Genomic DNA, 72089 nt, shown 5'->3' on the forward strand with positions numbered 1-72089 from the left:
AAAGCAATCAAGCAATTGGCTTTGGGAGCCATTAAATGACTAGATATATGCTTTTATAAAATTTCTGTAATCTACCGTGGAACTCAAAGAGTGTTTAGATAGAATTAAAATCATAATTTAAAAGTGCTTTTACGGTATATAAAGTAAATATGTGGAGGAATTTATCTCGATTTACGAAAAAGTGCTTTTCAGAAACATTTTTGATGCTTTCCAAATATCCCCTCAATAGATAATTCTAATTTTGACGAAGACTTACTAACTAATTATAATTTCAATTATGATTTTGATAAGATTAATTTTAGGGAAAATGACAGATAAAGAAGGTGGAATATCTGAAATTCCAATTTGGGAAGCTAAGGAAATGTAATGACAAAGAGGGAAGTCCTTCCCAAATTGGAATTTTGAAATTCAATGAAATGACAAAAATGCCTTTTATCTTTTTTTTTTTAAAAACTCAGCCCCATTGGCGGTCTGCCGCCGGCAGCCACCACTGGCAACTGGCCGACGTCAACCACCGGTGTGGTGGGCTGTCGATGGAATTTTTTTGTAATAGTTTTTTTTTTGTATAGGAGAATATTGCAAGAAGTGGTGGGGGTAGGATTTGATCCCACAACCTTTGGCCATTTGGGCCAATAAAAGAGTAGATGGCCATTGGGCCATCAAAGACTTCTTAACTTTATAATGCAAACAAAAATATAACTTGACTATTTTACTATGACTCCAGCCTGTGACAAGAATTTACCTCAGGATGACAAGTCTTAATTGAGAAATAACAAGTCTAAATTTGATATTAACAAAGTAATTTTTCCTGATACATAATAAGAAATAGCATGTATATTAATTAAAAATGACAATTTATTTGAAAATGACACGTCTAAACGTGAGATTAACAATATGCCTTTTTCTGATATATAACAAGAAGTAGCATGTACATTAATTAAAAATGACCATAATTTATTTGAAAATGACACATCTTTACTGAAAAATGACAAGTCTAAACTTAAGATTAACAATGTGTCTTCTCCTGATACATAACAAGAAGTAGCATTAACAATATGTCTTTTACTGAAAAATGACAAGTCTAAACTTGAAATTAACAATATGTCTTCTCCTGATACATAACAAGAAGTAGCATTAACAATATGTCTTTTTCCTGATACATAACAAGACGTGTCATTTTCAAATAAATTATGGTCATTTTTAATTAATGTACATGCTACTTCTTGTTATGTATCAGAAAAAGACATATGTTAATATCATATTTAGACGTGTCATTTTTCAGTAAAGACGTGTCATTTTCAAATAAATTATGGTTTTTTTAATTAATGTACATGCTATTTCTTGTTATATATCAAAAAGTTGTTTTGTTAATATCAAATTTAGACTTGTTATTTCTCAGTTAAGACTTGTCATCCTGAGGTAAATTATTGCCACGGGCTGGAGTCATAGTAAAAGAGTCAACTTATATTTTTGTTTGCATTATAAAATTAAGAAGCCTTTGATGGCCCAATGGTCATCTGTCCTTTTGTTGGCCCAAATAGCCAAGGGTTGTGGGTAGAGCCGGGAAAACGGGCCGAGCCCGTTTAGGCCTTGAAATTATAAAGGCTGGGCTTGATATTTTTCTCTTAAAATGAAAATAAACCCTGGAGGGTCGAGGGCTTAAAAGGGCCGGCCCTTTTAAGCCCTTTTATAATTTTTTTATTTTTAAAATTTTTTATATAATATTAATGTTATTAATTTTTTACATTGTTAATAATATTTCAAATATTTAGTTATTATTATCATTTTAAAATTAAATTTAGTTTTAGACAATAATTTATCCAATTAAATTTTTAAAAAATGGGTTAATTTGGATTTTAATAATGATTTGATTTATATTATATGCGTTGATATTTTTAAACTATATATATATTTGATAATAGAATATTTTTATACTTATATAACTTGTGATTCTATAATTGAATTAGAAATTCATGAGTTTCAACAACAATGTTTCTCACATTAAAGTAAAATAATAGTTAAATTGCAAAATTTAAAAATAAAATTCTTATAAAGAAGAAAAACTTGATATTTTTGTTACGAAAGAAAAGTATACTTATGAAGAAAAGTAATTAATTATAGTGATGATGAAGTTTCAAAAGATTAATGATAGTGTTTATTTATTGCACAATTGCATTATAGATAAAACTTTTAGATATTGTTATCTTGATGAATGTTTTAGATGTTCTTAGATGTGATGAATATTTATATAAGATGATATTTTATATTTGTGACTTAATTTTATTCATATTTATGTCTTTTATTAATAATTTCATTGGTTTATTTTTATATTTTTATAAAAAAATATGATAAATATAAAAAATAGTATTTTTCTTAAACGGCCAAAAGCCCGCGGGCCGGCCTGCCCTGTAGCTTAAGGGTCGAGCCTAACAAATTGGGGTATTTTTAAAATTCAGCTCTGAAGGGCTAGCTCTTTTAAGTCCCCCAGCCCTGGAGGGCCGGGCCGGCCCTGATTCCCGGCTCTAGTTGTGGGGTCAAATCCCACTCCTACCACTTCTTGCAATATTCTCCCATACAAAAAAAAACTGTTACAAAAAAATTCCACCGGCAGCCACCACACCAGCGGCTGGCCACCGGTGAGGGGCTAAGTTTTAAAAAAAAAAAGATAAAAGGTATTTTGTCATTTTATTGAATTTTAAAATTTCAATTTGGGAAGGACTTCCCTCATTGTCATTACATTTCCTTAGCTTCTCAAATTGGAATTTCAGATATTCCACCTTTTTATTTATCATTTTCCCTTAATTTTAGCAGATAATTCTCTTATTAAAGACACTGTCAAATACTAAATATGTATACTTCTTTTTAACAGGAACTAACAATCGTGTTGCAGGCTATTCCCTTGTGCTAGAAGTGTTTAGATTATTTTAATTTTTCTTAAATCCTTCGAAGACTCATAAACACAAGCCCAATCGGTCATTGTCAAGAACGAGAATGTTTTGTTTTGTACTTTGCTCAGCGAGTTACTCAAGCCTGGGCTTAAAAACATCGAGAGGTCCACAGGACGAGACGATTAATTTGGAACAGAACAAATAGCTGCGTTTTGAAGAAATCGATGATGACTAAGCAACCCACGTGTATATTTCTGCGGTCCCATCTGGAAGAAAGCATCATCATCTATTCATCTTCAGCCCGAAGATTCGATTCGATTACAGCCCTTCAGGTCTCTTCCATCTTCCCTCTCCCATACTGTCTCGCTCTCTGTTTCGGTCCCGAGAAAATTCTGATACACCCATTCATGTAATCATGGAATAGTCAAAATGGATTATGGATCTTTCGCCAATAAATTCTTTTCAAACAAGTACTGTAGTATTCATATTTGATATCATTTCCTGGGCAAAGATTGTGACTTGTTAGCGAATACCGAATATAGTAAAGACATTAATCCTGTTGTTCTTCTTCTGCTGTTTGAAGCCGAGAAGAGATGGGGAGTGCATCATCCATGCTGACTCAATATGACATCGAGGAAGTCCAAGAATACTGCAATAATTTATGTAGATGTCCCTTACCTTACTCTTACTTTACATTGTTCTCCAAATTGTGCTGCTTTTATTTGAGTTAGGTCTACTTTGGTGTGAAAATCAGTTTCCCAGGAGGAAATAGTGGCCTTGTATGAAAGATTTTGCCAACTTGATCGTAATGCCAAGGGATTTATATCAGCAGATGAGTTCTTATCTGTTCCTGAGTTTTCTTTGAATTCACTTTCTCAGGTAAATAGTTGTTTCGTATTAAGATTCTGGGTTATTGTGGGATCTCTGCAGTTCTTCATGCTCCTATATGATGGATGATTTGGTTATTTGCAGAGGCTGCTTAAGATGGTGGATGGTTTGAACTTTAAAGACTTTGTGGCCTTCTTGTCTGCATTTAGTGCCAAAGCAAGTTCACAGCAAAAAATAGAACGTATGTATCAGTTGTATGGCAGTTTCATGTGTTCTTTATACTTGTGTGGCTGTTTTAAGAAGTTCTTAGGTGGAGTTAGTCTTAGAAAATCAAGGCAATTCCAATCATGAATAAACATGTAAATATTTCAGAAGGTTTTGTTCTCTGTGATAAACTAATCAACTGAAAATCTCTTGTTAGTTTATCGACAGTAGAAGAGCTTGAGCAGTCAGAAAATATATTGTCCGTTTGGGACTGATTATGATCTGGTAATTATATAAGTTGAATTTTCTGAACTGCTTGTCCATAGACTTTAGGCTTGTTAGTTGATTAAGTAGGGCCTTATGGGCCAGAGAGAAGGACTGAAGTCAATGGTAATGTAAGCATGAAAAACTTTTGAGACAAGTAGGCTAAAACAGATTCTATGAGAGATGACAAATACACTAAGTGTTAATGAGACTTCTTGGAGTGGGTCCTAATTTTTGTGTTTCAACCCTCGGCTTGCCTTTGTAACTTGGAAAAAAGATTCTAAGATAGATTGGTGTACATGCACTAAGCCAATGATGAGTTGGCATTTAAATTTGTTAGTGGTGGATCCCGGTAAATGTTCATTGCTCGATCTTTCTACCCAGATTTAATCAAGAATCTTTCCTGGAAGCTGTGTTTGGAATTGCAGCAGAAACATGGTGTTGACCACATTTACCTGGTTGCGTTAAAATAGCTTCCACCTAATAGAAATTATGAACGCAAAATTCACGTCATGCATTTGTAAACTATAATCGGGTATGATTTTTCATTAGTGGTGTTTATGTGGATAGCTATAGTTACTCGTTTTTCTCTGTTGTAGTTATCTTCAAAGTATATGATTCAGATCGTAATGGAAAGGTGTCTTTCAAAGATATGCTGGAAGTCCTAAAAGATCTGTCTGGTCCATTCATGTCTGATGAACAGAGAGAGGTATGACCAAAGATCTACACAATCAACTCCATTGCTTAGTTACTAGGAACCAGGAAGCACTTTTATTACTAATTTGCTATCCATATTGACATCCTGGGATACTGGAATGTAATTTCCATGAAATGGTGGATGAACTTTTTACCAAACATTCTTAATTCTTGTGGAGAGTAATAGGTTGTACTTGTTTAAATTTGTTTGCCCCGCCTGAACAGTCATCCCTTTGATTGAAATACCTATAACGATCTTCAAACAATTATTTTTTGAATATTTTTTAATAATTCATGTTGCCTTCTCTGTTGTTTGGATTACCTGTAGACTAATTGCGTTTCCATTTGATGAAAAATCTCATTTCTTTTTAATTCTGTCTGAGCTTTTTCATCGTACAAGACAAATAATTTTACATGTCTCTTCTGTTTTGTTAATAGCACAAGGCTTAAAGTGGACCTTGACTAATTTTGTTCTCTATTCTATGTTTCTCAGCAAGTCCTGAGCCAAGTTCTAAATGAAGCAGGGTATTCAAAAGACTCCTACTTGACATTGGATGACTTCATTAAGGTTTGTGCATTTGAGTTCATGATTCCTGTAACAAATTCGGGTACTCATCATGAGAGGAAGGGCACTTATTGAATGGATAAATTCGAGTTTTTTCTTGGGAAAAAAAATCTGGTCCGTCCATTACAATGTGTAGGCCTGTTTAACTTGTGGACCTTAATATGGAATATACTTCTTTTTTTTTTTTTTTTGCAAAAAAGATGGAATATACTTAAGTTTCTTAAATTAGGTCTGAAATTAGAATGTTTGTCTAGTGCATTTTTAGTCCTGAAATTAGGTCTGCTTTAGGTGTCTCTTTATGAAACAATGAGATGCGTGGAAATCATCAATCATCTCTCTCTCTCTCTCTCTCTCTCTATATATATATATATATAATGAAATCTATAAAGAAATACACTCCTTCGGTCCAAAGCATAGGTCCACATTCAGACACGCGTGGACCAAAATAATAATTGGCTCATTAAAGGTATAAAAATATTGTAGCATTTTTCAACTCTATCCTTATTAAAAGTTAAAGACCATACTAAATGGAAGTCGGCTCATTAATTGTACAGAAGTGCAAAATGAAGGGGAAAAAACATCAAATACCTTAAACTGGATCTACATTTTAGATCAAGAAGAGCTGGAAGAAAATGACTTATGTTGTGAATCTGAGAAGTACTAGGTTATAAACTGTATAACTTACTTTAGACTCCATAAAAGGCATGGAACCAAGAGTGTAGTTGGAATTAATAGCAAGTTCACATTACTGTTAATTTGAATAGGCTTTTCTGAACATTTTTAAAGAATTTGGGTTGCTTTTCTACCACATCAGAGTTTATAATTCTGTGCAATATCCGTGCGTGAAATAGTAACCGAAGAGGTAAAGAATTAAGGAAAAAAATAGGCGCATAATTCAAGTGTAATTGTACATTTAAGTCTGATATGGATTACTTGGAGTTTATTCCTGTTTGTTTGGTATATTTTCTAATGTTTTATGTTATTTGTCACAGGTTCTTGGCGGTTCAGGCTTAAAAATGGATGTTGAAATTCCTGTTGATTAGAGTAGCCTGCGATTTTCTCAGCTTTCTTAAGAAACAAAAATTGGACATCATGTTACACCCAATCCTTGTAACATAGTTCACATTGAAATGAAAGCACACAACTACCAATGTTCATTTTTATCTTGGGAATCAGATTTTAATTGCCTCGTACAGTACAAGACTTGAGGGCGAAAAGAAAGGAGAAATAGAGAGTATGCATTTCCAATATCCGGCAATTTCCTTCCTCCACCATTTCCCAAAACTCAGTTGTAAAACTTGAACTTCTTTTTTTTTTTTTTTTAAAGGCCATGAAATTCCTCCTTAGCTGCAGATTTTGTCTAATGTTTGGTATAAGTAAAAGCACTTAAAAAAATTACTTTTACACAAGTCAAGATATAATTCCTCTTATATACTTACTTTGTATACTATAAAGTTTTTGGTTTTTACCAAAATACTTTTTAAGAATTATTTACACAAGCACGTCATAATTGGCTTTCTTTTTACGTGACCTCAAATTCTTGAAAATTTGTAAAGTAAGTGAAAAAATGCGTCAGAGTAACGAGAGTATGTGATTAATTTTATGGTTAGTGATTTTTTTCCCAACCTAGTATACTATTGATTTGTTCTGATCCAAGAAGATAAAAAATGTCTTTGTAGGAGATCTGAAGAATCCATTTTGTGTTTAGTTCAAATATTTGTTAAAATACTCATATTTCGTAGCATCGTGCGCATCGTGTGTGATGTAAGGTGTGGATCCTACCAAACACTTGGTACGAAATGGAGATTATAATGCAATTAATCATCTGGGTATCTTAAAGTACTAAACTAGATTGATGAAGTCAAACATTTAGCTGAATAAAATCAAAAGCTTCCTAATATATATTCATATATACATATATATTCAACAAGAAGCTGGCTAGGTAACTAGGGGAGAGTGAAGCTCAAATCTACAGGAAATAGGTCTGCTCCAAACTTGTACTCTCTTTTAAGGAAAGGAAAGTTAACATGATATAGGAGGAGTTTCAACCATAGAATGATCCAAGAATTTTAGATTTACTTATGTAGTGTGTAGTAAGAAACCATCATTCACTTCTGTTATATTTCCTCCCAGCCAACTTCCTCAACTTCTATTTCTTGGTAAGAACATAAAATCCTTCTTCACTCACCTTGTGCTATGCACGATGCAGAGAGGCAGAGATTTCATATAATATCTGCCAGAGTTTTAAGAACAACCTCGTGGCCAAGTTCTATAGGTGTTCTGTTACTTTGTTATTCGAGTTAAGAGGATCATTAGTTATTTAGAGAAGACTACTAGGATAAATAAAGGATCAGTGAACGTACTGGGGTGTCTTGTGAAATCAAATACATTTTCCTTTACTTTTCCTATTCGCGTGTCATGTTCAAACTAACACATGATGGAAAGCCAAGTTCGTGATGGATTTCTCACTGAATATTTATGCTCCTTGCAAAAATGTGAAGAAATGTTGGTCTTGTGGCAGAAGAAAATGGCAAAACTTGATTGTTATCTCAGCTCAAGGGAGAAGCATTCAAAGTTCAATAAGGTTGCAAGTAGCAGCAACAAGAGTAGAATGGTGATTGAAAGTTCAGAGGCTTTCTCCAATGCTTCTGAATGTCTCAGTTCTGTTGCTGACACAAGAAGCAGGCGACGAGAAATGTATAGAATCAAGGACTGCAGAATGAAAAGGGTGCTCCAAGTTGATGAATTAGAACATCTTAATCAGCGGCTGAAAATACTTGAAGAAGACACGGAGAGTGTGAAGCAAGCTATACTTTGGCATGTGAAAGAAAAGAGGAGGTTGGTGAACAGAATTTACCATTACTTTCAGCGTATGCAATATATGCTTTCGCATAGGAGGGGAGTAAAAGGAGAACAAGTTTGCCGCGAGAAATTGATTATGAAGACTCCGAAGGTATATCTTTTTGTTCCAAATACTATTACATAATTGCTGCATTTGTGTAGATCATGCATGATAACACTACACAGGAAAAGAAGTAGATTGCATTTGTTTTCTTGGTCTTCTAGGAGATAGCACAAGTGGTTGAATGAATCAGCGGGAAATAAACTTCATGTAGGGCTCATTTGAGAAATTTCTTGCATTTGGGACCCACTTATAACCATGAAACAGAGAAACGGCAGCTAAAAACATTGTATGCATATTTTCCATGGCTTAACTATAGCTTATGGCAATCTAGCAGATATAAACGGTGTGTGTGTTCATAGTGTGTATACATATAGAATAGAATACTCCCCTGAAAGAGAATATGTAATAGTTTCATTTTCTGATAAAGCTGGTAACAAATGTCCAAGGTTGGACTCCCCAACTTTTTTGTGATTATTTACTAATGTTTATACAGGATTGTCAAGTCTAGATTTTATTGGTCAAGAATCTAGTCATATATTAACAGTAGATCTTCACAATCTATTCATGTTATACAATAGGATGGAGGAGCTGTCACAGGTCTGCCAGAGGTTCTATGCCATAACTTAAATCCATCGTTGATCACCAAAGGATTCCAAGCTGCTATTTATTTTTCCAAGAAACTCTAAGTTACTCCCATATCTTTATGATTCTTCCATCTGAGACATCAATAAAGTATGAAACTTGTATATTTCCCACCATTCTCCAAACGTTGTATTCATTGAAGTTCTTGAAGTCCGTTCATAGATCTTCCAGTAATACTTCAGGGGCATGACAAATGTGTAGAAGAAAGTGCTGCTGGAATGACCCAGTCTGTGCCATTCACAAGCACCCTCTCGCCCAAATAAAGAAGTAACTTCAAAGTGAGAACCAAAAATGAAAACAAGTGCCTCAGAAAGGAGATTTTAGAGGTGGAAGGTGTGACTGTGCAGGCTGAGCTTACAATAATCATTACTACTTCCAATTTACGGTGTAATAAGAAATACAAAGAAAATTATCAGCTGTTTGATTCAACGACCGATTCAAGTAAACTAGATACAAATGAAAAACTTTACCCATAATTACAACATGCAAAGTGAGACAAATGACTCGTGCAGGAAACATTATAATTGCGGCAACAATACACCTCATGAAAGCGATTATTGGCCAGAACCAAATACGTTACAATCTACAGTCAGATGAAAATATAGCACAATCCAGATGGAAGATCCATAGATATGGATAATTAAGGTATGCAGTTCTTTATATTTCATCCTACGAAGATAAGATACAACTATACATAAGAGTCGTATTACAACTACCAAAACACGCCCATCCTAAAATAAACTGATACAAAAAGTGGCGCCTTTCAGATCTCTCCCCTGTATCCACCACCACCAAAATAGTCCTTTCTACTATTTGCAATGGCCATGCTTTTCTGATGTTCCAGCTTGGGACAGTCGCGAATGCGGTGACCAAGCCCACCACAATAGGCACAACCCTTGACCCCACTTTTACCAGTGATTTCATCATTATCTTCCATTGGATCGTTCAAATCAGCTAAAACAGGGGGAATGCGCTGTTTTGCTTCTTGCAACAGATGTTTCAAATCAAGCAAGGTTGTCTCACTTTGATTCTTGTTAATAAATGTTGTTGCTATGCCTGTCCTGCCACATCTTCCAGTTCGACCAATCCTATGAACATAATTTTCAATCTCAGCAGGCATGTCATAGTTAATAACATGCTGAATATCAGGGAAGTCCAACCCTTTGGATGCAACATCAGTTGCAACCAACACATCTTTCTTCCCAGACTTAAACGCTGCAATGGCATACTCTCTTTCTTCCTGATCTTTGCCTCCATGAACAGCCACTGCTCCAACTCCTTTCAGAAGAAGATATTCATGAATGTCATCCACATCTGCCTTGTTCTCACAGAATATTAAAACCGGAGGTGGGGTTTTTTGCAGGCACTCAAGAAGATAAACTATTTTTGCCTCTTGCTTAACATACTCCACTTCCTGGATTACATCAAGATTTGCCGCCCCTGCTCGCCCCACATTGACAATAACAGGTTTCACCAGGGCACTTCGAGCAAAATTCTGAATCTTGGTTGGCATAGTGGCAGAAAATAAGAGAGTCTGCCTTTGAGCTTTCAAGTGATCAAACACTTCTCTTACGTCATCTTCAAATCCCAAATCTACCAATCTATCAGCCTCATCTAATGTTAAATACCTGCAATTATCAAGATTCATCTTTTTCTTGGCCAGCATATCCTTCAACCTCCCGGGGGGTGGCGACAACAATATGAACACCCTTCTTCACAACCTCTAGCTGAGATCTCATATCCACTCCACCAATACAAAGCAAAGGCCTGAGTTCAGGATATCCAGTTTCTCTCAAAGGCATCAGAAACTGCTCAACCACCTCGTATGTTTGCCTAGCGAGTTCCCTCGAAGGACAAACAATCAAACCAAATGGACCTTCTCCGGGAACAATAGGCATCATAATTTCCTCCTGCAAAGCTAGCATGATCATTGGTAATACAAAGACTAGAGTTTTCCCCGATCCTGTAAATGCAATCCCAATCATATCCCTTCCAGATAAGATAACAGGAAGGCCTTGCACTTGAATAGGTGTTGGCTGCACAATCCCTTTGGCTTTCAACTTGTTCAAAATTGACTCAGGAAACCTCATATCCTTGAAATTCTTAATTGGAGGCGGAATATCTTCACCGTCGACTAATATGTGCCACTGCTTCCGAATCAAATCACGTTGTATTCCTTTAAAGCCTTTATTCTCGAACAGACATTAGGGTTTTTCGATCTGATAAGTTCTCAATCATCTCCTTTTCCTGTCGAACAATCTGCTCTGTCGGACTAATTTCAGGTTGATCCCGTTTCAACTGGGAAGCCTTAACCAGAAGACTAGGTTTAGCTTCAGCCATTCTTGACTTCTCCAAATCACCATCGACTGTTGAGGAAGATTTCCCTTTTCGTTCAAGAACCATCTGAGCCTCCATGGCCCTACGCTTAGCCACGGGCACATACTCCACGTAATCATCATCGACTTCCATATCAACTAAATTGAATTCAAAATCGCAGTTCCTATAACGAATCAATTTATTGCCAATAAGTGCAACAAAAACAAGCGAGCTTGACAAAAACACTAATTCTGGTATCCTACGAAATTTTCACATCAAACACTAGTTCATCACCCTGTTCGCAAAAAAAGTAGGAACTTTGCCCTTTAGAAATGAAGAAAAAAATTTCTAACCGGGAACACCCGAAGATGATCTCCAATAAGGAAGAGCAAAACGTCCACCAGCGCCTCACAGTCGATCGCCGTCGTTCATGTCTGAGGTCAAATAAGAATGTGGAGACCGACTTGAGTTTTTAGCCGCCATTGCAAATTTCCTCCTCATAGAAATAGTGCCAGAAATACATTAGATAAAATTGAAATTAAAAAACAAACATAATATTCCTCCGATTTTTAATATAAGATCAATTTAACTAATTTAATTAGATTAAAGAAGTTAGATAAGTTAGTTAATTATAAAAAAATATGATATGTTTTTTCTAAAAACTGTAATCATCTTGTTAAATTCTCATCTCCCTCCTCAAATTGATTTAGTTGATAGAGTATTCATAAGGTATTTAGAGAAAATTCATAAATATAAGAAATAGTATTATTTTAGGATCAAACCAACTTTTCCTACTTAAAAACCGGAAGAGCAACATTTAGGATAAAAATGGCAAGTTGGATTTTAATAAGTTTTTATATTAAGAATCGGAAGTGTATAATTTTTACTTAAAAAAGGCGTTTGATCGAAAATATTTATTTTCTAGTTTATGTTTTTAGTTAATTGTATTTAGTGTTCTTTTTTATTAACATTATTCCCTAATTTTTTTATCTTTTTTTATTTATTGTTTCTCACATTTATTTTCTTAATAAATAAAGATAAATTTAGAAAATATATATTTATGACTATTTTTTATTTTTAACTAATTTTAACATTATTATTAAGGAACTATGCGAGTATAACAATAGTTATAGCGATTTTTTATATGAGAGAGGGGAGAGAGAGAGATTGTAATGAGAAAACCTCTTCTGACATCGTTATTCGGCACCACAATCAACATGTTATTGTGCTAATGGAAATAAACCAAAAATCTCGCCCAAAAATATTTAACACAAAAAAAAAAAAAAAAACCAAGGAGGAGAGAATTTGCGAAGCCTGCGAATCTCCGAGTCCAACCATCTGGGCGGTAGAAGCTAGACGCAGCTTTCTAGAGTTTGCAGTTGGCCCTTCCTTGCATATTCATTCACTTTTGCTCAAGCTTCCTTCGGCTCTGTTACCCGCTTCGTCGTCGAGTTTGCTGCAATCTATTCCCCTCACGGTCGGTTTCCTCTATCCCCAGCCGTTACATTTTTTCTTTTAAAATACCATTATCTTTCCTTCCCGGGCAATTACGCATACTTTAGGCACCCAATGCCGCCTCTTTTATTTCCCTTCCTCTAATTTTTCTTTTGCCAACATCTCCCTTTCTCTAATTAGGGGATGATTATTTATTTAATTTGACTTGGTATGATTTTTTTTTCCCCCCCTTGAAATGATTCCAATGCTACATGGTAATAATAGCTGGGGTGTAAATATAGCTGTAACATCGTTAGTGTACTTCTGAACCCTGGATGTAACTCGTTCTTTTTTATTTTTGTTTTCTTTGTTTTGTTTCTTTCAGGTCTGCTTAGCCATGTCTCTGAGAACTGTGACTAGAAAGTTGGGGAATAAATTCTTGCCCATGTTATCTTCCACTTCCCCGCTACATTCTCATGCCACCAGTTTTGGTTGGTGTAGATTCTCTTACTTTTCAATTCTCTCTATATGGGCATGCATTGTGTCTGATCTTTACTTACAATGCACGTATTGTACAATTATCTTAATTTTGCCTAGTTGTTTGGAGTTTCCATTCTGGTAGAAGAAGTATCTATCTGTTTGCTAGTATCCTTTCAGCTATAACTTTGCTTATTGGTTCAACTAAAAGGTAGCTATTTTGTATTATGAAACCAGTGCCCGGAAATTATTGGAGTAATTGCTTTCGTTCAATCTTCATGAATGAAAATATATCAAATAATATTAACCTGAAGATTGAAAGATGATTAAAATTCTAGGGAAGTTATGACTTGTTGAAATTCCAATGCGGAATGGAAACTGATAATCATATAGTTCCTCAATTTTTTTAGGGAAAAATTGGTTATGTGATGCTATGCTGCTAGACAATGCATCAGCAGATTTGCTGTAATACTTTTCTTCTTCATTGTCGGATTATAATATGTTATCCCCTTTGACATCTAGGATTTAAACAAGTGAATGAGGAAGAAAAGGCCCAAATGGTTGGTAATGTCTTCACAAATGTTGCCGCAAGCTATGATGTCATGAATGATCTAATGAGTGCTGGATTACATAGATTGTGGAAGGATAGGTTAGATTCTCAGAAGCTGTGCCCTTTGTGTCATTCCAATTTGAATCCTTTTTTTAGCTGTTTACCTTGACTTCAATGTGTTCTCAGACTAGTTTCCAAGCTAAACCCTTTTCCTGGAATGAAGCATCTTGATGTGGCTGGCGGGACAGGTGGGCTTCTTTGTCACAACATATGTTTTATAATGCTTCTACATATAAGTTTGAAAAATTACAAGTAAATCTACAGATATTGACAAAATTTGTGTGGGAGAAAAATTATAAATGTAACGGAGTTAAGGATTGCACACTGAAGCTATGTCTTGGGTAAAACAAGAATTGAGTTTACTAGCTGCATGAGTTTGCTGATTTATGCCTCTTTTGTCCATAAAGCATTTCAAATTGGTCCACTTATGACAACCAAATGGTCAATATCTATGTTCTTATTGTATATTTCTGTGCTAAAGATAAGTTATCTTCTGGGATTATATGCTGGGGACTGTTTAGCATTATTTAACTGAGTGATAACAGTCATACAGTGAATATAATATGGAGTTCCGAGCAATTCCTAAACGCAAAACAGATATTAAGGCTATACAATGGGCATTTAACTGGTTCAGAAGCTAAGTCTTCCATGAATTCTATCTTTTGTGTTTGTTCAAGTAATACAATTGTATGACCCTTCTTTTGTGGTAAAGCCTGCTTCTCGTTTCTTCCTTCCCCGGAATATCCTCTTGTAAATATGGATAGAAATAAATTGACATTGGCACTGTATGTCTTCTATGCTAGACTTGAATATCTTAAGGTGCGCGTAATAAATTTTTTTTTTTTTTGTGTCAGACATATTCATTCATGTTGGAATCCCATGATTTATGCCCTATTTATTCTCTGCATTTATTGTAATTGATATCAACATTTTATTTGTCCTTTTGTTTTATCTTTAATGCTCGTTTATTCCCTGGTTTGTATTCTCTGTCTGCCTAGAGTGAGTTGCTGTGGCTTTTTTCTGTAGCTAACCCTCTACATATATGTATTTTCTTTCTTCAAAATAATAAGATGAATTCAGAAAACCAGTTATTCTGAAATTCCGCAATTTACAGGGGACGTTGCTTTTAGAATCTTGGAGACTATAAACCAAGTTAAACTGAGAGGACTTCGAGATGTGCTTGAAGATACTTTAGAGGAGGAAACTCAAATATATGTTTGTGACATTAATCCTAGCATGCTAAATGTTGGAAAACAACGGGCCTTGGAGAGAGGTAACCTAGAAAGCCTTCAAATTTGGCCAATTGGTTTTAAGCTTCAGTACAGGAATATGGCTAAACTTATTCCTGATTTGTTTGAATTGAATATTTTCTGGTGATTAAATAGGCTTTGGACAAGATCGCTCGCTTGTATGGGTAGAGGGAGATGCTGAAAACTTGAGTTTCAAAAACGATTCAATGGATGGCTACACTATTGCTTTTGGGATTAGAAATGTTACACACATAGAGAAGGTTCTTAATGAAGCTTATAGGTAAGCTTCACTTTTAAAGATATTTATGTACACCTTTGTGGCTGAGAACTATCAATCAATAGAAATGTATGGCCAGTAACCATTTTTTTGCTAAACAGGGTATTAAAACGTGGGGGAAGGTTTCTCTGCCTTGAATTGAGCCATGTTGACATTCCAATATTTAAAGAATTGTAAGTATAATTTGCCCTATTTTCTGACATGAATGCATATGGGTTATTAAATTTGAGAGAACAGAGTGAAATAGAATGTGCATACTATTACATTTGAGAGTGAAAATAAATAATAAATGTCCGAACTTCAATCCGCATATTTTTACGGATAACGTAATTATTCATGTTTACTCTCTTTACTTCCTTCTGCCTTCATGTTTAACTCAACCTTTAATTAATGTTTCACTTTTTATTTCTCTCAGGTATGACCTTTATTCTTTCTCAGTTATTCCTGCCATGGGAGAGTTGGTTGCTGGTGATCGAGCATCCTATCAATACTTAGTTGAGAGTATTCGGCGTTTCCCCCCACAGGTTCTTATTCTTCCATTTCTTGGTAGCTTTCAATGTCTTCAATTAATTTGTTCTTGAAATGATCAAAGAAAATTATGCCATGACATTTTGCCTCCTAAAGCTTGAAACCCCTTAAACAGTCAAATAGAAAAGCCAAGTAAAAATTTGAACATGCCTATCACAATGCAGTTTTCCGATCGAATGCAAATGTCAATGAAGGTTGCTGATGTGGCTAGGATCTTATTCTATGTTGACTAATCTGTATTGCAACTGATGAGCAGGATAAATTTGCTTCAATGATTGCCAATGCCGGGTTCCAGAAAGTCGAGTACGAGAATCTAGTTGGAGGAGTGGTTGCCATCCATTCAGGATTGAAAGTCTGATGGTGCATGCGTATTCCTAAGCTACACAGCGTGGATATCAAGCATAAGATCTTGCTGGAATTCCAAGTGTTGAATTGGTTAGAATGGCTTTTCTAGTTTCTGCACTTGTGCAGCCACCGGAAATGTCTTGATTGTGACTTTGGCGTTTGCAATTCTTTTACAAATACTCTGGTCTTCTTATATATATGTAGTATTATGGACGACTTTAATAAGAATTTAAAAACGAAATTTGCTTTTACACCAATAAATAAATTCATTTCATTTTTTTAATGCAAAAGTTGGTCTCTGTTACTTCCATCCCCCAATATGTTTTTTTCCTCTGTTCCCTTTTTCTTTCCTCTTTTTTCTTTTGGTGAATTTTCCTCTCCTAAACCAATAGCTCTATTCACAATTTCAAGATTCGAACCGTAAGCATTACTTAAGGGACTTAGCGCCTCATCTGGCTAGAACAACCATACACTGGGATCAACATCATGTCTTTCATATGAATTGCTGAAGTGGTGAATCATATTAAAAAACTGTTAGCTCTGGTTTTTAATATAAGACTTGTTTGATTTTTATTTTAATCCTAAATATAAGATTCTAATTCACTTTGTCTCTTATATTTATCTATTTTTTTCTAAGATAGTCTTTTTAATAATAGTAGTTTTAACTATACAAATATACTTGATTAGCAAGGATATTTTAGAAAAAAACATCTATTTATTACAAATAACTAACTTAACTTATTTTCTTGATCTCTTTATATTAGTCAATTAGTTTTATAATTAAAATCAGTATTTAGTATGAGCAACTCTGCAAGATAGGCCAAACGGCGAAAAATTACCTTGTAGCTAGTTTAATAAAAACAAGAAGAAAAACAGTACCAAAGGAATCTTTGATTACTGTTTAGATGACTTTATTTAGTTTTAATAGTATACCTTTCTCGGCCTTTTGGTTAAGATCAATTGTAGTACCTGTCATTATCAGTATTTATTTTTAATGGTTTATCCCATTGTACTACAAAAAAAAAAAGTAAATTCCGTGCGACTATTGCTGATGGCCCGCGTTATTGATAAAATATTAATAAATAATACATGTCAAAAAGGTAATTGCAGAAAATTAAATTTAAGAACACAAAAAATATTCGCAGTAGTGGTTGAATTAAGGAGAGGCTCCATCTATATTTCAAGATTTCAAGTAAATTTGAGTGTTCAACACTGAGATTAACAAAATCAAAACGGGCATAACAATAGTAAGATCTGAATTTTATTTTTCCCACAAAATCTGGATTAATATCCAGGACCAGATCCGTACATTATATTAGTCCCCCAAAAGGTCCGTACATTATAAAAATAAAATTAATACTACTTCCTATCCTTAATACAAAATCTCATTAGATTTTTATTTTAGTCTTAAATATAAAATGCTAATTCATCACGTCTTTTTTATTTATATTTTTTTTTAAAGTAATGCTTCTAATAATAATAGTTCTAACTAATATATTTAATTAATAAAAATATTTTTAAAAAATAATACTTATTTATTATAAATAACTAATTTTATTTATTTATTTAATTTTTTTAAATAAGTCAATTGTTGGTATAATTAGAACAGAAAATAATATCTAGTCCAAATATCTTTCTGTTGGATGGAGTCACAGGGCGGCCGGCGGGCCCCACCGCTCAGCGAACGGATAGAGCCCATTGTGGAAACTTGTGAGCCCACCTTTTCGTCCGATTCACCCATTGATTTCTCGTTTTCTGTATCTAACTGTTCGAAATGTACCCGTCCACAGCTGACTAGATTCGACACTTGTCAACCATCCGTAGGTTCAGATTCTGGCTCGGTCACACAGACACGTAACACGTCGCACTTTTCTCTCCTACCCACCACCTCCTTTCTCCATTTTACTTTCCATTCTTAGAGCTTCTGGTTCATTTCTGTTGGGGTCACTGAACCTGAAACTATAAGCAAGATGATCGGGTATATCTGGTTTACACTGATTTCTCTTCTTGAATTTCGACCTGTTTGTAGAAAACTTTCTTCATCTCTTTCGTCAGCCGGAAAATGCCGACTGCTCGGTTCTTATATTGTGCTTATAGGTAGCTACGGGTAGTTTCTGGAATTTGAGTCCAGGGTATTAGTGTCTATGTCTTTTGGCGCGTTCTGTTATATAGTCTTTTCTGTGCTTTATCGTGCTTTTGCAGGTATCTATATCTGAAGATATTTTAGTGTTTGAAGCCGATCAATGTTTGGATGTTCTTTTTATTAAGGAGGTGGCGTAGAGTGGTTTATTTTATTTATTTTTTCGTAGCTATTTAACAGTAATTTTCTGCGAGATATATTGTATGGTTTGGTAGCTCCTAGCATATACAGGGCCATGAAAACGCGCGCGCGAATTTGCTGATATACTGATTAATGTAAAAGTCTTGTCATAAGATACTTCTAAGCATCAAGTTTTATTTATGGGATCTTCTTGAAATGTATTGACTGCAAATGGTGTTTAATCATGAGATCGTTGGAGACTGGAGGCAACAGAATGTTGGAATTAGACATAGATATTGGCTTAGCAAAGTCAGAGGTTTGCTGGGATTCATTTGACTCGCACTGATTAATATACACGGTTAATAATGATACCTCGTTCTCTACTCGATTGCTTGTTTCTTACTTTTAACTGCCATTTCGTATTCTTGTATCTTTTTTAAAAGATAAAATAAAATAAAAAGCTAGAAATATGCTTACATGCCTAACATAAAGATCATAAACTGCTAAAATAAAACTGCTTGAGTCATTTTGATCGTTGGGCTTTAGTGATTCGAATTGGTGTGGGCAAACTCACCCTAGTCTACTCTATAACTCGTAATACTTCTTAATTTTTTTCACCAGAAGTCAAGTTCTGGATGATCAACTCCGCTGAAAGCTTGTTTGGCTTTGCTCTTCCCCTTCATTTCTGCAGGCTGAAATAGAGTGCATGTATTCATATTTGGGTTATTGAAATCACTAGATATTTCCTGAATGGGAGGAGTTTGTTCTAGGAAGCAAGAGCAGGACGTTGAAGATAGTCCTCAAGAAGGGCTTTCACGGAAAAAATATTGCAAAAGTGGGAGTTTGAAATGGCTCACATCGTCATTTTCTAATCCTAGGATGAATTTCCACTTACAAAATGGAGAATGTCCATCACTGTTGGACTTGTGCATCCACAGAATAAGTCAGGTACTTCCAACGCTAAAAGTTATATTTGGTCTTGACTATCCACTTTTTCTTTAGGTATAATCACTGCAACCTGCAATTTTTCTTCAACAGGATATTGATAGATATAGCTCGATGTCTATGCTCCCACGGGATATAAGTCAGCAAGTTTTTATAGAATTGGTGCGTTGCCATCGTCTAACTGCTGCTTCCCTTGAAGTCTTTCGAGATTGTGCTCTCCAGGTAAATCATTTCAAATTATATAGCATGTTTGTAGTTTATATAATTTTGTTTTCAATTCTGCTCAGTTATCTGTTCTTCATCTAAATCATCCATGCTCATCCTGCCTTATGTTTAACAGGATCTTTACTTGGGAGAATATGATGGGGTGAATGATAGTTGGATGGATGTCATTTCATCACAAGGGTCGTCTCTACTTTCTGTGGATCTTTCTGGTTCAGATGTCACTGATTATGGGCTGACTTATCTAAAAGATTGCAAAAATCTCCTAGCCCTGAATCTTAATCATTGTGACCACATTTCAGACTATGGTCTTAAATACATCAGTGGTAATCTTTTCTTCTTCTGGGTTTCTTTATGTCTTCCATATTGGTACATGGTGTCATGCATTTGTATTGTAGTCATGTATATTTGGTCCTTTGCCTTCTGTCTATGGACTTTGTTTATCAAAAGAAATGGGGAAAAAGGAAGAAAATCCGATACCATTAATGAAAAATCAGCATTGTAAATTTTATTTATTGCATTGACATGATTATTATCTATTTGTTATCGTCCAAAAAAATGTACCTATCCTTATGCATGCATCTCACTTTTTCTTTTATGAATTTTCTTTTTCCTAGGAACGGTAAGTGAAAGATACCTTATGTGATATTGAACAATTTAAATATAAAAATATTAAGCAGATAATCTGCTTGAATTTTGGCGTTTCAGTTGGTCCTATAGTTCCTTGTTTGTTTTTCAGCTTATTAAAATATGATAGGTATGTGACTTTGAGCAGCAACCATCATCAAATAATCAAATATAATTTTTTTTTTATCTTGAATATGTGATTTATTATTGCACTTGAGATGATAAATACATGCGATGTATTGTCATTTGTTTGTTTGTTTAGTAGTTGCCTGAGGCATTCTTTGGGGCACCTTTTTCTGAATTTTCATAATTTTGCTGTCTTTTCATGTGATGCTGATTTATTGATAATCATATGAAGATTTTTCTGGCTCAGAACTTTGTTGACGTGTTAACTTTTCCTTGTTTAATTCCAATTTAATTGAATGTCTCAGGTCTGACAAACTTAACTAGTCTGAGTTTTAGAAGAAACAATTGGATTTCTGCTCAAGGAATGCGTAGCTTTTCTGGTCTTGTTAACTTGGTCAAGTTGGATTTGGAGAGATGTCCTGAGGTTCATGGAGGCCTTGTTCATCTCCAAGGTTGGTTCCTTAATGTATTGCTGATAACATCCTGCCATGTTTTCCTTGTCTTATAGACATGTAGATGATGTTCGCTTTCTTCTTCTTCTTCTTCTTCTTCTTCTTCTTCTTCTGCCCTTCTTAGCATGTGTTCTCTAAAGGAATTGATACATGCCATGCTGTTGTAATTTTGAATCTCGCTTTGTTACAGTTTCTATTTGTTGCAATGCAGATATTTAATTGTCATTAATTTTTCACTTATCCTGATTTTCAAAAAAAAAAAAAAAAATTGCATGTTGTAGTGCGTCTGAATTCAGATGGGGTTCAGTTTCACAAGGCCCCCTTTGCATTACATTGAATTTTGGGAATAGTTCATCCTCCTGTCTCTCCTATCAATGAACAAATGTTGATCTAGTTATAGCTTTAGAATGGGAGATTTGGAAAATGGAAGTTAAGTAAGAATATGTAAGTGCTTTAGAGCAACAATAGTTGAGAAAAATGAATGAGATGACTTGTAATTGGGAAAAGGGACTTTGGCATCTTGGTCTTCGACTTCTGGTTCTAAAGTTGCGTGATGTTTCCATGCTTTTCCATGGTGGGTCTAGCTGAAAAACCTACGAATTTCAGTTTAATCTAATTCATAATTCTCAGGCTTAATCAAGTTGGAATCTCTCAATTTGAAGTGGTGTAATTGCATAACCGATGCTGACATGAAGCCTCTCTCAGGTTAGTTGTATCTTGCCTCTCTTTGATGACAACAGCTGAAAGTCTCAACAGTTGAAAAAGTGAATACCACCTAGATTAATTGTGTCGGTTTTCTTTTATGCGCTCTGCATTTTTTAGTGTGTAATAGTTCCTTTTCAGATTACCATTGTGCGCTTGCAGGAACTATGGGTATATTTTGCTTAACAAATGAGATGTACTGTAATTGCAGATGTAGTTTGGGTTGGATGTCAGGTGGGGATTGTCTACTGCATGCTACTCCAAGAGGAGAAATTATCCACCCACTTTTCGATTTCAAATTCTCTTATTCTCAATCATCCATTTTCCTTGGTGTTTTCGTTTTATTTTTGAATAAGCAAGTAGCAGGATGAATGTCATGGCACTTATATCAAACTGGCAGTCTGTCTTATGGAAGTTGAAAGATATTTTCCATCTTTGCCCACGCACAAATCTTGACTGTCTCCTCTTACAGTAACACACAGCAGACAAGCCACAGCAGAAAATGTCATTGGCTCATTGCATTATTGCAAATGTTGCTTCTATGAAGAATGGCCCATTTTATGTGAAATTTAGTTTCATTTATCTTCTTTCTATTTGTTGGATATTTTCTTCACTGGGGTATATTCGCACTGATTGACATTAAATGCAACTATCAATGTTTAAGAATCATATAATTGTCAGCACGGGGATGTGTATATAAAAGTTTAATCATCAGTCATCTTTTTGTTGTTTAGGACATGGCTCAGTAACTAACAGTAGAATTTTTCAATTCAATATGCTTCCAGAGCTTGCAAATTTGAAAAGTCTTGAGCTTTCGTGCAGTAGAGTTACTGATCTTGGCATCAGTTTTCTAGAAGGTATTGTGCCTTCCCTTTCTTATGTGCAGGGGCATATCTTAGAACGCTAGAGGGTGTCAACAAGAATTTCATGGAGCCATATTTACTTGAACTGAATTGTTGATTGACCTTTGATAGTAATAGATAAAAATAATTTAAGCAATCAATTTTAGGATTTATTGTTCAATGTCTGCCTGCTTTCACCATTTGCATCTTGTTCATACAAATACGCAGCGTCTTTTCTATAGTAGCACTTTTCCGACTGCTTTTCTTTTTGTTCATCTTTTAATTTGTATCCCCAATCCTTCATGTCTCCTTATTTTCCTTCTCTGCTTCTAAATCACTCGGCTTAGTATCAGATAAGAAGCAACGAGGAAGAATAGACAACAGTATTTCTGTGTGTTTCTCTGATAGTAAACTGGGGATATAGATGCGCAGAGTTCCTTGACTCTCTTAACTGACACTCTAATAAACTGTTCCAAGTCTTAGCTGCGTAACAGCATAACTGACTCTAACAATCAGCTTGGTGGAAAAATTTTATTTTATTTTTTTCATTTCCATCTCCTTTTCTTCCATTTTAATAATTCCTTGATTCATTTCAGGATTACAGAAGCTTTCAATGTTAAATTTGGAAGGATGCCTGGTAACATCTGCATGTTTGGGTTCTCTCGCAGGTTGCTTTACTTTTTTGGCTTTTAAGCTTTTTTCTGTTAATATTTTTAATTACAATATTCAGGCTGAGCAGGGTATCTTCTTTTTTTTTTGGGGGGCAGGGGGGGATTTCAAAATTCTATGGCAGCATAGTGTCCTTCTTTTCTCTCTGTTGGGTAGCTTTGAGCTTCTTTTGGTGTCTGTGCTTGGTTTTTTTAAAAAAGAGTTGCCCAGCTTACTTTTCAACGCATAAACACCAATAATATAATGACCATTTGCCTTTCTGGTCTAATGTTCTTGTCAGGCATTTGAAGCACAAGTTTATTGCGCCTTTTTTTTTTTTTTTTCCTTGCCTCATTTAAAGGGAGTGAAACTGAGATTCCCATTTTCAGTTTTAGCCTGACGTTGTGCTTTCTTTTCTTTCTTTTTTTTTTGGGTTTGGCCAGAGCTTCCTGCACTGTCAATCTTGAATCTTAATAGATGTAACCTTTCAGACAATGGATGTGAAAAGCTTTCACGTAAGTAGTTAAAATTTTATAATTAATTCTGTAAGGCTGCGGTTTTATAATTTATAATATAATTATTATCACATATGTGTGCCATAACTATTCCGCGGGTGTTAAATCTTTGGCATTGTCTTTTCTTTTTTGTAGAACTGAGAAACTTGAAGGTGTTAAACTTGGGATTCACTGATATCACCGATGCATGCTTAGCACACGTGCAAGGTGATTGAAAATACTCACCTGATTCTCTCCCCCCTTTCTCTTCCAGACCATATGAACAATTTGGTTTATTCAAGAATTAAAATGAGGAAATAAACTGTCGACAATGTACAAACTGAAGTATATAAGTACTTGGTTATTTTCTTTTCCATCAAAGCAGTTGGGATCAAGATCTTATTATCTTTCCAAGGCTACAAGGTGTAAAAAATCATCAGGTCATGTATTAAATACTTTTCTACCATTTTGTTTACAAATTTATCTTTGACTCAAGTGTTTAAACCATGGCCATGACTTATTTAGCTCACGTTCCTTTAAACTTGTATGCACAACGTTTCCATCCGGTTAATGGATTTAACAGAAGAAAGTTACGCTGTTTTGCTGGTGGAGCAGAACTTTCTTTTGCTGGTGGAGAAAGACGCCGAACACTTGAAAGATATAACTTATATTTAAAATTTTGATATATTTTTTTCAATCAGGATTGACAAAGTTGGAGAGCTTGATCCTAGATTCATGTAAAGTTGGTGATCATGGATTGGCCAACTTGGCAGGTAGATATATGAATCTCTTTGCCAATTTTTTGTAGGGTCTGCTTGTGATGGTTAATGATTTCCTGGATGAAAAAATTGTCTAAAAAGTTTTGGAAAATGGAAATTTTTGTGGTTATTTATAGTGTTCTATTGGTTGCAAATGATCCAGTTTTTTTATTTTGTTTCACCTTATTTAACATTGAAAATGTAGATTTGCTTGTTAATGTCTGTAGGCCTTCAGAAATTGAAATGTTTGGAATTGTCTGATACGGAAGTTGGAAGCAATGGGTTGCGTCACATATCAGGTTAAACGCTTCTATTATTGCTATGGCTTCGTTTAATATCGATTAAAGATGGAATGCTTGGATAAACTGTTAAGAGTCTTTCTGAAATCTGATTTCTTTTAATTATTAAGAACTTGTTTGCACATTTGTAAAAACGTCTTTCAGGAAAACTGACCAATAACTCTTGTTTTGTTTTGGTTCTAGTTATTGAAGAATAAAGTGATTTGAATGTATATGCATGGTCTTGAAAGTTTATTGCTTATCTAATTATTCTTTGAAACCATTATTCCTAAAATACTAGTTTGTAGCTGCTCATAACAAGTTCTTTTTTATTTTCCGTTTATTTCTTCTTCAACTTATCATTGCGAACTGGATTCATTTTTGTGGTAGATACCTTCATAGATTGTCTCCACTATATTCTAGTATTATATGCATGAGCTGTCATTAAAAAGTGATCGTTTTTGCTATGGACTAGCATTCCCCTATATTGACTATAGTGTTATTTAATTTCTCATAGGATTGTCTAGCCTGGAGAAAATAAACCTGTCATTCACTGAGGTTAATGATATTGGCTTAAGGAAATTGCGTGGCCTCTCATGTCTAAAGTCTCTAAATTTGGATGCTCGCCATATTACTGATGCTGGATTGGCAGCTCTTACAAGTACGTGTGGTTGACTAGTTGCAATATTCTATAGTTTACATGGGCTCCAAATCCTGTTTAATCTCATAGACTCACTACGAATTTTAATTTTAAAAGTTTGAGTATCCTGGCTCTAGTCTTTTAGCATAAACCTTATTATGGCAGAACACGTCATTCTGAGTTTATTGGTGCAGATTTGACTGGCCTTACTGATCTTGATTTGTTTGGAGCAAGAATAACAGATTCTGGAACTAACCATTTGAAAAGTAAGTAATATCGTTGTAATGATCACTTTATGGGTCATCTGTGCTTTTGTTCCCTGACTGAGTTGACATCAATTCTAATTGAAACTGTTTTGTTGATTGCTTTTATGGAGAACAGACTTCAAGAACCTAAGGTCCCTGGAAATATGCAGTGGAGGCTTGACTGATGCTGGTGTGAAGAACATCAAAGAACTTACATCTCTGATGTTCTTAAATTTATCACAAAACGGCAACCTTACAAACAAAAGCCTGGAGTTGATTTCTGGTATCTTCTTAGACCCTTTCAGCTTGATGGATAAGTAATCACTCATGAAAACCCTAAATCTATTTGATTAATTTAACTGATCAAGGGGCCTCTGGTTTGAAAACATACGATAGCTTTTAAAGTTTTATAGTTGGATTTTAAGCTTTTCTGCTGAAAGGAGGAAATAATCTTGGTGATCAATTTCAGACAGGAAAAGAAAATATAGGTGATGGATTAAAAATTTCATGTCAAAAAAACTGGAATTTCCACCTTTTGACTGATTTGCCCATGATGGTACTGATTTCTTTCCTGCTAAGACAACTTTCGTAAGAAACAAAGATTTGTCGATAATGCTTGGCTGTCTCTATTCCTAGCCAAGCACTGACATGGCCATTTTGAAGTTGACCGTGTACAAATCGTCACCATAAAATGATTGAAGTTTGCTAAAATTGAAAGGACTTGATTTGCATTTAATTCCTTATGTAGAGATCAGACTTGGTAGTTGTTTGTAATGATCTCTCTCTGCTGACATTGCTTGCAAATTCAGGCCTGACTGGGTTGATATCTTTGAACGTTTCAAATTCTCGCATCACCAGTGCTGGGTTGCGGCATTTGAAAACGCTCAAGAACTTGAGATCTCTGACCCTGGAATCATGTAAAGTGACTGCAAATGACATCAAGAAACTTCAATCCACAGATCTACCAAATCTGGTCAGCTTTCGGCCTGAGTAGGCAGAGAACCACCCCTCCCCCCCTCTTCCCTCCCCCCGGGGCTCTGTGATATGTTTGTATATATGTATATACGGTAATGATTGGAAGGTGGTACTGGAAGAAGAGCTTAAATTGTACAGAGATTAATGGATGGCGTCTTCTCGTGGTCTCAGGCTTTTCTTTCATATTATCATGATGTGTTACATAGCTCGTGGCAATTGGCAAGTAATCTCTGTAATAAGATGACGGGTGATTTCTGTCATTACCCGATCTACTGCGCAGACAGCAATAAAGAGTTGGATTTTAAATTTTTTTATTAGAACAAGAAAAAGATACAGGCAACTTAGGTTGATAATTTGAATGTTCTAGAATCTTGGCGACCGCAGAATTAAGCGAGTATTTTATTACCAAAAGCCTCTAATCGCGACATTCTCACTTGGGAAATTTTTCTATCGCCATGGACGGTAAGAATTGATGTATTGAAGTTTTTGATTAATTTTTCTTGTCCTATTTTACATTTTCGTTTCTCCTCGGACCAAACAGGATGAATTTTTATTAGCCAATATCCAAGTCTTTTATAGGAGTAGCTAGAACCTTATTTTTGTTGACCAACTACTATCTCTGATTTTTAGTATAAGAACTTGTTTAGTTTTCAGTTCAGTTCTAAATATAATATTTCAATTCATTTTATCTCTCATATTTATTTATTTTTTTAAAATTAATCTTTGTTGTACATGCTAAAAATTTTATCAAATAATATACATTATTAGCAAATGTATTCTAAGAAAGACAGTACCAGTTTGTTGCAAATAATTAGCTTAATAAATTTTTTTAATTTACTCAAATCAACCAACTAATTCTTATATTAAAAACAAAAAACAGTAGTAACTAGAGCTTCCAGTGCTAAATGCACAAGTTCTGGCCGCAAAAAAAAAGTGTTGAACGCATAAGTAGTTTTGATTTGCTTAAAAAGAACTCCATAAACGGCTTCCTAACTGATTCCTAATTACCCTTCTAGCCTATTATTACTCGTATAATATACGATGCTCATATGATTAAATGTCTATTTTGGCCTATGAACTTTATTGCCCAAAAAAGAAATCGTTTCTCGTGGATCCGTTTGGTTCAACCCCATTGCAGGCCTATGATGGTAATGGGGATTGCATTACCAAAAGAATGATGTTTGGTTGGTTTTTAGTATGGTAATAAGATTTGCCGATGATTACCAAAAATTTGGTATTATCCATTCACACCTCTCCCTTTATGAATACTCATTACCACCCCATTGCATATTTTGAAAAGTCTTATTTGCCCACCATATCCAATGTAAGAAGACACAAAATACCCTCAATCCCTCCCCCTCATCTTCTACTTCTTGGATTTCTTCTGCGGCCTCTGTCTCACTCACCTCCAATATTGACGAAACCTGTTCCTTTAACGTTGGCAAAGCTTCATTTCCCAATCATGATTCCTTCTTACAGTCACACTCCATAGCTTTCACCTCAAACATTCGATTTCAAAACAAAGTAATTAAAAAGGATGTATGAAGAGAATGACTAATAGTTTTGATTTTCCCAAAGACCCAAAAAAATTGATTCCAGATCTGTACTATTAGTTTTGATTTGTCATTCTCTGTGTTTTAGTTAGTTAGTTCCAAAAAATTGGTTCCAAATATGTATAGTTCATGGTTGGACTTGTGATTCATGAATTTTTATTGTATATTGAAGCTAATGTGATGGCCTGTTTTCCTTTTCATTTTATTTGTTGCCGTTGAAGAAATACAAAAGTATAAGACAAACCTTTTTTTTTTGTTGGATGAGGATATTTTGGTCTTTTTATTTGTTTACATATTTAATTTATCATAAAAATTAATTTTTCTTTTACACATGTCCAATGTCATACCAAACATTCTGATGGTACATCTCATTGCATTGCAGTACATTGCATGGTAGAGGGTATATGCAATTGTAATGTTTCTCGTGGGACTAAGTAATACATTTAAGATTACTAAATATGTTTGATATTTAATTGTTTTTTTTAAAAAAAATATGCCTTTATTAATTGTTTGACATGATGACCGTATAACAAGTTATCGCTAACTTGATGAGAATAAGAAAATGAATAAAGACAAGAAATAAAATGGATGATTGTTCCTTGTGTTTGTTTCTTATGGAGGCTTGGAGGGACTAGGGAGTACTCTATGGAGTTGACCTGAAACAAAATTATAGAACATCAAATTAATTGTTCCTTCTGATTTTTTTTTCCCTAAATAAAAGCTGTTTCTTCGTTGGCAACCACTCCTGTACCTATTTTGAGTCACTTGTACCTCTGATACTTAATAATTATTTTTCAATTTTACTCACAGTTAATTCTCACTGAAAATAGAAAATAGAGCAAGAAAATATATGTGAGAATGATTTGTAAATACAAATAGAGAAAATATAAATTTGAAAAATGTTATTGTTTACGCAAAAATATGTCATTTCTTCACAATCTCTCAAAGCAAGCACTGTTATGGGTCACCCGCTTCCGCAACACAGTTAATTTCTCACGAAGCATTTATTTGAGAACACGTTCATACGTTGTCCATGCCATGCTTTAATGGCGGTGCATGAGAGATCAGAGGTCGCAAACTCTTGACTTCCAAAACGACAACTGTTTGGCAGAATGGGATTGAAATTGCCAGAGCCTATTAATAAAGGGGTTGATACATCGAAGTTGCTCCTCACTTGAAACTGTTGAAAGCCATGTCCAAGGAATTGGTCAAACTCATCCATCTCCTCCATCTTTGGTTGCCTTTTCCTTATCTCCAATCTGCCGTAATGTCCGCCGCCGCCTTCATCCGACCTCCTCCCCTCTTTCACAACCTTCAAAACCTTCGAAGGTGTTGGAAATCTGTTGGAAGAAGCAGCAGGACGACAATGGGGGGAAGTGAATAATGTTACCCATGGTGCCGGGCTAGTGGAGACACGATTCAGGCTGAGGGGTTGCGCACCATTTTTGGATATTATAATCCTTTTAAATTGTAATAAAATATTTTAAATAGAAATTATTCAATCATTTCCGTAAAAATTCATTTTTATTCTTACGCCCATTTCCACACCAATTCCAAAAGGGCCCTTAGTTTAAACAAATTTTCCCCACGCCGCGTTGCTGCAAATAAGCATAGTCCTATAACCTAGTAAGATAGGAGGTTGCAAGTTGGGTTTCACTTGCCCTTTAAGCTATTTAGCTTGCCTCTTGCACTTTAGGGAGAGAAAAAAGTTGATGATTTTGGGGGTGTTAAATTTATTTCTGGTAAACAATGTCCGTATGCCACAACCCTTTCTTTTTTTTTTCGTTTTTAAGATTAGAGGGGCTAGCACTAATGCTATGAAGTAACAAACGGGATTCGCAACCTTCCACTTTCAAGAAAGCTTTCATGGCATTAAGCAATAAAACTGAATGAAATGAAAAACCATATGAAAATAAAACATTTTAAAGATATGTTTTACTCTTAAAAAGTTTGGGGGGGGGGGGGGAGACGACAACTTAAAATGTGTTAAGCAATCATTACAATAATGTAATAGGCATTGCAAACCCCCTTTCTCCATACAGGGGGGCAAAGCAAGTAATTTACCTTAAGTTATGGTAGATTCAACATGGGTCAACAGCTGAGACTTGAACAAAGTTCAAAATCACATAGGAAAAAGGTAAAATATTAAACAGCACAAGTAATCAACATTCTAAACATTGCATAATAGGGTAAAAATATCAAGATATTTCTAGAATTCTCCTTTGTTGCATAATAAAACTCTGCTATTAAAGTTCCTAAAGCAAATAACTTACACAGATCCTGAACCAACTTGTCAAATCTACATCTTTGAGCGTCATTCTTCAGTAAATTTTTAAGTCATGAATCACAAACTGCAGATAACACAAAAATAGTTCAGTTCTGGCACACCACATGATGGATCTAGAGAGTAGCATGATCAATTAATTTGGAGTGCTCAGTGTAAATCAAAGTACATACCAAATTTGTGGAAGGGCCAGCAAGCCAAGTATGTAAAAGAAACTTGTCTATGGCTGATTTGGATCATCTCTGAGCTTGATCCGAGGAAGCTCCGATTGAAGAAGCCACTACGCTGCTTGCTGACCCATTCTCTACGGGTGGAGGCACACCCCACTTGCCTTCAGACTCAAGGGGTTCAAACACATGAACTCCACCATCTGACAGTCCAACAGCAAACTGATTGGGTTCTTGTGGATGTGCTGCAATCACAAGTGGCTGTACACTGGAACTGCTGCACAGAAAACAAAAGTTGAAGTTTACCAAGAAGTTTGATAAACTTTGTAGAGAATTAATCACTTGGGGGAAAAAAACTCAAGATTGACTCCCATCTCCTTCTAGCTTTTAACCGAAGACTACTTTAGTTTAAAGGTTTATAACCATTAAATTCACAGGAAAACTATTACACATATGCCTTATCCCAGAAATAATTCGGTGGACGTAAGTCAGACTACAGACAGAAAGATGAGGGGAAGCCACAATTGCTTCAATGATGCGTGTGTACAGCGTGTGTTTACGTGTGGCTGTGTGAAGCCCAATATTGAGAACCATCAAATTTACACTTGTAGCTGTGCCTGTAGTCTCTATACAAAAGTTTTAAGAAATTGGTTTCATAAGTCATTGACAATTGAAGTTCACATAATCGACTGACAATATAAAGGAACAAGTTTTATGCCTGGTGAGACAAATCAAACGAATAAGCACAAGTCAGCTGGCGAAAGAAGGCATCACCTCACACTTGAAGGAAGATAAGCAGAAGGATTGATACGACAACGTAATTTAAGGTTTGAAGCACTAAATACAGAGACTGTTGCATCTAAAAAGCTGGCATATATCAGTTGGCTATCACATGAGAAAGTCGCGTGTGATATTGGAGCAGCAGAATCTCGAGGGAACCACTACAATTCAAAGTAATTATATCAGATGCAGATATAATTGAGTAAAGTTGATCACATAACACATGGACCTTAATGAATTTACCTGCTTCAGATGTTCTAGTTTTGATGTTTCATAAATTGCAAGTTGAGTTTCATGTACAACCAAGAAGTGTATCTGATCCTGATGAAACTGTACACGCGTATCTGTTGGAGCTCTCCCAGCAGGAAGCTGCAAGAATCTGCTCTTCTGCTTTTCCCATCCATCGGTATTCCAAACACATAGCTGCAAAACACAGAACTCAGTGATGAATGATGACAATCCACACGATACCTTATAAAGACGGTATTGCCAATGTTATGTACAAAGGGAATCCATGTTAAGCGGAACATCAATTAGATTCTAGATCTGCAGAAAAGCTCCATGTTTATTACCTGAGCATCTGCCCCAGATGATACTAGCACATTCAATACATGAGAGAAAGCAAGACCAGTTATTCTTTTAGTGTGACCTTTCAGTTTACTTTTAACCTGCACAAAGAGCTCTCCATAAACATCAAGGATCTAATCATAAATCCTGATATTGTTTCAGACATTAGACAGTATTGATACCTCATCCACACGGACATTATATATCTGAATGGTGGAATCATCCATGCCAATAGCAATGATATTGTTATCCTGGGGATGGAAAGCAAGAAAGGTGGCTGCAGGTGGCGGAGGCATGAATGTTGTCATTGTCTGCATGTAGCAAGATCAAGATTGAATCAATTGCAACACAAAAAGATGATTAAACAAGAAGGGCCAGTAGATCACCTTAAAAGTCATCATATTGAACAAGGAAATCTTCCCTCCAGATGCGGACATCACGTAAGAATCATTTTTGGAGAGAGCAAAGCAGGGCACAGCATCCTCAGGATTGCTGTCAGCGATGTCATTGGTCATGAGGATGCCGCTTGATGGTTGCCACAACTGGGGTGACACACTAGCAGTGGCCTGCAGGTTGAAGCACCAATATGAAGGAAATAACACGATTACGCAACTTCTGTGATAGTGGAGAATGATAGGTAACTTCACATAATCTCACATCATACCTTCCCAGAGGAGTTTCGCTCACTCCGCTGCCATTTCCATAGCAAATGAATAGCATTTGATGATAATGCCAATATAGCATTACCTGAATTTGTATATATCAACCTTGATATCTTCCACGACCAAAAAAAAAAAAAAAAAGATAATCAGGCTTCAAGACATCCTCTCCTTTGGGGCCAACGAAATGAAGATCAAAGATAGCACATAAATAACATACCTTTGTCACTCTTACATTCTCAGGTAGTTTCAGGGATCTACACTGAGATGGTTCATTGATTTCAGTGAGCTTCCATATCTTTGACTTGTCATTGGACTCTTCAGTTATTCTAGGTTTAACATCACCCAAGTTTCGGGTATCCCCATTCTGAAAAGATGCAATCAACTTGTCAATTAAAAAGTCGATAATACCAATCATGATGAGATGCTCTCTCTACAATCCCAGCAAGGATAAGCACGATATTTGCATCTCATTTACACCATGATGTGTATGCTGGGAACCAAAAAACCTCTACAAGTAGCAAGTAAAAAATGATAAGTTCTCATTATATGAAAACAAGACCGGACAGACCATTCCAGCAATAGCTACCACAGACGAGCCCCTCTCTGCAAGTGCAGTACTAGTTGCTGCAGCAGCAGCAGCAGCAGCAGCTGAAATTGGATTTATCGTAGGCTGCTCCAAAACAACATGCATTAGATTAGACTTTGTTGGCAAATTCAGGAGAGGGCCATAACATTCTAGAAGTCTACCTTTGCCATGGCTTCAGATGTTCTAGATGCGTCATATAAAGAACTCTCAAATGCACGCAACAATCGAATACCATCTGCATTGGCTAAAATTTTAATCCCATTTTCACTTGCAGAAACAGCTAATAGAGTTCCATCCTTGTTGAAGCGAATACGTGGGCTTCCCTAGAAACCAGACAAGGCGGTGATAAGCAACTACCATGTCAAGAGATCATCTCCCCAGTTTGCAATAAATGAATGAACTTACTGGAAGACCTCCATCAGCATCAATAGTCATCAAAAGTTGAACATTGTCCATGTCCCAGAATTTAATGGAGAAATCATCCCCTGCAGCCAAATATCGATTTTTTGTTGTATCAAATTGCACAACACCCGAAGATCGCTTGCGGAATCCTAGGTAAGTCCTTTTGACTGCTCCTTCACTTTCATTCCACTCAACAATAGAGGACTCCCCCTCTTTGCTTGTACCGCATGAAAAAAGTCTGTAACATAAATAAACAAAATGCAAATGTTTGAACAGAAAGTGATAAAAATAGATATCTTAGTTGATCATACAAGAAAAAGAACAGGACAAGTAGCCATGGTTGAGAATATTGACCTTGTACCATCAGCACTGTAAGCCATTGTTGTGCACCAACGACCAGGAGCATCATAATCAACACGAGATCCCAAATTGTCATACAACCAAGCTTTTATCTTTCCATCTAATGCTGTTGAAAATATGAACTAGAACAAGAAATCACGTGGCATCAGAAAGAAACCCAAACAGAAGAAAAAGTCAAGAACTTTTCTTTAGAATAATCATTCAGGATAACAAAAGGATTTGTAAAAATCTCCATGAGTCATACCTGAATGTTTTCTTTATAGTGAGGGCAGACACTATAAACTGGAGCCTCGTGACCTTCAAAAGTATACTGTTTAGCACCCGTAGCAGCATCCCACACCTTCACTTACCAAAATTAGTAAGCAACATTTAACAAATTACCCATTTTAGGAAACCACATCGTGCTTTGAAACACTTACCTTAATGGTCTTATCATCACCACACGTTATCACACAGAGTTGCTTATTAGGGTGGGAAAATGCCAGGTCGTTCACACCACCAACATGAGCATCAATCTAGATGAAAATAAGTATATAAATTAGCGAAACAAATGCAAAATTTCTTTATATCTAAACAAATATTTTGTACACTACCTCCAGGTGCTGTCGTACATCATCCCCACTATGGTAAGAGTATATTTGGACAATGTGCCTTGAGTAAGCAACTCCTGTTTATTTAAACATTAAAATATATATATTCGATATTGGCCTAGCTGAATTCTGAACTAAAAGTATGTGTTGTTCAAATCATCATATCACACAATGAACCAATTCAAACAAATTCAACTTACCAAACAAAGCACCATCAGGACTCCAAATAACACGGTTGACGGAAACACTGGGATCTTTCACAAGAGCAGCCTAAATTTAACGAATGATTAGTTTTCTTTATAGAAATAACAATATTACAAGGCACAGTTTGGTAAAACACAACAGTGCAAAAATTGAACTGAGAAAAAACAACCTGAAGTGGCATTGAACAGGCACTAAGATCCCAAACTTTGAAGTTCCTCAACACCAGTCGCTCACGTGAACCCACTTCCCACAATGCTATATCCCCCACATTTGTGCCAACTGACATATCGCATCAAGAAAAAAGTCAATTGCTAATATGAACACGAACAATAAACATATTTTTCAACAATAAAGTTAATGAGAGCGTTGATAGGCTTTAGAATAGCAGCATACCAAGAAGCAGGGTCTGCTGTACTGGATGAAAGTCCATGCTCATGGGAGATGAACCCTGATTGAGTGTTCTTATGACAGTCTTTGGTATGTCATCAGGGGCAATAAAAGCCTGACCATGTCCATGACCTGGGAATGCTGCTGGCAACACATTAACAGGTAGATTCAACTGCAAAAACAAGATTATGATATCAGAAATTTGAAAGACAGAACTATATTTTCAGGCATCAGTAAAAAAATGTCATAGCAAGTAATTCAAGACCATGTGCAAGAAAGTGGTAGCAGCTTACCTCATCTGAAATCCCCATGGGTCTTGTTCTCTTAGAAACATGATCAGAATCCCCGGAAGGGTAGTCAGCAGAAGGGTTTGTTGGAGGAGTCCTGGGGTGCTTCAAAGCAGCTTTACAAGACAATGAGCCACATCCAAAGTCAAAGATCAAGCCAAATATGTCCAAGGAGATCTTAGGACAGCTACATATGAAGACTTGGAGAGAAGAAAGCAGAAGAATGAAATACCAGGAATCGATGGAGCGCCGAGACCTATAGCTCCTCCTCCAGAAACTGCAGCATGAGCTACAGTGGTTGGATTGGACATCCAACCCGCTAGAGGTGGTGGCACAGGTGCTGGTGTAGGTTGAAAAGGCTGTGCATACAAGGCATCACACAAAATTGCTACCTCAGTAAGGAAAAATACAGAAGAAAATGAAGGGATGCATGTTGAGTGCCTATAACACCAAATTAAGGTAGACAAGGCAGTTTTATAACCCACCCCATGTGCACCAAGAGGAGGAAATCCACCAGCTTTTGGTAAGGCTCCAATTAATGGATTATTAGCAGGTGACGGAGCCCGTGCACCATTTGGCTGTCCACATGAGTGATCCACAAAAAGAGTTTTTATATCTGGATTTGGCCGTGGATTCTTACAAAGTTGATGCTGCCAATTCAAGCTGCGACCCAAATTTTCATTTCAGGGAAAAAAAGGGTTAAAATTTGAACTTAATCCATAGCTGTCTACAATGAGAAAGCAGAAGTGGTAGCTCTGCTGTAAAACAATTAATGATCATTCACGAAAGTTCCGCTGTGCAGCCAGACACATTGTACAGGAGGAAAATAGACTCCGTCTACAATGAATAGCATTCAACGGCATGAACTTTATCATCGATGAAAATTACATAAGGGCTTATTTGAAGAAGATATAACACAAGTATACATCAATGCACACAAAAATTAGAGTCAGCAGATGGAGCCCATTCGATATTTAAATTAAGGTGCAAGTTACAATATGATGGGCTTTGCCAAAGTGTACTAAAGATATATCTCCTAGACAGGCATGTAACTATTTTGAATTGAGTGATGTGGCATGATTACAAGACATACCTCTGATTGATGAGAGTTCGTAACCTTGAGTTTTTAAGGTTGGGAAATTGCAATTTGTCACGGAATAAGGGATTTGCTTCAATCAGCTTTTTGAGCTCAACTAACATGATTGCTCTTGCAGATTTTGTGTCACCATACTTGGATAGTTGTTCATTTTCCCTGCCACGAGAAACTTGTGAGCATCTGAAGAACTTCTACACTGCAACCAAACAGCAGTTTATATTCATACCTAAAATTCTCCAGCGTCAAAAGCTGTGTGATTTCCTTAAATAAATCTTCATTAAATGTGGCAAAGACTTTCAAATCCTTCACTAATATTTCTACCGCCTTGGACCGATCATGCCTATCAATATTTAAACAGGTTAACCGAAGTTACATACTAGAATGGTGACAGTACACAGAATCAAATGTGAGCCAGTGAGCTTACTTATCTAATGCCTCAAGGTATTTTTGCTTTCTTATCTCAAAAAATATCTTCATGGAGTACCGATTATCATCTACTTTGGTGAAACCAGAGAGGTATCTTTCAACCTCATCCCAATTGCCATTATGCACTTCATCCTCAAAATATTTCATGTTAAAGAAAAACCCAGACTCCTGCTCAAGCCTATTAATTTTCATTTCACACAGAGAGAAAAAATAATTAATGCAACCAAAAAAAGCCAATAGGGAAAATGTACAAAAATCGTAATAACAAGTAAGAAACAAAAATGGCACAAGCCCCACTTGTGAACAGTCTCTTTGAACTTTTCCTCATCCAGAAACTGCAAGATCAAGAACACGAGTTCTCTGCTGAGAGACGACATCGTCTGCCTCGCCCTCGATTAGATACACACTAAAATGAGCACTAGTAGTCTAGATCTGCAAATTTTTGAAAAGGGAAGAAAGAAAATAGATTAATAACACACCGGTTGGCTACGAATGGCTTAAAAATCACCGGAATAATAAAACAAAGATAATTCAAATCCATACCTAGAACGAAATCATTAAACCAGCCCCAGCTTTTCATTTAGGATAACTACCATTTTTGTTAAATTAACTACACCAAACCGATGTGGGTAGCGAAATCAGCTTGAAGGGAAGAGAAAGGGAAAAATGAAAACAATTTGACTCTATCCTAAACGATCAAAGCAGGTCAAGAAAGCATCTTTAATCCATATGGGAATCGAAGATGCAAGGAAGAAAAAAAGTGTAAAAGGAAAATAAAAATAAAGGCAAGGGCAAAGAAAGAAAAAGTTGAAGAAAAAAATAAAACTAAAATACCCAGAAAAGCTAAAGACTTTAAAGCAACAGATTCGACAATATGAGAGAGAAGGTATTTGTGTCTGTGTGCCCGGAGAAGCTCTCTCACCTTTGAAACCCAGCAATCGGCAACACATGGGAAGAAGGGTCCCGAATATTGAACGGAAAAACAGACCAGAAGAAGAGTTTAGGTGAAAGCTCTCTCTCTTATCTTTCTCCTTCTCTTGGACTTTCTCTCTCCTCAGCTGGACTATTACATGTTCTTTTACTTCTCTCACCACATAGCAACTTCTCTCTAGAAATGCTTATATATATATGTATATAGGACAGTTGAGCTAGCAGAAATGGGTGTTTTTTTATATGGGAGGCGACAGATAGAAGAGATGATACGTTGTATCACTTATCACTGATAGTTGATCTCAGTGATGATAAGTTGCAGGTGCAGGAGATGACTTATATGATAAGTACAGTGACAATGGGGTCCACTAAGCCGGCTTCAATTCGTCTTTTAAATCGGCTCGAAATCTGAAGCAGCCAGCTGTCTCTCAACTTGGACGAAAAATTGTAGGGAACTCGAGATAATGCGGGAAATAGCCTTGATTCTTTAAATTTTCCTTATAAAAAAATTATGCTCCACATAACATAACTAATTCTTTGGTGTTTGAACTACTATAATTTGTCTTCGCGTCAAAAAAAGACTACTCCTCTCATTTTAAATATAAAACTTATTTTGTTATATAAATTAAATTATAAAATAAATTTTATATTTAGAACGGAAAGAGTATTATAACTTGTCTGAGGTCAAAAAAGGACCCAAAAAAATTTAGTATGACATGTACTCCTCTGGTCCTATTTATAAGACACTTCCAATATATTTCACACAAATCAAGAAAAACCTTAAAGTGCATTAACTTTTCATTAAAATATAACAACTTTCTAACTTTACCCCTATTTAATATACACTCCTTTCAAAAAAAACTATCTACACTATAATAAATGAATGACAATATGGTACATTCATAGTAAAAATTAATGAAGTGACTTATAAATAGGACAAAAAAACTTCATCTCTTTGCCCTATAAATAGGAATAGAGGAGTAATAATTGCTAGTTTCTTTTTTAAATTCATGCCATATATATAACCTTTTTAATATGCGAAAGACACTATTTTGAAAATTCCCTAAGAGTATTTGGACCTCATAGGTATCACTTTAAACTTGCCCAAATATTTTGCATTTTAAGAGGAAATCAATATATCATATATTTAGAGACAGATAAATTACGAATGTGAGACTAATATTAACAATTAAGAATTTTTACTCTTCATATGCACTCCCTTTTTTCTTTTAAAGTTACACTATATGGATTTTAATAAGAGTAAAATTAAAAGCTTGTTTAATCTTAGGTACTGTTACTGAGTTTTTAAATTCGATTTAATTTTACTTCTAACTTTGTAACTTAAGCGGTATGAAATTTTTCGTGACAATACTAAAAATAACTTTAAAAAGGAACAATATATATGCCTTCGTTCCTTTTCATTAAAAAAAAAAAAACAACTAGCACATGTGGTTTGTTTCTATTTATAAGCGAAATTTAGAGGATATTTCAAACTTTTTTTGTTAATCTTTTTCATTTAATTACTCATTTTAATATTGATACGTTTATTATCACCTGAGCTTCGAAGGATACTCTCCACCACACGTTCTTCTTCTTTCACTATTCTCTTTATTTTAAAAATTTCTTTATTTTTTCCCTCACACTCATTCCTTATATATAATGGTATTTTAAAGAAATTTACAATTTTTTCATAACTAATTTTAGCAAATGTTTTTATCAATATAACTGGACTAATTATTTTTCATAAAAAGAACAAGAGGATTATTATAATAATTTCACTTTAAATCCAAACTTGGCACGAGGAGTCTTCTTTGGTGGAGGAGCATATAATAATTGTTTAGTGTTTGTCATGGGATGTACATTTATATATTTAATAATACAAAGATGAATCCAATGGCTGAAAAGTAGAAAGTGGGCAACGAGGAGTGAGATGATGACTAAATTGTACTCTTTATATTTTTAATTATTGATTAGACGTGGGTCCCATGTACTTGTACAAAATTTTATAAATAAGAGATACTCTTTTGGTTCTATTTATAAGACAGAGAAAAAATATTTTTTGATCTTATTTATAAGAAACTAAGAAATTCTTTTTATATAGACATACAGTTTTACCTTTTACTTATTATTGTATTAATTTTGTTTATATGAAATATAATGTATATTAGATAGGGATATAAAGTTAGAAAGTTATTGAAGCTTAAATAAAAGTTAACAAAACTTAAGTTTTTTTTTTGTTCTATGTGAAACATGTTGGGAGTGATTTGTAAATAAAATTAAAAAAATATTGTTTTAATGTTGGCAAAAAAAAAAGGTGTTGTTTTAACTTTTATGTAATTTAATCCTAATAAATAGAAGAGTTAATTAAATATTTAATTTAATCTTAAATATAAATTTTAATTATTTTATTTTTATTATTTATTCATTTTATTCTCAAATCACTTTTACGAGGATTACACGTACTTAAAAGCTTTTATCAAATAGTTTTAAAAAATTAATATATATTTATTACAAATAACAAATTTAATTAATTTTTTTAACGTCTTTAAATGAGTTATCTAACTCTTAAACTAAATAGGTAGTGTATTAATATTATTTCTTTCTTACAACTTATATATAATGGTATTTTTTATGCAATTACTAAAACTTTAAAAAATTGCATCATTATTAAATTTTAATTATTGATCCATATTAAAAATAATAAAATGATAGTATTACAGATTAAATAAATTGAATTGCGTGCATTACAATGACTGAGAGAAATACCGACCAGAAAGCTGTATTGCAATGTGGCCAAATTATGCCCATTATTATTATGATTATGATTATTAGTAATTAGTATTAGTATTATTACTTTGAAAGCTATGGAAATAATAAATCTATTGCGTACGATAATTGCCGAGAAAGTGACATTTATGAAGGCTAGGATCCCCTCGGAAACGACAAAATTTATAGGACCTGGCCCCTCGAAGAGTTTGCCCCAGATTTGGGATTATATTACGGGGGATGCCATTAGGGTGAATTGTGACAGCCCCAAGATGCGGTACTTTTGTATCGTCACGTGAAACTGTTGAGTGTTGAATTGATCGTTTCGGAACCATAAGCGAGAAAAATAGCTTAATTTCTCTCCTACCCGTACGACACGATACATAGAAAGTAACGATAAAGTCGGAACTTAGTCAAGAAGCCGTTGATTAATATGATAAATAGTTTTAGGGATAATTAATCTGCAAGTCCTTATAGTTTCAACCAATTTTGAATCAGGTCCCTATAATTTTTTTTCTTTTTATCAGATCCTTATACTTTCACCTGTTTTTAATTAGGTCCTTACATTTATTTTTCTTTTTATCAAGTCCTTATAAGATCACCTTATTTTTAAGTAAGTCCCTGAATTTTTTATTCTTTATTTTATAAATTCTAATAGTACTATTTTATAAACATAAAATAGTATATATTATGTAATATTAGTTTATAAACAATAATATTCTAAAAATAATGAATTATTATAACAATTTTATTTTTTTAGCAAAAAAAATTAATTTTTTTAAAAAAATTTCCTTAATTAATTAATTATATTACTTATCTTTTATTATATAATTATTAATATTTTATATTTCAGTACTAATTTATTTAATTAAGTTCATATTTAATTAATAAATAAAAATTAAAACTAGATGGACCTAATTAAAATTTTAGTGAAATTATAAGGACTTAATAAAAAGAAAAATAAATGTGAGGACCTAATTAAAAATAGATGAAAGTATAAGGACCTGATAAAAAGAAAAAAAACTATAAGGACCTAATTCAAAATTAGTTAAAACTATAAGGACTTCCAGATTAATTAACCCATAGTTTTATTATCTAAATATAAAAGTTAGTTAACTAATTTAAATAAATTAAAATAATAAATTAAATTGGTTATTTGTAATTAATAAATATTATATTTTTTAAAATATATTTATTAATCAAGTATATTGATTAGAATTATCATATTAGAAAGACTATCTTAAAAAATATAAATATAAAAAAATTAGGGTTTTATATTTATGATCAAAATAAAAATCAAACAGAATCTTATATTAAGGATTGAAAGTGATATCTTATAAGAAGAAGGATATAAATTTGAATCTCGAAAAACATATTTATTGAAAAGACTTTAATTATAATGTTTCGGATCCAATAAAAATTAGTTACACTTATAACTTCACAATTAAGTTATAAAAAAAGGTCCGAACTCAACCGATAAAGATGATTAATAATAATCTCCAATTGTTCTCAGAGACTATATTTTTGTACATATCTAAAAAAATATAAATACCATAACTCACTCTTTCTATTTTTATCTCATTAATTAAACAGTTAAGGTATATATAACATCTTAAAATATTTTGTCAGATACATCTAATATCTTAAAATATTTTTTGATATATTCAACACTTTCAATGTCCTAATAATTTGATTAGATTAAAAAAAATTAGATAAGTTACTTAATTATAAGAAATATGACATTTTTTTAAATACCACAATCGTTTTTCTTAAAATCCTCCCTCAATGTCCTACTTGATTATGTATCAATAGAAGTAATTTAAAAAAATTAATAAAAATGATAAATATGTCTTATATTTAGGACTAAGATCAACTCAACAATTAGGTCTTATATTAAGAACTAGAAGAGTATATATATATATATATGATCTGTGAGATACATACCCATATAGATAGACTATCTCCCGTTCTGAATTGAGAAAATTAAAAAAATATATTAAATTATTTTAAACTATTTATATTTATTTTTTTTTAAACTAATTTGTCTCACTTATAAATTGATATATAATCTAATGATATGCATAAATATTTTAGAAATATTATATAACATGCTATAATTAAATAATTTTGTAACATTTTTAAATTTTTTTAAATTAATTAATTGAGTATTATTTTAATAAGAAAGTGTGAAAATGTGTTATTTGAGATGGTAGAATTTGGATAGAATTAAAATCATAATTTTAAAAATAAACATGTAAAAAAATTTATCTCATGAAAAAGTGTTTTTTTTTTTGCTGTTGGCCAAACACCGCTACCCTGATTGGGTTGGTGTCGCTGTCAACGGCGTACGTCTGCCTCTTGTTCTTTTCTCCACGCAACAAGTAATAAAATAAAGCGGCGTTGCAAGGAATAAGGATTTATGAAAAAAAATTTTAAATACGACATTGGGTTTGAAAAATTATTCTTTAATTCAAACCCAAACATTGTCAAAATCAAAACAAGAATGAGATTTTAACAACTTTGAATTGGAATTTTCAACCATCGTACTTTTTTATACTCTCTTTATTTTTCTTGGTGAATCTATTGTCGCTTTTGAAATTTTTATAACTTCAACATATTTATGGCTTTAATACTTTTGACGGAAAAATTAATTATATTTAGATATTTTATCTTTAAATGATTGATATCTCAATTTATTATAACAGTGCATTTGGATAAATATTAAAGACAAGAATACATTTGTAAAATATTATTAGTCTGGTCCTTAATGCAAGACATAATTAACTAATTTGAGTATATTAAGGATATTAATTAAATTAGTTAATATAATATTTTTTGTTAAAACGTTTTAAACATCTTACTAATTTCCTCCCTCACTCTTAACAATAATGAACACACAATTCGGTTAATTCTATCTTATACAAAGAATTGGAGGTAATAATTAAGAAAGATTTATTCTTTAACCTCAATGCTTTGAGGGATTATAGGGTACGTTCGTTAATTTGAAGGAAAGTGTTATTTTAATATTTATATTAAAACTGCTAAAGAAGTGTGCTGAGTTTAGAGCCTTGGCTTGCCCTAGCTAAAACCACTAACTTAGCCGGTACTTTATTTTTTTTTTGGGATAATTATAATAAGGTCTAAAAAATATATTTTAAAAAAAATCTCATAACAACTGAACAGCATATAATGACAAGTTCTTCGTAACAGAAAATGACAGTAGGTTTTAACTTTTACTTGTCATTAAAACTTTTTAGTAATTATTTTTCTTGTTCAGAATTTCACAGTCATCCTCCACTAATTTTTTTTTTTAGAAAAAATAGTCATGGAAGAAAAATAATATAGGAGAGCCGTGGATGAGATTGATATGGTTCTCCCACCATTGCTTTCTGTTGCTTTCTTCCCACCGAACGAAGTAACACCACAAGTGCTTCTGTCTCTTTCGTTTTCTTTCATCACTTTCTTTCCCTTCTTAATTTGTTTCCTATTATTCGTGAAAGAAAGAAAGAAAGAAAGAAAGAAATCAGAATGTGAAGAAGGAGACCTAGAGGCTGTGGAAGTTAAAAAAGTTGACGTCATTCATTCATGGAGGATTCCTTTTGCAATAACGCATATACAGAAATAACAATTGGGGGGGGGGGGAAACAATAAGGAAACTTCGTCCCAAAGAGAAAAGAATAAAGAGCAGGGAATCCTTAGCTGCCAAGGGTGGTCCCACCATCCACTTTGATAATGAAAAGCATACATGTCTAACATGCACACCCAAAGTCACAAACACACAGGGTAGGTGAGCTCTTAAATATAAAAACTACTCTCTCTGTTTCTTATTATAAGAGACGAATAACCAAATTACGTTGATAAAAAAAACAGTAAAAATTAGTTGAAAATAATTAATGTGTAAAAAGTATAATTTTTTTTTAAAAATACCCTCATTAATAAGGAGAGAGATATTGGAGAGGACAATGGTAAATTATTAAAAGAAAGATAAGTGAGAAGGAGAGAGAGTGTGAGTTGGAGACAATAAATATGGGTAAAATAGGAAATCAACACAAAAAAGTAGAGACAACTTTTAAGTGTCTTTTATATATAGGAACATGTCATAAGCATCAAATGTCTCTTATAATAAGGAACGGAGGGAGTAGTATATAAGGTTTTTCCAAACTCTCCTTACGCTCTTTGGCCCACAAAAAATGTATTGGGTATGTTTGGGATAGCAATGAAAATATCTTATAAGTACGTTTTATGTAAGTTGAGATAAAACTTCTATTATGTATTTGTCTTGTATTTTTTAAATTATGATTGAAAAGCTACTTATAAACTGTTTGAAACAAACCTATTGTTATTTACAAGTCAATTGTTGTCAAAAGTCAAAACCAGTTTAAGTGTTATCATGGATCCCGATTTAGGATTTATTGGCAAAAAAAATCCCGATTTAAAATTTCGTAATTTTCACAACCTTTATTTATTATTTTTCTTTAGCTGATAAAGAGTACGTTGACCCATTCTCAATAAGAAAATTATATTGGTTCAATTTTCCTTGTAAATGTGAGGATCTCGTTAATGTATAATTTATTGTATATTTATAAGTACCATTTAAGTGGTAAGATATATGTTCCATCTCAATGAGAGGCTTGTGCAAACAATCCTATATTATCAATTATTCCATTATTGATAAAATAACCTCACAAACTTTAAATCACATGTCAATACATTAAATCATATGCAAATAGTCCTTCTGTGATAGTACTATTTGGCCATTTTATTAGAACAACAGATAAATTAACAATAAGAGGCTATTTAATTTGCTGGAGGGGCTTATTATAAAATTTAAAAGACGAAATCATTTAATTTTTATTATACTCTTCGTTTATTACTGATGAGAACAAATCATTAAAGTATATGGTATATTTTAAAATAGGAGTAAAATTGAAATTTTATTAAACTTTAATATAAAGTTAATTTAATGTTGCTCTTAATTTCAATAAAATATGTTGAAAGTATCTTAGATGTTATTTGCCTTTAGGCTTGTTGATTCATCATATGGACCACGATTTGTATACCATATCCATAATTCCTACGGACAAGGTTTTTTTTCCTTCGTTATTAACTATGACTTTTGTTGTAACCAAAAAAAAAAGCTATGACTTTTGTCGGTGGCCATAAAAAAAATGTGATTTTTGTTGCAAGATTTCACCAATTCTTTTTTTTTTCTTTTTTAAAAGGAGACAGCTAAAATTTCATCCAGACGCGTCATTTGTCGACTTCTAAAACGCTGTAACGCTATTCTAAACTTGGAATTAAAATTTATACCTTTTGAAAATAAATTACACCTAATCTTTCAACAATAAATATTTCTTTTTCTTTTGGTAAAACTATACAATAAATATTTCAATGGAGAGTTGGTGATCAATTTTTCCTTAAAATTTACAAGTATAAATCACCAATATTTATATGTGTATAGTACGGTGGAACCAATTTCAGTACTCATCACCTTGATGAGCACCTTAAACTCATCAGATCTGAACTGTCTATGTCTGATTTGAACGATCCAAATTTAAAATCTTTAATTAATTACTTTTAAATAAAAAAACTATTTTTTAAAAGAAGATAGTTAAGATATTGTCTTTATTTTCAATTTTATACATATTAAAATAATTATTTTAAACAAATAAAAAAAATCAGATCTAAACTATCTAAATAAGATATGAATTATCCAGATACGATGAATTTCAAGTACTCATCAAACCAAACTGGTTCCATAATGGAAGCAGCTTTTTCAATAAAAGGGGTCCTCATCGTTTTTCCATATCTGCCTTTCATTTAATTGTTTGCCATATTCTATCTTCGTAATTGGAAAGAGCCTTTACCAAAAAAATTTTTATCTCTCACCTCGAAGGAGTGTTCACATATAGAAACAAAAAAATAGCGTTTGGAAAAACTCAAAAAGTCCAGCTTTGCAAAAGCAACATTCTTCCAATGTCCATATCACATTTTATAAATTTTGAAAATAAATAAATAAATGAAGTGTAAGTGGGAAGTACATGGACTGACCTTTATTTTATCTAATTCTTTTTTTTGCCAAAATTATTTTAAATATTTCACGCTTCTCGTGGTTTGAGTTGTGCGAGACACCTATAAGGTAACATGACATTGACATCCAAGTCATAACCCCGTAAGTCATAATGCCCACTTAACGTACAGCTTGCACATTTTATAAACCCTCCGTTTTTATAAAATACTTTTCCGATCATTAGTAAAAGAATTATTTAAATAATTTAATTAGATTAAAGAAGTTAGATAAGTTAATTAATTATAAAGAAATATAACATGTTTTTTCTAAAACACCAGAATCATCTTTCTTAATATCTTCCATCCCTCTTTTACTTGATTATGGTTGACGGAGTATCCATAAGGGTAATTTAAAAAAAATTAATAAATATGAAAAATAGTTACTATATTTAGAACCAAAATCAATTACGCAATTAGGTCCTATAATAAAGACCGGAAGAGTAACTTATAAGCAGTTTTTTAATTATAATTTATAAAAATCAGAATAAATATGTAAAAATAATTTTATCTTAGCTTATATGAAATATGCTTTTATAAGTGATTTCAAATTGGGCCTAAAAGATTGACAGGATTAATAATAATAGTTTTTTTATTTTTACCCTTTCTTAAAGAGGGGAGATGATTTTAAATAAATGAAAGAAAGGAGAGAATTTTCCTATCACATTTTTTTAACAAGAATAAAATAGGTAACTTTATCAACTTGAAGCGGATTTAATAACTTAACTAACATTTCTTGATTTGTGGGAAAGCTTGACTAATGTTTCTAAACGGAGGGAGTAATAAACCGAAAAATATTCTTTTCCTTGGAGTTTTATTTACGTAAATGCAATTATTACTACGTGGCCTTTAAAGAAGCAAAACTTTATAATCACCTTCTGCAGATATTTATAAGGAAAAATTGTAATTAGGTCTCATCTAAGGAAATTAAATATAAAAAAGTCTCTTGAAATTATAAAATTATTTTAAAGTCTCAAGAGACTTTTTTGTAATAAATTTTATCTGTTTATTTGCCAAACTACCCTTCTTTTTTTTTTTTTTTTTAAGTTTGCATTGACAACTGAAAGAGCAGTGGTTGACAACTTAGGGTGCAAACACATTTTCTCAGCATATCACATTTTAAGTTGTCAAACCAGTTATGATAGTTGTTAATCCTTGCACCATAAATTGTTAACCGCTACTCTTTTAGTTATCAATGCAAACTTTAAAAAAAAGAAGAAGAAGGGTAATTTGGTAAATAAACAAATAAAATTTATTATAAAAAAGTCTCTTAGGACTTTAAAATAATTTTATAATTTCAAGAGATTTTTTTGTATTTAATTCTTTTATATGGGACCTGATTATAATTTTCTCTTATGAATATCTGCAGACGGTGATTATGAAGTTTTGCTTCTTTACGTAAATAAAACTCCAAGGAAAAGAATATTTTTCGGTTTATTACTCCCTCCATTTAGAAACATTAATCACACCTTAAGTTGTCAAACCTCTCATGATAGTTATCAATCGTTATATCTTAAGTTATCAACTACTACTCTTTCAACTGTCAATGCAAACTAAAAAAAGAAGTATAATTTGGTAATTAAACAAATAAAATTTATTACAAACATGTTCCTTAAAACTTCAGAATAATTTCATCATTTTAAGAAACCTTTTTTTATTTAATTTCAATTCTTCCTATTCATAATGCTATCTTGTGAGTTAAGTGAGGATCTAAAAATTTGTTAAATTCTTAATTACAGAACTTTAGTCAATTTTTCTTATTAATATTAATAGTTGATTAATTTTTAAATTAAAAAAGAATAAATATATATTACTTATGCGAAAGAAAAATACATTAATATTAGAAAAATTTATATCAACCCTCAACCATCTAAGTTGACGCAATGTTTTAATCACATAATATTATATCTATATATTTATTCCTTATATAATTTGGAAAGAATTAAAAAAATATCTTTAAATTTCAAAATTTCAAATCAATCTTTTTACTATACTTTAATAACAATCGACAATATTCAAAAAGTAAATAACAACACATTTTTATAATTATTTTTTATTTAAATTTTTTTAATAATTTATTATTATGCCAGGAGGCAGTTTGAAGTAATGTCTTTCACCCACCATTTATAAACCTTTATTCCATTTAAATTTTTTTAAGGTAATTTTTGAACCTGCATTTAAACATTACAGTTTAAAATAATCCAAGAAACACGTGTAAATAAAACATCGTAAGATTAATTTTGGAATCTATCACGTGTGTGTTTGTGAAAATCACAGATATACTTAATGAAATTATAGATTCGAGTTATCACAAAATTAATTTATATTTTTATCTGCATGAAAATAAATGCGTGTACGATAATATTTCATTAAAAATAGAAGGAAACTTCGAAGTTGCTTGAGTTGGAATACAGCTGTGATGCTGACAACAATCTTGACAAATATGACCATATATCAAATAACATGAAGGGTTAATATAATATTTGTTCCATCAAATTTTTTTTTATTTTGGTTTTGATTTATCAGGTTTTAAATCATAGGTTTTGATTCTTTAAGAGACAAAACAATTTAGTTTTTATTAAATTATAAGAATCAATATTTTAAATAGAAAAAAATTTGAAGGACCAAAACTTATTATCTGAAATTAGGTTCTATAATAAAGACCGGAAGAGTAACTTATAAGCAGTTTTTTAATTATAATTTATAAAAATCAGAATAAATATGTAAAGATAATTTTATCTTAGCTTATATGAAATATGCTTTTATAAGTGATTTCAAATTGGGCCTAAAAGATTGACAGGATTAATAATAATAGTTTTTTTTATTTTTACCCTTTCTTAAAGAGGGGAGATGATTTCAAATAAATGAAAGAAAGGAGAGAATTTTCCTATCACATTTTTTTAACAAGAATAAAATAGGTAACTTTATCAATTTGAAGCGGATTTAATAACTTAACTAACATTTCTTGATTTGTGGGAAAGCTTGACTAATGTTTCTAAATGGAGGGAGTAATAAACCGAAAAATATTCTTTTCCTTGGAGTTTTATTTACGTAAATGCAATTATTACTACGTGGCCTTTAAAGAAGCAAAACTTTATAATCACCGTCTGCAGATATTTATAAGGGAAAATTGTAATTAGGTCTCACTTAAGGGAATTAAATACAAAAAAATCTCTTAAAATCATAAAATTATTTTAAAGTCCCAAGAGACTTTTTTGTAATAAATTTTATTTGTTTATTTACCAAATTACCTTTTTTTTAAGTTTGCATTGACAACTGAAAGAGCAGTGGTTGATAACTTAGGGTGCAAACACGTTTTCTCAGCGTATCACACTTTAAGTTGTCATACCAATTGCGATAGTTGTCAATCCTTACACCCTAAGTTGTCAATCATTGATTTTTCGGTTATCAATACAAACTTTTTTTTTAAAAAAAGAAGGGTAATTTGGTAAATAACAAATAAAATTTATTACAAAAAAGTCTTTTGAGACTTTAAAATAATTTCATGATTTCAAGAGATCTTTTTATATTTAATTTCCTTAAGTGGGACCTAATTGTAATTTTTCCTTATAAATATCTGCAGACGATGATTATAAAGTTTTGCTTCTTTAAAGGTCACGTAGTAATAATTGCATTTACGTAAATAAAACTCCAAGGAAAAGAATATTTTTCGGTTTATTACTCCCTCCATTTAGAAACATTAATCACACTTTAAGTTGTCAAACCAGCCATGATAGTTGTCAATCCTTGCATCCTAAGTTGTCAACCACTGTTTTTTCAGTTGTCAATACAAACTAAAAAAAAAAAAGATAATTTGGTAATTAAACAAATAAAATTTATTGCAAAAAGGTCCTTTAGGACTTTAGAATAATTTCATGATTTTCAAAAACCTTTTTATATTTAATTCTCTTAGTTGGGACTTAATTACAATTCTTCCTATTCATAATGCTAGCTTGTGAGTTAAGCGAGGATCTAAAAATTTTGTTAAATTCTTAATTACAGAACTTTAGTCAATTTTTCTTATTAATATTAATAGTTGATTAATTTGTAAATTAAAAACGAATAAATGTAAATTACTTATGCAAAAGAAAAATACATTAATATTAGAAAAATTTATGTCAACTCTCAACCATCTAACTTGACGCAATGTTTTAATCACATAATATCATATCTATATATTTATTCCTTATATAATTTAGAAAGAATTAAAAAATATCTTTAAATTTCAAATCAATCTTTTTACTATACTTTAATAACAATCGACAATATTCAAAAAGTAAATAATAATATATTTTTGTAGTTATTTTTTATTTAAAATTTTTTCTATAATTTATTATTATGCCAGGAGACAGTTTGAAGTAAAGTCTTTCCCCCAACATTTATAAACCTTTATTCCATTTAAATTTTTTTAAGATAATTTTTGAACCTGCATTTAAACATTACGGTTTAAAATAATCCAAGAAACACGTGTAAATAAAACATCGTAAGATTAATTTTGGAATCTATCACGTGTGTGTGTTTGTGAAGATCACAGATATAAGGCTCTGTTTGGATAGCACCCCAAACCATGGTTTGGAGAAAATGCTACCTAAACAGCCTCTCCAAAAACCAAAACCATGGTTTTGGGTCAAAACCATGGTTTTGGAAAAAGCAAAATTTTTTTGCTTTTGGAGAAAAAAGGGAGAATGTGTGGGCCTATATGATATGTATCTTGTTATTTTTTTTATAAACATATTTTTTTATAAATATATTTAATCTTATATTTTATAAATATATATAGACATTAATTATTTATTAATTATATTATCTCATGTATTATTAATTATGTTGGTAAAAAACATATTATTAACAATTTTATTTCTTCAAATTAAAATATATCATAAAATCTATTTTTTCTGTAATTATCATATTAACTTATGTCTTTTTTTTAGTAATTTGTATATATAAAAAGTGCTTCTGATAACAACTATCCAAACACTCTCACTTCTCAGAATCACTTTTTTACAAAATCTATTCTTCACAGAATCTATTTTTTCCAAAATCTATTCTCCAGAATCACTTTTCCAAACCATGGTTTGGTTTCATCCAAACACACCCTTAATGAAATTATAGATTCGAGTTATCACAAAATTAATTTATATTTTTATCTGCATGAAAATAAATGGGAAAATGACAGATAAAGAAGCTCCAAAATGTGAAATGCCAATTTGGGAAGCTAAGGAAATGTAATTACCCATAGGGAAGTCCTTCCCAAATTGGGATTTTAAAATTCAGTGAAATGACAAAAATACCCTTTGTTCTTTTTTTTTAAAAAAAAACCCAGCCCCTCACCGGTGGCCGGCGACCGGCGACCACCGCCGGCGACTGGCCTCCGGTGGCCGCCGACCGCCTCCGGCCACCGGCGCCGGCCACCGGTGTGGTGGCTGCCGGTGAAGGATTTTTGTGACAAGATTTTTTTTTTTTTGGAAATAGGATGATATTGGTTCAAAGTGGCGGGGGTGGGATTTGATCCCACAACCCCTTGGCCACTTGGACCAACAAAAGGATGGCCATTGGGCCATCAAAGATTTCTTAACCTTATAATGCAAACAAAAATATAAGTTAACTCTTTTACTGTGACTCCAGCTCGTGACAACAATTTATCTGAGGATGACAAGTCTTAATTGAGAAATAACAAGTCTAAATTTGATATTAACAAGCAACTTTTCCTTATACATAACATAGCAGCATGTGCATTAATTAAAAATGATCATAATTTATTTAAAAATGACACGTCTTTACTATAAAATGACAAGTCTAAAATTGATATTAACAAGGCAACTTTTCCTTATACATAACAAGAAATAGCATCTACGTTAATTAAAAATGACCATAATTTATTTGAAAAAAACACGTCTTTACTGGAAAATGACAAGTCTAAATTTGATATTAACAAAGCAACTTTTCCTTATACATAACAAGAAATTATTGTTGTTATTTTTAAAATGATCATAATTTATTTAAAAATGACACGTCTTTGTTGAAAATAACAACAATTTATTCGGTATTTCTTGTTATGTATAAGGAAAAGTTGCTTTGTTAATATCAAATTTAGACTTGTTATTTCTCAATTAAGACTTGTCATCCTCAGATAAATTGTTGTCACGAGCTGGAATCACAGTAAAAGAGTTAACTTATATTTTTGTTTGCATTATAAGGTTAAGAAATCTTTGATGGCCCAATGGCCATCCTTTTGTTGGTCCAAGTGGCCAAGGGGTTGTGGGATCAAATCCCACCCCCGCCACTTTGAACCAATATTATCCTATTCCCAAAAAAAAAAAATCTTGTCACAAAAATCCTTCACCGGCAGCCACCACACCGGTGGCCGGAGGCGGTCGGCGGCCGCCGGAGGCCAGTCGCCGGCGGTGGTCGCCGGTCGCCGGCCACCGGTGAGGGGCTGGGTTTTTTTTTTTTTAAAAAAAAGAACAAAGGGCATTTTTGTCATTTCACTGAATTTCAAAATCCCAATTTGGGAAGGACTTCCCTATGGGTAATTACATTTCCTTAGCTTCCCAAATTGGCATTTCACATTTTGGAGCTTCTTTATCTGTCATTTTCCCAAAATAAATGCGTGTACGATAATATTTCATTAAAAATAGAAGGAAACTTCGAAGTTGCTTGAGTTGGAATACAGCTGTGATGCTGATAACAATTTAGACAAATATGACCATATATCATATAATATGAAGGGTTAATATAATATTTGTTCCGTCAAATTTTTTTTAATTTTGGTTTTGATTTTCAGGTTTTAAATCATAGGTTTTGATTCTTTAAGAGACAAAACAGTTCAGTTTTTATTAAATTAAAAGAATCAATATTTTAAATAGAAAAAATTTGAAGGACCAAAACTTATTATCTGAAATATGAAATATCAAAATTAAAATGAGGATAAATTTAAGACACCAAAACTTATATTAATCTTTTATATGAATAAAGTTCAATCAGGATGCATTTGGCCCACAAGATGGAAGGGTGATCACAACAGAATAAAATATAAAAAGGTGATTTCGCATATGTGATGTGTCTTTTATTCTCTGGCTAAAAGAATATCAGGAAAAATTGAATATTTTTAAATAAAATTGAGAATTCAAATACTACAAATAAACACGTAAAAGAGTGATTATATCTGATTTCTGGTATAGAATATTATTAGTTGTATTAAAAAAGAGCAGCTATTATTAAATAATAATAACAATAAAAGCATACCTCGATATTTACCAAAAGAACTAGGTAATTGATTTGTGGATATTAAATTATTGAATTAAATTAATTATTTGTAGCTGCCTTGCTCCATCATGAAACTAAAGGTGACAGGTGTTTTGTTTCTTTCACTTGATGTCGCTTGAAAGCAATTAAATATATTTAGTGGTAATGTGAAGTTGCTTCGTGTAAAAACAGACATGAACCCCATGAACCGAAAGTGCCCTTGTTTCCTTTCATATTTTCTTTTATTAGTAACCACTATCAAATTGTCAATTAATTGACAAGACCGTGCTTCGCGTGGATTACACTCGCCCCGGAAGGAAAGTGACCGTATAAATCAGATTCTCCGAAGAAGTTCTAGAAGTTCTTTTTTTTAAATAAAAAAACCAGTACTTTATATAAAACTAAATTAATTAATTAATTTGAGAAATTTAAGGAATTTATCAAATTACTTAATTATAACACATATGGTATGATCTCTCTAAAATATTTTTATACATAAATTTATAAATGAGACAAATTAGTTAGAAAGAAAATGATAAATATAAATACTTTTAAGGTAATTTAGTAAATTTTTTAATATTTTCAGATTAATTAATTAGATATTATATTAAATACTATTCAGCACTTTGTCAATAATGGGGATTATGCTTGACCAATAATGAAATCAGCAAAATATTCAAAGTGGGAATTCATTGACTGTCTTGTCTCTAAAAGAGACTAAGGGGCTGCTGTTGGTTTTCAACATGATTTTAAAGTTATTTAAAAAGAATGATAGTTTTCTGATCCTATTTATAAGGTAAAAAAAAAAAAGAAAACTTTTTTACTTTATTTATAGAGCAATAAGAGAAATTTTTTATATAGATATATAATTTTATCCTTCATTTATTATTGTGCTGATTTTGTTTATATAGGATTTAATGTATATTAAATAGGGATAAAATTAAAAATTTATTGTATTTTAAATGAGAGTTAATGAAATTTAAGATTTTTCTTGGTCTATGTAAAATGTGTTGAAATTAAATTATATATAGGACCAAAGGAGTAGCTATTTACTTATTTAGCTTAATGACATTAAAAATAGAGTACTTTTTAAGGAAATGATTATGTTAAAAGCCAATCAAGCAATTTATCAGAATAATTTGAGAACATTTTTTCAGATCAAACAAATTATTAAAAACAAATAAGTCCCCCATATTTTTGCAGCATCATGGCATCAAATTGAAAAAGAGCTTAGGTAAAAAATGACGAAAAAAACCATGGCGGAGCCCTGATGACAAGTTGTAATTCAAAATTTGACAGGTTAAAAATTCATACTTTGACAAATTATTCTGTAAACGATCAAAAGGCGTTTGAAATTAGATAATAACTTGTCAATATTGAAGGATTAGGCGGTCAATATTCAAAAACCATTTAAAGAATACTCCTCCGTATCTTATTACAAGATCTAATTTTTCAAATGAGTTTGTTCTTTTTTATAAGATTCTGTTTGAGTTTGTCTGAACATTTAATGTATTATTATTTATTTTACTTACCATTTAGCTAAAAGAATTTTATAATAAAGGACGGAGGGAGTAACTTGTCAAAATTCAAACTACAAATTGCACTTTCAGGGAAAAAAAAGAGAAAATTACAATAAAATACCACTTGAATTCTAAAAAGACAAATAAGGGACCTGAATAAGCAAAATGACAAATAGGACACTGGGTACCAATCTGGAATTTTGATTTTTGATGTCAAAACATGTTACAAAACCCATTGACAAAGTAGTAACTCTCATTATGAAAGTTGTAAATTCCACTATGTGTTTTGTAAAATTCAGCGTGGAATTGTATTGTTTTTTACAGAAAAGTTGCCTAACCCCTCAAAACAGATTGCAAAAGCCATTGACCAAGTAGTAATTCTCATTATTAAAGTTATAAATCCCACTATGTGTTTGTAAAATTAGGCAAAACTTGCTCGGCCCTTCAAAACAGGCTGTAAAACCCATTGACGAAGTAGTAACTCTCACTATGAAAGTTGTAAATCCCACTATGTGTTTTGTAAAATTCAAAATCAAAATCCCATATTGGTACCTGATGCCTTCTTTGTCATTTTGCTCATTCAGGTCTCTTATTTGTCTTTTTGGAATTCAAGTGGTATTTTATTGTCATTTTTCAAAAAAAAACTACAAATTATCAAAATTCAAACCAAAATTTTTGAAGAGTAACTCTATTCAGATCTAAATTACAAAAAGTCAAATTGCACATGAGTTGATAATAATATCTTGTAATTTTTAATTATGAACTAATTTTAGGAGCATGATTGAAAGGAGTCAATCCTTTTTTAGCTGGGTGGATTGGGCCCCACGCTTCACCAGATCCGATATCTAATTTAAGAAGCTTTCGTGAACGTCGATATATCGCGATACTATGGAAAAAACGATGCGAGAAATTGACGAAGGCCGTGAACATTTATTTCCACTTTGAAGGTACTGCTTTTACAGTTTTTCTCTTTTTCTTTCCTCATACGGATGATTCCCGTTATTACTCCTTTTGAATTAAATTATTTTTTTTGCCTACAAATTAAATTAAATTATTGTTTCATAAAGGATTAACAAGTGAAGATATTATTAGTAAAACGTTACAAAAATGGATTATTGTTAATATCTTTTAACTATTATTCATATATTTAGTTTTTTTTTTTTTTACATTAAGAGACCATAACAAACTCCAAGACATAGAAATAATAATTCTAAACCTTGTGAAAAAAAGATACATGGTTTTAAAAATATTTTATTGTTTTAAATATTTCGATTTATATTCTCAAATTCGAGATTATTCTCATAGAATTCTAATAAAAAAACGCTGTTTCAAATAAATGAGTCATTTGATTATTCTTTTGGCCAAAAATAATTTGAAGGTTATTAATGCAGTGTTTTTTTAATGTTGTGATTTCCTTTTTTAATAAAATCATACTACCTCTGCCCCTTTTCTTTTTATAGTGTCTAATTCACCGAATTATGTAATTTAATAAATCATTAATATTAGTTGAAAATAATAAATATGTACGAAAACATGGGAAAGAAAAATAATTAAAAAAATTAAAAATATATTTAAAAATGTAATTAAATAATAAAGATCAAATTTATAAAAATATACTTAATATTAAAATAATCTTATAAAAATATCAGACCACTAGAAAGATTTGAATCTCATGAAAGAACAAAAGTCAGCAGCACTTCTACAAGTTTGAGGTGTAAATTTTTTTAATTTTTATTTTTGACTCAATTTATAATATAGGCTGCTAGCTAGGGTTGTCAAACAGGGGATGATTCCTTTATGGGCTAAGTGGAGCTACTAATAAATAAATAAGTGTAGCTACTAATCCTAGCTGCCTCTGCCCCCCACCCTCTCTCTCCCCCCTCTTTCTCACAAATTAATTTTTATTTGATTTTTTTTTGTGAGCAATATTTATTTGGTTTTTTTGTCAACTCACATTTATTTGTTCGTTTGTAAAAAAAATTATGCTCGATAAAGACAAAGTTTTCATGGTCCATGATGGGTGAAGACAAATATAAATTTATACTTTCAAATTTAATTTATTAATCTTATTCTTTTGTATATCTAGCATGCCTAATATTACCTTCCATTATAATTTTAAGATTCTGTTTATAATCTACAAATGAGATTTTATAATTAGGATCGAATGTAATATTATTTGTTACTTGCATCTAACATTATAATCACCAAAACTATAATATCATGAAATTAGATGCACTATAGATGATATTATGTTGTGGGACACTATTATGACCTTTAAAATATATAAATATTTTCCCCGATTACTAAATATTAAATGTGAATCGACTTTGTTGGGCATTGAAACATAGACAATAGGCGTGAGAAAATTTTGCATAAAACAACTTAACGACTTGAATATATATATATATATATATTCTCTCCTGTTCTAAATATAAAAATTTGTTAAAGATTTGTTTTAATTTTAAGTGTAAAATTTTAATTTACTTTATTTTTTACATAAAAAAATATATTTGGATTTTGTGTCGGCAGCTATTAATGCATAAAGACGGCACGTGCCTTGAAGTTGAAAAATATTAAAATTGATTAATTAATTAGAAGTAGCAATAACAGTTAATAATACACATTACCATTCCAGTTTTTAATATAAGTTATTTGTAACACCTTCTTACATATTAAAATATTAAAAATACATTAAATTGATAAAAAAATTAATTTTATTCTTATTAAAATTTTATGTCTCTTCCTATATTCACAAATCATTCTCATATCTCCATTTTTTTTAATGAGAATTAAATAACAATAAAATTAGAAAGTCATAATTAAATATATTATAAATGGGACTAAAACATTTAAAAGCCTGAGTGATATTTAATAAAGTTATGATGATGGCCAATAAATAAATATACGGATGAAGTCATGATCGCTTTTCATGCTTTTTATTATAAAAGTTGATTTGGCAGGTTTCCTATGCTTAAGACTGCCGACATCAACAGCTGACATCTTCTATTTGATCATGCGATCTCTTATTTTTAATAGAAGAACAAAATTAATACTCCTCCGGTCTTTATTATAAGATCTAATTTGACTTTTTATTTGGTCCTAATTATAAAACCCAATCCATTTTGTCTCTTATATTTATGTATTTTTTTCCAAGATAATCCTTCTAATAATGATAGTTTTAGCCAATATACTTAATTAGTAAGGATATTTTAGGAATGACAACACTTATTTATTATAAATAACCAACTTAACTTACTTTCTTAATCTCCTCAAATAAGTCAATTGGGTCTTATAATTAGGACCGGAGGAGTATTTAATTTAATCTTAAATATAAGATTTTAAATTATTTTTTATATTTATGTATTTTTAAATTATTTTTTATAATAATTATATATATTAAAAATTTTATCAAATACTACTAGTAATTTTAGTCAATATACATAATTAGTAAGGGTATCTTAAAGAAGACAAAATATATTTAGTTCAAATTACTAATTTAAATATTTTTTTATTTTCTAAAATTAGTCAATTAGGTCTCATAATAAGGAATGAAGGTGATATATATTATATCCATTTTACTATTTTTTTCACCACCTTAGTATTTGAGTTAGCATCACAATAATTCTCCAGATTTTATTATGGCCAAATGAATTCAAAAATAAAAAATAAAAATAAAAAATATTTTATCCGTAAGGTGATGTCTATTTTTTTCCTCTAAATATGGGTGTCCTCTTATTAAAAATGATTCTATATAAAATATTGTCAGATACTAAGTATAATTACTTCAATCAAATTGACAGTACTTATCAAAATAATTGATTTTCAACTATCCAGCCCAACAACTCTAAGCTCCATGAGGTTTTTTTTTTTTTTCCCCTTTTGCTGCCCGTATCTCTTATCAGATCTTAACACACAAGTGCCTTTCTTAATCAGAATTCAATTAGTTTGTCCCAATATGAGGACACTCTATTTCAGTATTCCTCGTAAATATTGAATTCCAACTTTAATACCATATCACGCTATAAAATAGTGACAAAAATTTTTAAAATAAAAATAATTAATAGCTTAACAAAAATAGTTAATATCTGTATAATAGTAGTCAAGAGCTTTGGCGGCCATCTTTCAACCAAGCGCTTGGGTGGCGTAAAAAAGAAAAAAAAAATTCTAAGAAATTATTTGTCTCTTTGCCCCAAATATATATACTCCTCCGATATTTAATATAGGATCCAATTGTTGAGTTGATTTTGATCCTAAATATAAGATCCATTTCTCATATTTATTAATTTTCTCTAAATTACTCCTATAAATACTCTCTCAATCATAATCAAGCAAAAAAAGAAGAGGGGTATTAAGAAAGATAATTATGGTCTTTTCCGAAAAACGTGTCATATTTCTTACAATTAACTAACTTACCTAACTTTCTTAATCTAATTAAATTAGTTAAATAGATATTATATTAATGACTGAAAGAATATTTTTTTTACCATGAAATTTTGCCCCAAATATTGAGATGCCTACTTTAATTGCCAATTTGACGTTTCACGTATTAGCATAACTTTTTTATTAAAAACTGGAAATTGGAGAGGAAATGTCCTCCTCTCCTCTGTTAGGCCAAAATAGGAATGGAGATTAATTCCACTGAGGACAAACAGAACAGAAAGAGACTTGATGTAGAATTGAAATTACGGAACTGACCAGTTTCAGTTTTGTGTTGGTCTCACAACGACACGTGTGCCTCTTGTCCCCGTTCCCACACGAAGGCGTGCGAGGGAAACAGAAACACATGACATCGGACATCCCCACCAAGGGCTCAACAAGTTTGGGCCACGTTATTCACGACCTCGTCATCCCATCTTCGCCTTTTTTTTTTGGCCCCCTGATTTTCCTGTTATATCACATCAAGGCCAGATTATATTGTACTCTTATAAATTTATATCAAGTTTTAATTTAGTCTCTTAAAATTATAAAGTGTATTTTTAATTTATTAGCATTAATATTATTAGTCTTATTTAATTTGTACCACTTTGTTCTTATATGTAGAGCCACTTGTATAAAAAAAGTTGTTTTTAGAAATAAGTTATTTTTAAAGTAATTAATGTCATTTTTTTAAAATTTTATCCCTGTTGAGTAATAAAGAAAATATGTGAGAAAATGTATAACACATTTTTTTAAATACCATTTCTTTAATAGGGACAAATATATAAATTTTTATTAATTTGATGTATTTATTAGTAAACTAAAATGTGGTGAGTGGTAAGTGGTAAGTGGTGATTTTGTAACTAAATACTGCTAAAGTATACTTAAATTTTAAAATTCAGAGCATGTTTTACTAGCCTGACTTGGGATTAGGGACAATTTCCTTGTATTTGCTGGATGACTTTTAGTCCTTTCCTTTTTTTTTTTTTTGCCAACGAACTTCTACTTATTTCAATGTTATTTTCTTATTAGTGAGTATAGTTTTTTTAATGATTTATTAAAATGTAAAGTAACCTCCTAATGACATTTTTCGTGTACATTCAATACTTTAATTTTATCTATGGTTTAAGATACTTGATATGCTATAAGTAATATTAGACTAATAAAAACACTAAAATATAGTATCTGAGTTCTGAATATCTGAAAAATAATATTTGAGAATGTTACTTTACCTTTTATTAAATTTTGATGTATAAGAGGCGAAAACTAAATTATGATTTTAAAAATAAGTTTATAGTATGTAAAATAAGGATGTGAAATAAATTTTATTTTGATTTACATAAAAATATATTTTTTAGTATCGTAAAATTATTTTTAAAAAATAATTTTTGGGGAAAATCAAATACCGCCTAAGTGGGATTTGAAAAAGTGAGTGAAAAAGATATAAAATTCAGAGTGGTCTCCGAATCTGAGGAGGGGACAGATACAAGTTGCAGTCATGGATGCACATGTTGAACAAATGGTGTTGAAATTTCTGGACATTATTTTATTCCATTTTTGCATTTTTTTTTGGCCAGCACATTATTTTATTTCGTTTTCACACGTCAATGTTGAAGGAATATTCCTCTTTTTGAGCTTAATCTAAAATATAACTTCAATTTGATAATATTTAGAAAATTTATAATTTGCTTTTCTATTTTATCTTTCTATAAAATTAAACTGTATAAGTAATTAGTTTATTATAATTAATGCAGTGCCAAATTTGTTTAGGGCATACATGAAAAACTCTACGGACTTTTTTAATAATATTTTTAACTTATTTGAGATTGCTGGTATTATTAAATATGGGAACTCGTATATGATTTACTTTTATTTTAAATATAAAATTTTAATCTATGTTGTTTTTCAAATTTATAAACTTTCTCCAAAGTATTCCAATAATTATATATAGTAAGAGTGTTTCTTTTAAGAACTAATTATAATGCATAATTAGAAATGTTATTAAAAATTCAGTATACATTGTTCCAAATAACTAATGTAATTATCAACAAATTAATTATAAGTTACAGTAAAAATTTGTTTTGTTCAGTATTGAAATTTTTTATTTAGTTCAATATTATCTTAAAAATTTAAAATTGTAACAATTTTATCATGGTTAATATTACTATTTTAATTGTCAACTTAGCTTTTTAACGATATGAAATAAAATTACTATAATTTTAAATTTTTAGAGCAATATTGAACATAAAAAAAACCTCAACATGCCTAATACTCTTTTATGAAAATTTTTAAACATAAATTTGCATCTTAGCTCATTAATTGTGTAACTTTTTATATGAAGGAAAGTGAGTCTGGTAAGAAAGAGACTGTGACAAAAAATAGAGAAAGAGTGAAAGAGACAAAGAGTACTGTTTTTCTTTAAATTAAAATACATTTATTATTTGATTATCTTATTTACAAGTTACTTTTAATATGTTTCATACAGACTAAGAAAAACTTTAAAATTTATTAACTCTAATATGAAATTCAATAACTTTTTAACTTTATTTTTATTTAATAGAATATAAATTATATTTAATGTAAATAAAATTAATACAATAATAAATAAAATATAAAATTATACATTTATATGGAAAAAATTTTTCAGTATCTTATAAATATGAAAAAAAATAATTTTTTTGCTCTATAAATAACATTAAAAGAGTATTTTTAAAGTAGACAACAAGTCACGCGCTCCTTGCCTCGCGTTGCATCTTAAATGCTGTCTGCATCTTGTCCCCCTCTTCCGCCGCTAGTCATCGCGGATTAAACATCGTTATTATCGATATCGAGTTGGAATTTGTGCCCACTCTCTGAGCATTAGTACTCTCTCTCGCGGAGTAATTAGTACTCCCTCCATTCCTTATTATAAGAGACATTTGATGCTTATGACATGTTTTTATATATAAGAGACACTTACAAGTTGTCTCTACTTTTTTGTATTGATTTACTATTTTACCCATATTTATTATCTTCAACTCACACTCTTTCTCCCTCTCACTTCTCTTTTTTTAATAATTTAATTGTTCTCTCTCATGCTCTCTCTCCTTATTAATGAGGGCATTTTTGGAAAAAAATTATACTTTTTACACATTAATTGTTCTTAACTAATTTTAACTGTTTTTTTATCAACGTACTTCGGTTATTTGTCTCTTATAATAAGGAACGGAGGGAGTAGTTCTTATATACTACCTCTCTTTTTTAATATAGAATCTTGTTTAATTTTTATTTTAGTTTTAAATATAAGATCTTAATGTATTTTATCTTTAATATTTATATATATTTTTGAGATAATCCTTCTAACAATGATAGTTCTAGTCAATACACTTGATTAGTTAAGATATTTTAGGAAAGACAACATTTACTTATGACAAATAACTAACTTAACTTCTTTTCTTAATCTCCTCAAATTAGTTAACTGACTCTTATAACTAGAACCAGAGGTAGCACTACTTGTATCCTATTTATAAGTCTTTTTTAACATATTTGACACTAACCAAAAAAATCCTAAACTTTATTAACTCTCGTTTAAAATTCAACGGCTTTTTAACTTTATCCCTATTTATATATATTAAACTTCATATAAATAAATCAACACAATAATAATTAAAGGATAAAATTATATATCCATACAAAAAATTTTCTCAGTACCTTGTAAATGGAACTAAAAAAAATCTCCTCACTATCCTATAAATAAAACCAAAGAAGTATCATTTTTGTCCTGATAGTTAATGTTGAAATGTAGTAACTTGTTATACCACCTCCGTTTCAAAATATAAGATAAATTTTGTTGGAGTAACTTGATTTTTTTATATGATAACATTTATTTTTATCTAAACATTTAATAAACTTTTTTAATTTTACCCCTCGCATGTCTTCTTTTTTCTTTTTAATTTATTTATTACATTTTTTGTTTATTCTCTTTATTAACAATGACATATTCAGGAAAAAAAATTGTATCCACTGCATATTTATTGTTTTAAACTGATTTTAACTAATTTCTTGATAAATATGACTGGATAAAGTTTATCTTATATTTTAAACCGGATAGATTTTTTTTCTTCTCTTCTTCAGGATCTCATTTAATATAAGTGAAGTTGGAAAAAAAATTTCAATTTGAGGTCATTTTTATAAGAGCATCATAATTAAATTACACGGTTTTAAAAAATAATTAAAATAAGTTAAAACTAATAAATACTCATTTAATCCTATTTATAAGTCGTTTCCAACATATTTTACTTAGACGTTAAATTTTATTAACTCTCATTTAAAATTTTATAACTTTTTAACTTTATTCCTATTTAATATACACTATACTCCTTAAAAACAAAGTTAATATGATAATAATTGAAAGCGTCAAATTGTACAATCATATGAAAAAGTCTTTCTCCTCGCTATAAATATGATAAAAAACTTTCTTTTCTTTATGCCTTATGAATAAGACAAGAGAGATATGTAAAAAATAAACTCTTTTTTCCAAGCAGACCCTTATTTATAAGGAGCAAGTGAGAGAGAGAGAATATGAAATAGAATGTAATGTGCCAATTTGCCAACCTTTTAATTGACGCAATATGTAAAATTAATTAGGAGAAAAATAATAAAAACACATTAAATATTCAAACAACCTTAAGAAGAGTCTTATCAAAAAAAAAAAAGAGAAAGCACTTTTTTATTTTTTATACGTTAGTTAAAATGATTCATATTGTGGATCAGATAGAGTACTCCCTCTATTGCCCAATCGTTTTTATTTTTTTATCCTGTTTACAAAACAAATTACTTCTAACATGTTTTAAATGAAAATAGCACCATGGACCATAAATAAAATTAGAGTGTTAGATGCCAAAACTTTTACCCTATTTTATCATTATTCCGTTAAAAATATGTCACTTCTTTAGAATATATTTCTTTTTTTTTTTCTTTTTTTGAGCAAACAGAATACATTTCTTTTAACAAGGATGTTAATTCAAATGATAGATAAAGATAATGACAAAAATAATGAAATTAATAAAAGTAAGATAAGAAAAAATATTAAACGAGTGAGGTAGAAAATCGGACTTCTGTATTTAACACTCAAACCAAATCCTCAAATAACACTTATAGCCAGGTACGGAAAAAATAATGGATCCGAAAGGGAGTATTATGAATATTAGCTTTTTTTTAAGGCGAAAAGTAAAAAAAAAAAAGAATATTGGCTTTTTACTGCTCAAATTTCGAATGTGTTCTGCCACGTAAAAAGGGTTTGAATTTAAATTTTTATGAGCAGGGCCCTCACCAATCAATATAATTATTGAGCTGACTTAAGTGGTGCCCAAATTGCCGCGTTTAGTAAATTATTATTACACCTATTACTATTATAAATACGATATAATTATGAACACTTTGCCCCCATCCGAAAGAGAATATAACATGATTTAACATATATACACTCCTAAACTGCAGTATTTTAATTTAAAAACCTTTGCACCCATCCCAAGAGGTGAAGTTTTGCAAGCTGAAGCCAGGCAATGGATGTTAATGCTACTTGCCACAGCTAATACTTAATTATTACATATTCTTAATTAGTTTGAGCATATTAATGAAGTGATTTGCTAGAGGAAAAAAATGATAAATTAATTATTTTTTGGTATTTAACAAAAATATGCATTAATTTTTCTAAAACATTTGTTTAGATTATTTATATTGAAACTACTTCTTTATAAAAAATATGTCTTAATGAATTTCACATCCTACATCCTATCCTTAATATAAAGCAAGATAAGATGTCAATTTTAATCTTAAATATAAGACCTCAGTTTATTTTATTTTTCAAATTTACAGTTTTCTGCTCGAATAATCTATATGATAATTAAACATGTTCAAGAATTTTATCAGGGGATAGTTCTAGGCGGTAGTGTCAATGCAAATCACTTAATATCCTTAGTTGACTAATCACAAGTGATTAAATTAATTAATTTTTTTAATATTTACAAATTAGTTATCAAGCGTTTATATTAAGAATTGGAGGTGGTATTATGTATTATTTATATAAATTTCTGGGATCTCACTAAAGCATCGTTATTATATAAGGATATACTTTTATTTCTAATTTATTACTCCCTCTGTTCCTTATTATAAGAGACAAATAACCAAATTACGTTGATAAAAAAAAACAGTTAAAATTAGTTGAGAACAATTAATGTGTAAAAAGTATAATGTTTTTTTCCAACAATATCTCCATTAATAAGGAAAGAGAGTATGAGAGAGAACAATTAAATTATTAAAAGAAAGATAAGTGGGAGGGAGGGAGAGTATGAGTTGGAAACAAAATAAATAGAGGTGAAATAGGAAATCAATACAAAAAAATAAAGACAACTTTTAAGTGTCTCTTATATATGGAAACATACCATAAACATCAAATGTCTCTTATAATAAAGAACGGAGAAAGTATCATGTAAATTGGTAATTCTCTGAGAAAGTACGAGTACTGCGCATATACACTCTTTTCGTTCTTTGTGGTATTTATAGTTCATGTCATTCAATTTTTAATATGAAAGAATTATTTTACTTTTTGATCTATTACAGTGCAGATTGTTATCTTTTTTAAGAAGTATATGTTTAAAATAAAGATAAAATTAAAAAAAATACTGAATTTGAATAAGAGTTAATGAGATTTTAAGTTCTTTTATTCTAGGGGAACATGTTAGGAAGGACTTCTAAATAAAATCAAAAGACTTTTTTTTTTTACTAGAGGATCAGAAGACCTTTATTATAAGCCATTTGTAGAGAAAATTTTTTGTCCTCAGCATAAGTTATTTGTGAGATGTTTTTTTATCGTTTTTCAATTTCATCCTTACTCGACTCTTGTTGAAAAAAGAGAGAGATGAAAATGATTTATAAATATAGAAAGATAAAAAGAATTTCAATAGGGGTAAGTTTAAAAAAAGAATTATTTGGGTTGCTTATTACATGAGAATAAATTATAAGTTATTTATAATAAGAAATAGAGTACCACTTGTTTCGGCTCAAAATATAAGTATCAAATAACTAATATGTGTTATGAATATTATCAAATGTGGATGTCCATCTCTTCTTTTTTTCTAATTTCGTCAACTCCCACTACTTCTACTAAGTATTAATCTTCCACTGCCCAATTACTTTTCCACTATGCGTTTAAGCTTGTAACTCACACCCCACTTATATTCAGGTGGTTTATTATTTGTTATCTATCATTTAAGTATAAGTGTAATCTATATATAAGATTATGCCTATAAATAGGGCATGCAATTGTATTGTGATGCAAGTCAAGCAAGTGAAGGAATACAATATCATTTTCTCATTTTTTTTGTCTACATATCTTCTTTAATCTACTTTCTTTGTTGGTTAATTTCACAATAATATACTTAATTTAAAAATTTAGTTAAAATTGATTAAAGAAAATAAATATGTAAAAATGTAACTTATTTTTCTAAGACACCCTTATTTATAAATGAAGGATAAATGGGAGAGAAAATGAATGGAAGAAGGGGATGAAAGAGAATAAATGAAAAAAAAGAGAGAGAAAAATATATAATTAATTATTAGAAATAAAAAAAATTAAAAAAAATGTATTAAATAATCAAACAAATCTAAAATAACGTTTATAAAAAAAAATAAGCTCCTTTCAAAAATTTGAGACTGATGTTCTCTTTTTTTTTTTTTTTTAACCAGCATGGAGACTTACGTTTTGAGCCTATCAACAAGTGGTTTATAAATAGGGCTAAGGCCTTGTTTGGTGTCATGTTTAAAACATTTCTCTGAACTTATTTATAAGGCAGAAAGAGAAGTTATCTTTTTCTATTTATAAGTTATTTTATTAAACCTTTAACATAAATATAATATTTTGTCTTTCATTTATAATGATGTGAATAATTATATTTTTTTAAAAGTATATATATTAGATAAAAGTAACGTTGAAAAATTACTATATTTTAATAGAGAGTTAATATAATTTAAGATTTTCTTGATCTACGTAAAATATGCTATAAATACCTTATAAATAGCATCAAAAAAGTAACCCATAAACATAAATTGAGAAAAAAATATTTTCACATATTTACTTTATATTTTGTCAATTATAAATGAAATACTACCTCCAGTTATAATTATAAGAGTTAGTTGATTAATTTGAGAAGATTAAGAAAATAAGTTAAGTTAGTTATTTATAATAAATAGGTATTATCTTTCCTAAAATATCCTTATTAATCAAGTGTATTGGTTAGAACTACTATCATTAGAAGGACTAATTTGAAAAAAAAATAAATATAAAAAAAATAAATTAAAATTTATATTTAACATCAGAATAAAAATTAATTAAGATTTTATATTGGTATTATTTATAAGCTGCTTCGAATGGGCGCTCATATTATTGAAAGACTTGTGATCCAGATTTTTTTAACCCTATCGAGAATGGTAAGGATACGTGTCAAGGATTGGACCACCAACCCACTTGACTATGTCCTCCGTACAATAATGACAGTGCAGGTGGGGTCCATGATTTAATCCAATTCCCATCTTAGACGATCTGCTTCCCTCTTTCAATTTTTATATTTATTGTCATATCAAGTACTCTACCCAATGCTTATCATTTCCCAAAAAAAAAAAAAAAAGAAATCAACACGATTATCTCGTACTAACAATCACGATTCACGATATGTTTAACTTCTCCCTTCTTCTCACCTCACTAACATTCCGCGGTGCCTCGAGATATTCGCAATACATCGCATTCGGTCTGTTTTTTGAGCTTGTCTTCACTCTTCACCAACGTATCACGATATATTGACTTTAGTGCTCCAACCAAATCCCACAATTAATTTATTGCATTTATTATCCTTTGCGTGTGAATAATAAATTATTAAAATCTAGGTGGTGTTCCCTACCCCTAAGTAAGGTCTATAAATTAGTAGTCTGGAGATCAGACCAACACCAAGCTCTAGGTGCAGGGTTATTCGCCTTGAATTTATAATTTATAAATATAAAAAATAAAAAAATCAATATAAAACATATTTATAAGTCACTTTTAGCGTGTTTTACACAAATCAAGAAAAATTTTAAAATTTATTAATTTTTATTTAAAATTCAATAACTTTCTAACTTTATTCCTATTTAACATTTATTATATCTCATATAAATAAAATCAACACAATAATAAATAAAAAGTAAAATTGTGTATCTATATAAAAAATTTCTCTTAGCATCCTACAAATAGGACCAATTATAAATAGGAACAGAAGAGTAATTGGTTTCAAAATAAGCAAAATCCAAAAAAAAAGATCTAAAATTTTAAATCATTCTTGTTTATTACACTTCAACAACAATTGACTATATTTCCATAGTAATTACTAACTTATGATTTTGAAATTCAAAAAGCATTTTTTGAATTTTTTCTTCGAAATACACACAAGGAATATGTGGTATCAGACAATAAAATACTCAATCTTTTCTAGTGGCTTTATAATTTGGTGGTATAAATAGAGGTCACGGTTTGATTGTGCCTCTAGTTTTAAATTCTTGGTTCCTGCTTCTTTAATTGAAAAAAATGACTACGTCAGAATAAATTTGTTTTAAATTTTAATTCTGTTTTAAATTAATTATTTTTATTAAATTTTAGATTTTAAGAGATATTAATCACTCCCTTACAGTTTTTTAATAAGAGATAAATAACTAATTCATCCAAGCTAAAGTATGTAATTAAAGTCAATTGGTATCAATAATTATGTTACAAATAGTCAAATATAAATTTATTTCAAAATTATCATTGTTTAATAATTGAAGTCAAAAATAAAATAAGAGCGTAAAAATTTAAATATCTGCAAAAATAACTTAAAAAGGGGGCCACATTTATTTTAAAAAACTATAATATATAAAAAAATACGAATAACTCCAAAAAAAATTGTTTAAAAGGATACCAACCCTATTAAAAAAAAAAAAAAAAGGAGAGACACGAGAGTGAGCAGACTAGAACCTATGATTTCCAAATCTTATCATTCGGAAATGAATATTCCGACTTTCGAGAAGTTGTGTTTGAAACGCAACTGCCAATCGGAAGGCGGCCCCACATTCATGCCCATTCGACCTGATTTGATTTGGGTTTCTTACCCGTAGTGCCTTTTTTTAGTATTATTTGGGAAAATCAATACTCTATTATCTCTACACTTTTAATATAAAAATTAAATTGTAAATATTAAAAATATTATTTAAATTAATTATTAATAACAAATATGCATTGCTTTATTTATAATATTATTTTTAATTATATGTATTGAAAATCAAGCCTTGATGAACCTCGTTATTATATATCATTAATAATGATATTTTAAAACAAATTATCAATTTAATAGACAAAAATAGTTTGAAATTCTACATTTAAAACCAAAATGATGTCATTGTAAGCAAACATAATTAATATCACGTAGCAACAACTTATGTAAATGTAAAAGACGTTTTCAAAAGAGTTAATTTCATTTAAAAAAATCTATAATAAATAAATTAAATTTAGCAATATTAAATACTATATAAGATGTCTAAAAAAAGAAAAAGAAAAAGGAGGTTGCTTTCATGATCCGTCATGAGCTTGTGAATGCGTGTACATTTTTTCCCTTTCGTTTTTTTTAAGGTCCCTCTTGATAAGATGAGCTTCTTGTTATTGGCTGTAACCACCGGAGCGATTTCGGTAGACTTTAGCTTGTTCCCTCTGTTTCTTGTACAGCAGTTAGCTAGAATGTTAAATTTAGTGCCTGATATAATACTGCCTCTTATCTTTAATATAAGATCTTATTTAGTTTTTATTTTGATCCTAAATATAAGATCCCAATTCACTTTCTCTATGATATTTATGTATTTTTTTCCTAAGATAGTCCTTATAACAATAGTAGTTTTAACCAATGCACTTGATTAGCAAGAATATTTTAGGAAAAATAACATTTGTTTATTACAAATAACTAACTTAACTTCTTTCCTTAATCTCTTTAAATTAGTCAATTAGCTCTTATAATTAGAACCAGGGGTAATATCTTAATTTATTTTATCTTTTATATTTTCAATTTTTCTAAACTAATTACTTTACAGGCTAATATATGACTTAATATCACATATTGTTTTTTACCATAACACCACATATTGTTATTTTAAGATTATCATAGCGTATTTATTATGATTAACTATTCTTTTGATACTATATATGAGTCACTTTCTGGATATTTCAAACAAGGACATAAATATTAAAAAAACTTTAAATTTTATTAACTCTATCTTAAAGTCTATTAACCTTTCAACTTTATCATTTTTTTTAACACATATTAAGGAAATAATTTAGGTGTTGGATGCACCAAAGTGTAATTTAGGATGTTGGATATATATGAAAAATACTTAAAAATGTTGGATATACTATAAAATATTTTAGAATATTGGATGCACTTGTAAAAATATTTTAGAATATTGGATCAACATTAACTCTATATATTATATTCCACAAGAATAAAGTCAATACAATAATAAGTAAAAAATAAAATTGTATATTCATACAAAAAAATTATTTTATTGCCCTATAAATATTAAAAATGAAAAAAAATTCCTCCTCTCTCGGTCATATAAATAAAATAAAGGAGTAATTTATCTCTCCTTCTTCATTCGTACCAATTATAACTGTTATTTTAAGGATGACATGGAATAATTTAAAGTTGCAGTGCACCGAGAAGAAGTAAATAAGAAAAGTTGCTTTGAGTTGAAAATATATAATGCTAACCCTGATCCTTAATATAAGACCTTATTTAACTTTTATTTTGACTTTAAATATAAGACTCTAATCCACTTTGTCTCTAATATTTGTATATTTTTTCCCAATATAGTCATTCTAATAATAATAGTTCTAGCCAACACACTTGATTAGCAAAGATATTTTAGAAAAGACAACATATATTTATTGGAAATAACTAACTTAACTTATTTTTTTAATCTTTTCAAATTAGTCAACTAACTTTTATAATTATGAGTAGAGAGAGGTAGCACATGTGTTTTGTGACAGCAACCCAACGATGGCCCACATCACTACTCAATACACCCACTCTGCTAATCTTTAAAATATCTTGTTTGGCCCCCGGCATGGAGGGTGAGAGTATTTAGCTTTCGATGGAAAAAAAAAAAAAGAATTGAGTTATTTTTAATATTGAGCTAAAACTAAAAAGGAGAAAATAGTCAAAAAATTGCACGAATAATTAAACATTTTTTAACAAATAATTTATTTGGAAAGCTTATTAAATATGAAAATATGGCGGCATCAAAATAAAATAAATATTAGACT

The 72089-nt window shown here is 31.2% G+C and overlaps 4 protein-coding genes and 1 pseudogene across 13 annotated transcripts; 3 read left to right on the forward strand and 2 right to left on the reverse strand.

The window, feature by feature from the left end:
• Window positions 1–3117: 3117 nt before the first annotated feature.
• Window positions 3118–6638, forward strand: LOC114735662 (calcineurin subunit B-like). Of its 3 annotated transcripts, none has more exons than XM_028923377.1 (7): window positions 3118–3220; window positions 3472–3557; window positions 3643–3767; window positions 3861–3957; window positions 4784–4893; window positions 5374–5448; window positions 6438–6638. In XM_028923377.1, the coding sequence occupies exons 2-7, from the start codon at window positions 3482–3484 to the stop codon at window positions 6486–6488; spliced, it is 534 nt and encodes a 177-aa protein (XP_028779210.1). In that variant the 5' UTR covers window positions 3118–3220; window positions 3472–3481; the 3' UTR covers window positions 6489–6638. The 3 variants fall into 3 exon arrangements, with proteins under 3 accessions (XP_028779210.1, XP_028779208.1, XP_028779209.1); XM_028923375.1 differs by lacking the exon at window positions 3118–3220 and adding an exon at window positions 3230–3358; XM_028923376.1 differs by lacking the exon at window positions 3118–3220 and adding an exon at window positions 3230–3358 and having other exon boundaries at window positions 3472–3551.
• Window positions 6639–9499: 2861 nt separating this feature from the next.
• On the reverse strand, window positions 9500–11722 carry LOC114735657 (DEAD-box ATP-dependent RNA helicase 35-like; annotated as a pseudogene).
• An 875-nt stretch (window positions 11723–12597) lies between these two features.
• Window positions 12598–16519, forward strand: LOC114735658 (2-methoxy-6-polyprenyl-1,4-benzoquinol methylase, mitochondrial-like). Of its 2 annotated transcripts, XM_028923365.1 has the most exons (9): window positions 12598–12785; window positions 13128–13233; window positions 13742–13868; window positions 13956–14017; window positions 14944–15102; window positions 15215–15359; window positions 15458–15529; window positions 15772–15880; window positions 16141–16519. In XM_028923365.1, exons 2-9 carry the CDS (start codon window positions 13140–13142, stop codon window positions 16240–16242), a joined length of 870 nt encoding a protein of 289 aa, XP_028779198.1. In that variant the 5' UTR covers window positions 12598–12785; window positions 13128–13139; the 3' UTR covers window positions 16243–16519. The 2 variants fall into 2 exon arrangements, with proteins under 2 accessions (XP_028779198.1, XP_028779199.1); XM_028923366.1 differs by lacking the exon at window positions 13128–13233.
• Window positions 16520–18140: 1621 nt separating this feature from the next.
• LOC114735655 (F-box/LRR-repeat protein 14) lies at window positions 18141–26759 on the forward strand. 6 transcript variants are annotated; one of them, XM_028923360.1, is made up of 18 exons: window positions 18141–18207; window positions 18432–18500; window positions 18601–18847; window positions 19181–19437; window positions 19528–19656; window positions 19775–19982; window positions 20715–20861; window positions 21492–21566; window positions 22349–22420; window positions 23002–23073; window positions 23497–23568; window positions 23704–23775; window positions 24249–24320; window positions 24533–24604; window positions 25101–25244; window positions 25418–25489; window positions 25605–25751; window positions 26278–26759. In XM_028923360.1, the coding sequence occupies exons 4-18, from the start codon at window positions 19240–19242 to the stop codon at window positions 26460–26462; spliced, it is 1737 nt and encodes a 578-aa protein (XP_028779193.1). In that variant the 5' UTR covers window positions 18141–18207; window positions 18432–18500; window positions 18601–18847; window positions 19181–19239; the 3' UTR covers window positions 26463–26759. The 6 variants fall into 6 exon arrangements, with proteins under 6 accessions (XP_028779193.1, XP_028779191.1, XP_028779195.1 ...); XM_028923358.1 differs by having other exon boundaries at window positions 18432–18847; XM_028923362.1 differs by lacking the exon at window positions 18601–18847.
• A 3323-nt stretch (window positions 26760–30082) lies between these two features.
• Window positions 30083–37890, reverse strand: LOC114735660 (protein TOPLESS). 2 transcript variants are annotated; one of them, XM_028923373.1, is made up of 27 exons: window positions 37717–37890; window positions 37092–37226; window positions 36793–36972; window positions 36595–36708; window positions 36366–36524; window positions 35758–35935; window positions 35505–35631; window positions 35279–35388; window positions 34992–35157; window positions 34768–34877; window positions 34595–34664; window positions 34398–34471; window positions 34224–34319; window positions 34049–34144; window positions 33799–33926; window positions 33448–33682; window positions 33204–33365; window positions 33025–33126; window positions 32674–32820; window positions 32459–32569; window positions 32181–32360; window positions 31977–32105; window positions 31800–31895; window positions 31471–31650; window positions 31222–31388; window positions 30454–30724; window positions 30083–30347 (listed from the first exon to the last, which is right to left on the reverse strand). In XM_028923373.1, exons 2-26 carry the CDS (start codon window positions 37169–37171, stop codon window positions 30517–30519), a joined length of 3405 nt encoding a protein of 1134 aa, XP_028779206.1. In that variant the 5' UTR covers window positions 37172–37226; window positions 37717–37890; the 3' UTR covers window positions 30083–30347; window positions 30454–30516. The 2 variants fall into 2 exon arrangements, with proteins under 2 accessions (XP_028779206.1, XP_028779207.1); XM_028923374.1 differs by having other exon boundaries at window positions 30454–30721; window positions 37717–37889.
• Window positions 37891–72089: the final 34199 nt, after the last annotated feature.

Source organism: Neltuma alba, unplaced genomic scaffold (assembly GCF_004799145.2).
Source record: "Neltuma alba isolate B1F8T4 unplaced genomic scaffold, ASM479914v2 tig00013243_pilon, whole genome shotgun sequence".
Lineage (NCBI taxonomy): Eukaryota > Viridiplantae > Streptophyta > Magnoliopsida > Fabales > Fabaceae > Neltuma > Neltuma alba.

Coding starts and splice junctions, on each gene's coding strand:
- LOC114735662 (XM_028923375.1), top strand. CDS start 3,318: ATGGATTATGGATCTTTCGCCAATAAATTCTTTTCAAACAA. Junction 3,768..3,860: donor CTTTGAATTCACTTTCTCAG/GTAAATAGTTGT, acceptor GGTTATTTGCAG/AGGCTGCTTAAGATGGTGGA. Junction 4,894..5,373: donor TGTCTGATGAACAGAGAGAG/GTATGACCAAAG, acceptor TATGTTTCTCAG/CAAGTCCTGAGCCAAGTTCT.
- LOC114735658 (XM_028923365.1), top strand. CDS start 13,140: ATGTCTCTGAGAACTGTGACTAGAAAGTTGGGGAATAAATTCTTGCCC. Junction 13,234..13,741: donor TTCTCATGCCACCAGTTTTG/GTTGGTGTAGAT, acceptor TTTGACATCTAG/GATTTAAACAAGTGAATGAG. Junction 15,530..15,771: donor ATTCCAATATTTAAAGAATT/GTAAGTATAATT, acceptor TATTTCTCTCAG/GTATGACCTTTATTCTTTCT.
- LOC114735655 (XM_028923358.1), top strand. CDS start 19,240: ATGGGAGGAGTTTGTTCTAGGAAGCAAGAGCAGGACGTTGAAGATAGT. Junction 19,657..19,774: donor TTCGAGATTGTGCTCTCCAG/GTAAATCATTTC, acceptor TATGTTTAACAG/GATCTTTACTTGGGAGAATA. Junction 20,862..21,491: donor AGGCCTTGTTCATCTCCAAG/GTTGGTTCCTTA, acceptor CATAATTCTCAG/GCTTAATCAAGTTGGAATCT.
- LOC114735660 (XM_028923373.1), bottom strand. CDS start 37,171: ATGTCGTCTCTCAGCAGAGAACTCGTGTTCTTGATCTTGCAGTTTCTG. Junction 35,632..35,757: donor CTCCTCTTGGTGCACATGGG/GTGGGTTATAAA, acceptor TTGTATGCACAG/CCTTTTCAACCTACACCAGC. Junction 33,366..33,447: donor ATGCTGATGGAGGTCTTCCA/GTAAGTTCATTC, acceptor TCTGGTTTCTAG/GGAAGCCCACGTATTCGCTT.